At 45.0% G+C, this 72,089-nt stretch overlaps 2 protein-coding genes across 2 annotated transcripts; both read right to left on the bottom strand.

Moving 5' to 3' along the window:
* Positions 1-8,310: 8,310 nt before the first annotated feature.
* Positions 8,311-9,271, bottom strand: LOC123076158 (uncharacterized). The gene is made up of 2 exons (XM_044498549.1): positions 8,951-9,271; positions 8,311-8,556 (listed from the first exon to the last, which is right to left on the bottom strand). Exons 1-2 carry the CDS (start codon positions 9,269-9,271, stop codon positions 8,311-8,313), a joined length of 567 nt encoding a protein of 188 aa, XP_044354484.1.
* Positions 9,272-51,337: 42,066 nt separating this feature from the next.
* LOC123077465 (serine/threonine-protein kinase tricornered) lies at positions 51,338-60,571 on the bottom strand. Its single transcript, XM_044499739.1, has 13 exons — positions 60,144-60,571; positions 57,145-57,319; positions 56,776-56,859; positions 55,867-56,108; positions 55,535-55,778; positions 55,273-55,352; positions 55,107-55,191; positions 54,426-54,557; positions 54,216-54,329; positions 52,943-52,990; positions 52,373-52,454; positions 52,070-52,120; positions 51,338-51,985 (listed from the first exon to the last, which is right to left on the bottom strand). The coding sequence occupies exons 1-13, from the start codon at positions 60,335-60,337 to the stop codon at positions 51,897-51,899; spliced, it is 1,620 nt and encodes a 539-aa protein (XP_044355674.1). The 5' UTR covers positions 60,338-60,571; the 3' UTR covers positions 51,338-51,896.
* Between the last annotated feature and the right edge of the window lie 11,518 nt (positions 60,572-72,089).

Raw genomic sequence — 72,089 nt, 5'->3', positions numbered from 1 at the left:
TAGTTTGAAGAAAGACTTGGAAAAGTGTGATGTTGGACATAATTTTCACTCCAACAAGAAGAAGTCCAAGAACAAGAAGAAGGGACAAGGGAATTGCAAGAATTCGGCCAACATTACTTGCTTCAAATGCAAAAAGATTGGACATCATGTGAGATCTTGTCCATTGAAGAAAAGGGCTTATAATGAGAAACTACATGGGAAGCGGCCTCAAGCTCAATCTCAAGTTGAAGAACAACCACTATCCATGATGAAACATGTTATTGCTCCCCAAGTTGAGAAATTAAAGAAGAGAAAAGGGAGGAAATGTTGCTATGATTGTCGTCAAAAGGGACACATAGCTTCATCATGCCCCAATGGTAACATATCTAAGCCTCCTATAGTCAATAATCATTATTCACTAAGGAAGGATATTGTTGGCAATGTGTTTGCCAAATTTGTGGGTGCCCAAAGTGGTTTGAAAGTGGACAAGACCATTTGGGTTGCCAAGCCTATTGTTACTAACTTCTTAGGACCCAACTTGGTTGGGGACCATCAAGCTCAAACTTGATCAATAGGTGTGTGGAGGGCATTGGAGACTTGGCTACTTCATGAAGAAAAACTATTTTCACCATATGTTATGGTTAATGCCAAGTCAAGTGGATTATCATCATATCTATCAATCCAATGCTCCTCTTTGCGGTAACTTTTACTTGCATTGTTTACATTGAAAGTTACTAAGTCCCTTGCATGTTTAGGTTTTGTACCTAGCATGTGCTTGTATATGTTGTGCTTCCTAGTATGCTTGATTTGTGTTATCTAGCATGTGTAGGTCGTAATGCACTTCATATATTTGTGTGTGTGGTTTCGAGCCTTTATTGCTTCATTAGTTGAATCTTCTTTGTTTTTTTAGATATTAATGGATCACCACATTATGGGGGAGTGATATGCTTTGTACATATAACAATCCTTGTTAAAATGCAAACAATTATGGGATGCCACTTAGAATATATTTGAGATTATCTTATATCTTTGTGGCATGCAATGCCTTGTTTACATATGGCATTCTTGTGCGGTTTTGCCCATGATTATCTTCAAAATCATAGTAAGAAAATCCTTTGATTAAATCTATTCCAATTGTTGCTTTGCATGATGATCTATCTAATTGGGATGTTAATAATATACTATCCAAGCATTGTGTTTATTTCTAAACTCTCATGCTATGCTTGTGTTAGTATAGATGATCATGTACTTATTTGGTTTCTACACCGAATGATAACCCAAAATACCATGTTGTTCAAATTCATCTTATTGGTTTGTATCGAGTTATGGGAGTTTGCTATCTCATTGTTTATAGTGTTCTACATCTACTTGAGTGAGATATTCCTATGAGTATGTGTGCAATGCATATCTTATATTCTCATTGTTTTTTTCCTTGGTTCATATGTTGAACTTTGTGTGCTATCATATGTTGATTTGTCACTTTGTTTCATTTTGGACAACATGAATGTCTAGTGATGTTATTGGAAGTATTAACAGTTATGTGTTCATTTGTCCAACTTGTACTCCCTAGATTTTCGTAGGCTTGTGCATGCATAGTTACTATGTCTAAATTCGCATGCCTTGTTTGCTTTATTTGATCCCATATATATATGGTAAATCCATCAAATTCTTAATAGCTAAGATGTGCATGAAATTCAAATTCATATCGATATGCACATACTTAAGTGGTTTTACCCTATGTGTTGTAGTTATGCTAACTACTTCGGACCCAATAAGTTTGGGGACCATATTGTACTTAAAATATTTTAGGTACATTTGAGAAGCATTGAGTGCTTGGCTTATTCATGAAGGTGTTGGAACTATGAGGAAATTAGAGCCAAGCTTGGACATTTTATTGATCTACGACTTCATACCAATGCTATCTCGGTAACAAGTATTTACTTCATGCATATATATAGAAATGGGGTAAACCTTGTAGGTTGCATCATGGCATGAATTTCTTGACTCGTTCTTGTGATACTTGTTTCCTTTCTCAAAGCATCCCAACAATGGTCTCTTGTTGCTAGTTGTGATGTCTTTGATGGTTGTGTGTTTGGAGTTCATTAATATACAATAAGATAATATTAAGCCATGTGCTATGCTTTCAAGCAAAGATCTCATTGGTATATTTTATGACTCCCGTTTGGATATCTTATTCTTTCCTTTTATAACTATTTCATGTGTACATCCTTCTTTGTGGATATATATCACCATGATTGTCATCTACCTAGAATCTTATACACGTGAGAGAAGTTACCTCTCTAGTTGATATCCCTATTCTTTCATGCCCACTGTTTCATTCTCTTTTTATATCTTTGGTGGCTTCGTGGAAGCATTCGTTGTATGAGTGCATGTCTTACCTCTTTGCATCTTAGTGCACTCATGTTTGGTGAAGTTTGTTGTCCTCGTGCTTGTCTTGACAAGCCTATTATTTCCTATCTTCACCATGGGATGTCACAAGCTTTGATTTTTAATTTTCTATTAGTGAGCTTGTGTAGCCATTTGCTTGATGTGTGTGTGACCTGCTTAACTTCGTGTGTGTGGGAAGGACATGTCTGGCACCTTGTATCTCATTTACTCAAGACTATGTTGATGCTTAATTCTCATCCTTATATTAGTCTTCTCAAGTGCTTTGACGTGACTCACACACATCGTTTTGGTTGTGCCTATTATTAGGTTGCCTCATTTACATGTTGCTCAACCATATGTTTGTTGCAATTGCTAGGCTTCTTTTCCTATCTATGCTTGCTTGCAATTGTTTTGTGTTCCTATTGATTTTGGGGGAGTGATGATCCTATTTTGTGCACTTGTATCCAAATGATAATAAAATCTAAATAGTGCACAAATCATGGGGAGCTTCTCTATTTTCCTTAGAACACTCCTTTGCTCAAATCATAATATTCTTTTATCCTTCTGGCTCATCGGATCTTTTGATTACTTGTGTCACTTTGTGTTATGCAAATGAGATCAATTTGTGCAATGTGCTTTGTGCCATGTGCCTTGCTCTTATGCTAGGCTCAAAGTTGTATAATAGTGGATTCACCTGTGGATATCATGTTCTTATCAATTACAACCTTTTTTTGTGTATACGGGTTTGTTTGTGGATACATATCATGATCATTATTGGCCAGTTAGAAATTTTTATACATAAGAAATTCCATATCTTTCCTTGATATCATTTATTCCTTGCTGGCCACTTTGTGTGTTCCTTTTATTCGTATAGTGGCTTTAGTAAGAGGTTGTGTCATGAGTGCTTGTATGCATTGCATATATCCTTGCGCACTCATGTGTTTTGGATGTATTTTGGACCCATACTTGACATGATGATCACATTGGATATTCCTATTTTATATTGTCCAAAATATGTTCTTTGGATCTTTTTAATGTTTTCCTCCCATGTTTAATCTTATTTTCATATCATACTATCTTGTTGCATTCTAGATCCTAAATATGGGTTGAGCTCCTCAAAATTTTCATCATTGAATATGTCCATTTGATTTCACTCACATTTTCGTGATATGCACACATTAAGGAGGAACTAATACTATATTAGTCTTCTAGATTTGTTCATCCATTTTGGCATTTGTTGCCAATGGGGGAGAAGTTTAGAGGGTTAAAGATCAGTATTTTTGTAAGTGCTTGTTGTCACTCATGCTTATCTACCATGTTTATATATGGTTGATGCATGCATGAATATATAGAGAAAACTTCACCTAGTGTATTTCAACCAATATATGCAAGGAAATTCAAAGTTCATTCACACATGTATATATTGTGGGGGAGCTTGCTCTATATATTGTGGTTCCACTAACATCAAATACTTGTGTAGTGTTTCAATGTTACTACACTGAGTGTCATAAACTCAAGTATCTTTGTGACACTTGATGCTATCAATACTATCCCAAGTATACAATTTATCCTTGGGAAAATTGCATACTTGTGTTAAAATACATTATATAAACCCTCTTGTTGAGATTGTCATCAATTACCAAAATGGGGGAGATTGAAAGTACATGTAGTCCCCATGTGTGGTTTTGGTAATTAATGACAATCCTAATGGACTAATGTTTGCATTGAGTTATACATTTGAAGGGAAGTTCCATTTCAATACATGAAGAATATTGGATGAACTGAAGGATGTTTATTCCATGGTGATGCAAGAAGGAGATAGAATGGATTCAAAATGAATGCCATATACATATTGTTGTGCATGCACCAAGGTTGAGCTCGGTGATTGATCAAATAGGATCAAGATGAATTCCATGTGATGAACAAGATGTGATCTATATGGAGTTCATTAAGGATCTCAGACATTATCATGCTCAGGCTTATGGGTTGAACCATGATGATCAAGATCTTGAGAGAATGATTAAAGAGAAGAATTCTACATATGCTTGAAGATAGGATCATTATGAGCTCATATGTTGAGTCATGGATTAGTATGTCTTGAAGCAAGTAATTAAGGTGAAGAATTCATTGTGCCTCTCAAGATACTATGTTGGAGCATGAGAACGAGCAAATGATGTCCAATATGAAATTCAAGGAGAAACTTGATATGGTCATAGTGAATTAAGATATTGGTTATTATGTCTTGAAGAAATTAAGCATAGTGAAGATATCAATAGGGCCTTCAAGACATCAATAGTAATCATGGAGCAAAGATAAATGTTGACCAAGATGAAGACCAAAGATTGACCTCTAAGATGGTCAACACACAAGCGCATATCATGTGCCACATGAGATCTTGTGGTATGGTAAGAATTTATCAATTGTGCTTTGTGTATTAACCCATACTATGTGTTTTCTACGTTATGTGGGTTAGGTAATTCTCATGAGCTTGGTGCTCATCAAAGGATGTCATCAAGTAATTAATGATGATGTACAAGTGAAGATGAATGCAAAGCAAAGCTTCCCACATTGTGTATGGGGGAACTACTTGAAGACTTCTCCAATGTCTTGCCTTCAACTTGAGCCATGAAGAAACATCAATATAAAGCTCAAGTGAAAGGCTCTAGTCAAAGGTATTAGTTCCTTTGGCTTTAGGTGTGAGGATCGATGACCATCGAAAAGGATATATGCTCAAGAATGAGTTTCCGGAAGCTATCTAGTATAGTTCTTTTATGAATCTTGAGTTATAGGGATCCCGCACTATTAAGAGGGGATAAAAGGGGTTAGTGATGGATTTGCTCAAGTCAACATCATATATTTCTATTCTTCTCACATCATATTCCAACATAGGCATATTTCACTCCTATCCAATGCAAATACAAAATGCCTACACATCTACCAAAGAAAATCTATAGCCAACTAGGTTCCCCAAAGTATATGATCTTACCTTTCCATACTTTGCATCCTCCATTTTGGTTTATCTTGGTTGGTTCTCTATGTGAGGACCTAGAGCTTTTCCATAGCTTCAAAATGAGCCCAAGATCATCAAAATCGGAGTCCGGATGTGAAAGTTATGCATGTTTTACTTTTGGGGCGGCTGCAGTTTTTGTGTTGGCCGGATGTCCGGGCTTTTCCTCGCATGTCCGGCCACTGCTATCCAGAGGGAGTTTGTTTTGCATGGAATCGCCGGATGTCCGGCCCCTGGCCCGGATGTCCGGCCGTAGATGTCTAGAAACCTTACCGAAATGTTGTTTGTGTACGCCGGATGTCCGGCACTTGGCCGGATGTCCGGGGCCCCAAGTTTGGCCAGATGTCCGAGCTTCGGCCAGATGTCCGGGCCCTGTAACCTGTTTTTCTGTGTACGTGTGTGCACACTTCACAGCGTCCGGATGTCCGGCCCCGGGCCCGGATGTCCGGCCTGGCACAGCCACTTACACTCCAACGGCCATATTTGCACTACCACTATATATAGCCTTCTTCCACCCCGGGAGAAGGTTGAGCAACACATTCATATGAACCCTAGAACACAAAAAGGCTCCCTCTCACTTCTCCTACACCAAATCTTAGATCCCAGAGAGATTCGTGAGAGTTCTTGAGAGATTTTCCAATGAAGTGATAGATCCACTCGCTCTCCCTCTTGTGACCAAAGGAATTCGTGATTTGAGCAAGTCTTGAGCATTTCCCCCTTGATCTTGTTACTCTTGGAGGTTGGAGACTCCTAGGCGGTAGGAGTGCTCCGGTGAGGAATCAACTTGTGATTTGCCCCCGGAAAGTTTGTGAAGGTTTGGAGGCCGCCTCAAGGTCTACCACTAGTGGTTGAGAAACGCCTTCATGGTGTTGTCTCAAAGGGAGAATAGGGTGAGCCTTCGTGGCGTTGGTGTGCCTTCGTGGCAACATCCACCTCTCTAACGGTGACTAGCTTCCCTCCAAGGAAGTGAACACCGGGATATATCCTCGTCTCCATGTCTTCGGTTATCTCTAACCCTAGCCACTACTTGTGGTTTACTTTGGTCTCTTGACCTTGCATTCACTATATATTGTTGTCCTCATTATATTATGTTGGCTATTTCCTTGAAGAGATTATTTAGGCCTACACTTTATATCCCGCAATTCATACTTGCTACTATTGATATATCTTGTGTTTAGTGTGAATTGCTAACTTGTGTCATACACTTACATATCTTGTGATATTGCTCAAGTAAGTTTGTGTAACTTACTTGTGCTTGTTAGTATCCTTGTTGTGCTCACCTCATTCACATTAAGTTGTTGGTGCACTTAGTTGAGCCTAGTATATTTAGGATTTGTGCTTGAAAAGTATCCGTTTAGTTAATTTCCGCATTAGGATATAGCCAAATCCATAGAAGTTTTTAAAACGCCTATTCACCCCCCCCCCCTCTAGGCGACATCGTGGTTCTTTCACTCGGGACTCTTCTGGCCCAACTCTTTTGCTTCGGGGGCTTCTTCTGGTCCATAAAAAATAATCGTAAATTTTCAAGTCAATTGGACTCCGTTTGGTATTCTTTTTCTGCGAAACTCAAAAACAAGGAAAAAAACATAAACTGGCACTGGCTCTAGGTTAATAGGTTAGTCCAAAAAATCATATAAAATAGCATATAAATGCATATAAAACATCCAAGATGGATAATATAATAGCATGAAACAATAAAAAATTATAGATATGTTGGAGACGTATCAATGGCCTTGGACGAGGAGAATAGGGAAGAACCCGACAAGTAAGGAGTAATAACTCATACGTCTGTCCCTCGCGCACTTGAGGCCTAACGATAAAACTTTAGTTCGGAAACGTAATTTTGATATCAAATATGGCTTCTATACACAATGTGTATGAGATTGTATAATACCAATGGTGATACAAGATACATGTACTCCATGTAAATAACTATTAAAAATATAGTGTTGTGTTGTGAGGGGACGTTGCCAGAGCCCCAAACCCCAACGTAAAGAGGGGAAGTACCACCATAATCCTAACTTAACTAATCGTTCATGGTCCAAGTTAGGTATCCGTCGACAACGACATTTTTATTTTATTATTATTGATTTTATATTAAGAAAAAATATTTTCAAAATGTACCTATGTATGTACATTCATTGAGCCTTTATTTGAGGCGGGCTTGAGGACATCGCACTTCTTGCCACGACCCGGGGCCGACCGTGGCGCTCAAGTTAGGCCGTGAGGGAACGGGGCGTGGAGGTAATGAGTTAGGAGCGATGAACATGTGTGCCTTTTAATAATATGGATATGTGAGATTTGGGGGAGTTGATTTACTTTTCCTAGTTTAGAATTAGCAAGTTATAAGATTGCTTCCTGGTAACCCACAAGTATAGGAGATCTATTTAGCCTCTTTGATAAGTAGGAGTGTCGAACCCAACAAGGAGCGGAAGAAATTGGTTTGTGAAAGTAGCAAAAGATCATTGTAACACTAGTGTAGAAAAGCCTAGCTATGGTGTGCAAAAGACAACCTTGCTGACATGGAAGGTCGACGCCACCAATATGACGCCATTGTTAAGAAATAGTGGTGGCATTGGAGGCTACATCAGTAGTATCCCATGTGGTGCTAGCGTGCCACGTTTGCAACTCCACCACTATATTCACTCACCTAGCGGCGCACAATGTAATTTGCACGCCATGAACGTTTCGTGCAGCAAAAAAATATTCGACACCATGTAACATTTAGCATTTCACATTAAAATTAAGCACACATATAACATTACATAGTAGAACAGTACCAGATAATAGAACATTACGAGTTAATAATTAAGTGGTAATCTCACGAACAGTACGACATCGTAGTAGGTAGCTAGATCTCACGAACACTAGTAGGTGGCGCTAATACATAAGCAGTTCATTTAGCACCTACAACCCCGCCACACACATAGCTAGTTCTAAATGAGATCGATGACGATTATCATCGTTAAGTCATGGTGGCGGGTGTTCCTGATGGTGACTAAGATGACCTGTCCAACCTGGAGTTTCCCAGCAAGGAAGTTGTTCCACCCCGTGGCACTGAAGACAGTGCGACTGTCCGTGTCCACTGCGTGAGCACAGTTGGTGATGGAGCCCCTTGCGGTAAGGCGTAGTCCAGCAATGCCTACTTCGTTTGGCTTGATGCCACAACTCTCACTTAGCCTCTTTGGTAATTTATGAAAAGAACATTACTAAGCATATCACGTTACTAAGCATATCAGTGATATCACATTACTACACTGAATATATCATCAAATTATACACTAAGCATATCACCACATTACTACACAAAGCATATCACATTACTACACAAGCATATCATCAAATTCTACACTAAGCATATCACATTACTAACAAGCATATCATCAAATTCCACACAACATATCACATTACTACACACTAAGCATATCACATTACTACACACTAAGCATATCATCACAACATTACTACACTAAGCATGACACATTAGTACACACTAATCATATCATCAAATTCTACACTAAGCATATCACAACATTACTAATTAAGCATATCAAATTTCTACACTAAGTAACATACCATGACATGTCGGTTAACATTTGTCCCTGTCAGGCGGGTCACGAATGGCATCCCGACGTAGTCATCACGTGGAGGAAGTATGTACCAGAGGTTGCCTGAGTCGTCCTCGCTCAGCCTGATTCGTTGGGCATAGAGGGCTTCATCAAGTGGGTCCTCATCATCTTCATCCTCCGAGTTGATGTAGATAACAACTAGCCTTGGAGTTTCTCTTCTGAAAGAGAAGCTGATCAGTACACCCTCAGTGAGATGCACGTGGGCGATGAAACGATTCCATTCATCTCCTCCAAACCGGGATATCTTTCGTCCCTTGTGAACCTCCATAGTGTAGGCCCCCCCAAGGAGTGTCGAAGATCACAGTGTCTTCGGTAATGAGCTCATTGAACTCCAATCTCACATTGTAAGGGACGATCTGTGTAAGAAAAACAAAAAAACAAACACATTGCATTACTGGAAATAGCAAGAAAAACAAAAGAACTAACTGTTAGAAGGTTCATTAATGCGTTACCGCTGTAGGAACAAAGCACGACTGGAAGTAGATGCCAAACAGGGTGCCACTTGCAAGGTAGGTTGTGCACCTTGACTTGCACATTGGACATGGTGGCGTCTGTGCCATTCTACAAAAAATATAGTTAATTGAAACTAAGTATATAATCACTTTGTACACTAGTAAATTAAGTCCTACTAGACATAATTGGAGTTCATTTTACACAAAACATATTGAAAACTAAGTATATAATTCTACACTAGTAATTTATAGGAGTTCATTTTATTTATTCCTAATAATCTAGAAACTTAAAATATTTCTAATCAAAATGCATTATAAATATCGGATTCTACACAATAGCAATCGGATTATCAGTAAAATTTATACACAAAGCAATCCACGCAACTAGATTTGGATTCTACATGACACAAAGCAATCCATAATATACACTAAAATTTCTACACAAATTAAAGCAATCCCCTAAATCAACTACATGAATCCCAATGGATCCTGTGGATGTGTCCACGGACGGAGGACGTGGGAGTGGAGAGGAAGGAGATGTGATGGGAGGAGGAGTGGATCGAACCTTGGTGCCGGCCGGTGAGGGGCGGCGACAGCTTTGGTCAAGGGGGAGAAGTGTATACGGCCGGGGTGGGTGTGAAATGAGTGGGCGGTGACTTAGGTCTTTTACTAAGTTGACTCAGGTCGACTATTGCTGGCGTCGGACTAAAGGGCAACGCCATAGCTAATGGCAACCCAAATAAAAAAAGACTAAGATTACTAAAAGACTTAACAAAATAAAAGACTCAAAATTAGAACTGGTGGTAAAGAAATAAAATTCCTAAAATGGTAAAAACTATAAAAATAATGATGACAAAAATATAATATAAAATACTCATTATTTTGTGACTAGTATAATCATTAAATACTTAAAACAATTGATCAAATGGAAAAATTGTTTCTGGCGGGCATAGAAAACAAATGCCAACACTAACAAATTAACTATGGCGTGCGTAGATAACCAACGCCACCAGTATATTCCAAACGATGAGTACATACGGGCCAACTGATTTGTGGCGTGTCTAGAAAAAACAACACCAACACTAAGCATATAAAGCTGACGTGCTAATTTGGCCGACGCCAGCACTATTTGAAAAAAATAGTGCCGGCGTTGATGGAAAATGGCGCGTCACCAACGAAAGTTGTGTCTAGTCGTTTTTCCACTAGTGTAAATACTGGAAGAGTGTTTGATGGATTGTTTGAAAGCAACAATAATTGCAAGAAAGTAAATAGTAATAAAGGTGCAACAAGTGGCTCAGTGATTAATTATGCTAAGGATAAGCCGATTATATTACTTATATGGAGCAAGAAAATCTCAAGGATACACTTCATGTAGTAACTTTTATCAATATTCATTGGGTTATCATTCATTGCTTTGATAGTTTGTTGTGCGATGAAACCTATGATAAGGTGTTGTTCTTACTTTTTTAGGGTAGGTGTTGTTCTTACTTGAACAAACAACTCACTTATGATCATACCTCTATGCAAGAATCCACAAATGCAAGAGAATAATTAAGTTAACAATTTAACCATATCAATAAATTCTAGGGTTTCATAACCCCTCATATAGCAGGTCATAAACTTAGGGTACGTTAATATCTGCCACTTCGTCCATCAAACCATAAACAAATTAATCACACAATGCTCTTCTCTAGGCCCTTATAGGTGTAGTGGTGTGTAGTCAACATTCACACGACACCACTAGAGAATAACACCACGACACAATATCAAAACATCATACTAGATTCAACTTCAAAAGATTGCTAGCAACAACATTTATCCCATGTCCTCAAGATCTTAACGAAATACTCACAACACATCATATGGATCATGACTAGTGAAGATGAATATATGAATAACAATCTGAACATATAAATCTTCCACACAAAAATTGAAGCATCAATTACAAGTAGCAATCAACACTAGAACTACTCTTAGCAAAGGATCTGGGAAGAAAGTTCATAGAACAAATAGATGGGATGACAATGTTGATGAAGATGATGATCCAGATTGTTGGTGATGACGATGGCTTTGAATTCCCTCTCTGGGAGGTACGAATACTCGGCAAAATCAACTTGCCGAAGGGCAAAAGTCCGTCTCGCAGATGGCGCCGAAAAAAATCCCAAAAATTATACATAGACTTTTCAGGTCAAATAAGATTTTATAGACAAAGAGCGTCGATATGCAGTGGCCAAGGGCTCCATCCGACCTCCTCGCAAGGCCTATGGGGGGCTGATGTCTACTACACAACCTTCTTCTTGTAGACGTTGTTGGGCCTTCAAGTGCAGAGGTTTGTAGGACAGTAGCAAATTTCCCTCAAGTGGATGACCTAAGGTTTATCAATCCGTGGGAGGCGTAGGATGAAGATGGTCTCTCTCAAACAACCCTGCAACCAAATAACAAAGAGTCTCTTGTGTCCCCAACACACCCAATACAATGGTAAATTGTATAGGTGCACTAGTCCGGCGAAGAGATGGTGATACAAGTGCAATATGGATGGTAGATATAGGTTTTTGTAATCTGAAAATATAAAAACAGCAAGGTAGCAAGCGATAAAAGTGAGCGTAAACGGTATTGCAATGCTAGGAAACAAGGCCTAGGGTTCATACTTTCACTAGTGCAAGTTCTCTCAACAATAATAACATAATTGGATCATATAACTATCCCTCAACATGCAACAAAGAGTCACTCCAAAGTCACTAATAGCGGAGAACAAACGAAAAGATTATGGTAGGGTACGAAACCACCTCAAAGTTATTCTTTCCAATCAATCCGTTGGGCTATCCCTATAAGTGTCACAAACAGCCCTAGAGTACGTACTAGAATAACACCTTAAGACACAAATAAACCAAAACTCTAATGTCACCAAGATACTCCAATGTCACCTCAAGTATCCGTGGGTATGATTATACGATATGCATCACACAATCTCAGATTCATCTATTCAACCAACACATAGAACCTCAAAGAGTGCCCCAAAGTTTCTACCGGAGAATCAACACGAAAACGTGTGCCAACCCCTATGCATAGGTTCATGGGCGGAACCCGCAAGTTGATCACCAAAACATACATCAAGTGGATCACGTGATATCCCATTGTCACCACAGATACGCACGGCAAGACATACATCAAGTGTTCTCAAATCATTAAAGACTCAATCCGATAAGATAACTTCAAAGGGAAAACTCAATCCATTACAAGAGAGTAGAGGGGGAGAAGAAACATAAGATCCAACTATAATAGCAAAGCTCGCGATACATCAAGATCGTGCCAAATCAAGAACACGAGAGAGAGAGATCAAACACATAGCTACTGGTACATACCCTCAGCCCCGAGGGTGAACTACTCCCTCCTCGTCATGGAGAGCGCCGGGATGATGAACATGGCCACCGGTGAGGGTTCCCCCCTCCGGCAGGGTGCCGGAACAGGGTCCCGATTGGTTTTTAGTGGCTACATAGGCTTGCGGCGGCGGAACTCCCGATCTATTCTGTTCCCCGAAGTTTTTAGGGTATATGGGTATATATAGGAGGAAGAAGTACGTCAGGGGAGCCACGAGGGGCCCATGAGGGTGGAGGGCGCGCCCAGGGGGGTGGGCGCGCCCCCCTGCCTCGTGCCTCCCTCGTTGCTTTCCTAACGTGCACTCCAAGTCTCCCGGGTTGCTTTCCTTCCAAAAATAACTTCTCCAGAAGGTTTCATTCCGTTTCGACTCCGTTTGATATTCCTTTTCTTCGAAACACTGAAACAAGGGAAAAAACAGAAACTGGCACTGGGCTCTGGGTCAATAAGTTAGTCCCAAAAATAATATAAAAGTGCATAGAAAAGCCCATAAAACATCCAAGATGGATAATATAATAGCATGAATACTTCATAAATTATAGATACGTTGGAGACGTATCAGGGGCATGTGGCCTTGCCGCATGGTGGGCCCCCTTTGGCCTATCTTCTGGCCTCCAACTTCTTTCATTTGGGTAATAATCAGTAAAATTTCCAGGTCCTTCGAAGCTCCAGGATTTTTTTATTCTATCCTTTGTTTTGCCACTATTTTCTAGGTGTCTGGGATTTTCCAGATAATTTCCCTTTTCGTGTGTTACATGCAATTTGAAGGGGGGAGGCATTAGAATTGAGCAATAATGTGCAAAATATCATTAATAAAGAGTAAAGAATGGTGCATTTACGCTTTAGTCCATCTACACCCATTTGATTGCCAGCAATCCTTTTAACAAAATGTTATGTGCGTGCAGAGAAAGAAATATGAAAGCATAATCAAGATTATTAAACCCATTAAGATGCGCTAGAATGGTGGCCAACCGGCTAAGCCAGGTGGCGCATGCTGGTTGATCACGGTGAGAAAGTTTTTTTAGAGTTTTTTTAAATGGTAGGGAGACTTTTTTTCCAGAGAAGTTTTTCTAAGCTTTTTCTTTTTTCTTTTAAGATGGTTGTGATGTCCACGTGATGCGAGATTCTTTTTTATGATTTTGACATGATGGTGAGGTGCGCATAGCTTCCTCTCAAGCGGCCTGCAATGACGGGCCCCAACCACTAGTAGAACTATCAAAGGTCTACCCGTGGGAGGCATGTCGAGGAAATCAAGGCGGTATGTGAGAAAAAATCATCGAAATTGAAGGGTAAGACAAACTCGCTGCCACTACATCTCGACGCCTTCTCCACCGCCAAGAGCATCGGCAAAAGTCCGCTACCCATCTCTGGGAACTTGATCACGAGATAGGTCAACACACTTCATAGTTTTGCGAGACAAGAGGAAATCAAAGAAGCACGATTAGTACACGAGTTTGGATCATTCGATGGAGAGAAGAGGAAAGTGCCCGACAGGCAAGTAAAGGATGATTGGCTCATATAGATCACCCTTTTTCTTTGCTTTGGGGCTCGAGCGGGAGTGTTCGGTGGTTAACCTAACGAACGAATGGTCGTTACATGTCTACTCATTTTAACGGTACTTAAAAGACATTTATATACAAATCATTTGAAAAAGAAGTCACGGGCATGTTAGGGTTCACATGTGCGTGTACTACTCCAAGAAACAACCCTTATTCAACTTCTGGTGGTAATAATGTAATATACATAGGGTGGTGTAAACATATACGACATGCTAGTACGCATTACCAATACACATGGCTATCTACCGTCTAGTGCCTTATTATAGAGTGTGACGTTGGTCCATCGTGACTCCATGCAGCTGGACCGGTCGTGGTGCTGCATGTAGACCCCGAACTTGAAGTAGTATGACTCGCTAGGGGTCACTCTGGTGCTGAACTTGTGCTCGCCGTCGACATACACAGCCACCGTGGACGCGCCAACATCGTGCATCACGTTGAGGCGGAACCACCGGTCGTAGATGTCAGACTCGACGGCCGCCCCGCTATAGAACCGCAGGACGCCGTCATAGACATGCACATCAACACCGTCGAGTGCGCGGCGCCCTCCTCGTTGTGGATCTGTATCACCGACACGCCGGAGGTCCCCGACGGCACGTAGCCATAGCCCTCGAACTGCCAAACGCCCGACGAGTAGTCGTGGCCCTGCTGGAAGAAGATAGCTCATACTATAGGTGACGCCATGGCCGATTTGGAACGCAGGAATTTCAACAATGCGCTATGTACTTACCCGGAGCCTAACTTCGGAGCGTGGGTTGGTGTGTGTGGCAGTGTTGAAGGGCTTGTCGTTTCGGTGCACCCAGAACGTCCGCACACCGTTGCGGTACTGGAACCGCTGGCTCTCCGGCCCGTTGTACGGGCTCTGCACCTGGAAATCGCCGTCCGCGAGATGCACCTTCTGGAACCCGGCGGTGGGGTTGCCGCTGCCGGCGGCGGCAGTGAACGTGCCGCCCATGGCCACGAGAAGCAGTAGGAGATGAAGCCATGGACTACTTGTGAGAGAAGCCATTTTGCAACCTGTGAGTGAGGATGTGTACGTACGTAGCAGGTGTCCACAATCAGTTGTTAACTGATCTCTAGCTAGCTAGTAGTAAGCTGCCTTGGTGCAGATCGATGTGGGAGAAGATTCATCTTAAATAGCAATCGGCCGGTTTGAGGCGTGTGGACGCATCACGGAAGAAGCTCGCGTTCACTTTGTCTGACGTGCATTGTGGTGCACGGTATAGGCGGCCCAAGCACGTACTCCCTTCGTCCGGAATTACTTGTCACAAAAATGAATGTATTTACAACTAAAATACATCTAGATACATTCATTTCTTAGATGAGTAATTCTGAACGGAGGGAGTACGTGTTAACAGCACTCTTCTCACAGAGATCTATTCCTCATCAATTAGAACTACAAGCCATGGATTCACCAAGGTCTAGCCATTACAGAGGAGAGGAACACGAGAGGGAGGAGATACAGAAGCAGAGGTGGCCGAAGCCGTCCAGTTCCTAGCCAAGTTGTTCGTAACTCTATCCCTTGTATTTGTAGTTGCCGTGTTGCCTGGCTACCGAGCAGCCCAAGCCCAGTAGTTATGGCCCATTGTCGATCCCATGCGAGAGCAGGGGAAGTCGCTAACATTCCCCCCTCCTTAATTTTCGGCTTGACCTCAAGCCGACGCCATGTTGAACCACCAGGATCCCATGGCACTTGAATTTTGCTGGTGGTAATGGGCTCGTCGTGGTAGCCGTAGTCGATGACGGGATGCACTTGAATGAGGACGATGTAGTAGTTGTGGCCGTCGGGGTCTTGGCCAAGGTAGCAGACGCAATAGAAGGTTGGAGCTTCAACCTTCATCCCTGCTGTAGCTTTAGCTTGTGCGAAGGACCTCAGTGTTTCTACAGGAATTAGGTATCTTGTCAATAGTAGAGTGCTCCAGAACCATTGGCCAGGAAATCTTTCATAGGAACACTCTTCCCTGATGAGCCTTTTGCCGTTAGGATACTGTATTCTTAGGCAACTGAACTCGTCCATGTGAAGATAGACTAGCACTCTGCAATGACAGCTCCCCCTGTTGTAGCTACCATTATTCCATGGAGCAAAGAATTCTTCCCCAAGAACAGGCACATAAGAGGAGATCCTAGCAACATGTCGATTGGCTGATGCCAGAGCCCATGGTCTGGTTGGAAGCAGGATATGTTGTGCTACGACATCGCCTGGATCCCATGGAAAATACAACTCAGGGTATGTTGCGGCAAGAATTTGTTGCTTGGACTGTTTGATGATATCCATGTACTTCAAGTTAAGTGACCGTGCAATCTCCCATTGGACATACTCCAGACCACATTGCATAACATGCCCAGTTTTCATTATCATCTGGTCCATACAGAGCATGGCACTTGTCTGTCCCTCTTCAAATACCGGTGGAAAGGCCACTACCATTACCAAGCTTGTGGTTGAGAGGTTCAGAGTAGCACACCTCCTGAACTGGAAACTTGTTCGTTGGAAACATGGGCGGTGTTGAAAGGAAATTTCCAAACAGAAGGAATATGCGCTAAGCTGCACGCCCTCTGTTTCCCTTGGCTGGAATACAATCTGGTAGCCCATAAATCAAGAGCAGGAACCTGCCTCCCAATCATACCAATCAGCTGCATATATTCCTGATATAGCCCCATTCCAGGCCTCTCAAAGTATGCAAGCCTCATCGCAGGAACAACTCGTGAAAAAACTACAACACGAAAGCTATAGCAACAAGTCCCTTCACATGGTTCGGGTTGAAATTGGGGACGGCAAGGACTGATTATTATGCATTCACCGCCGCTTGCATCGCTTCCTAGAGTGATCCCCATGCTTTTATCCAACAAACACGCACTATAGATGTGGCAGCCCAACAGAGCTTCAAACGAACATTCATCTCCAAATAGCAAAAACTCCATGGAAAAGGACCAAGCAGGTGCCCACTGGAAATCCTCAAGAATGACTCTTCCAATGGAATATTCAGTTCTGTGCTGGTTCTGAAAAACATTTGTAACTGAATCTGACTGGCCAGAATAGTGTAACTGGTGGCCATAGAAAAATGTCGTCCAACAAGGCCTTGGCTTCTTCCTATGTAATGCTGCAATTATATCTCTAGTTGACATATCAATCTTCAAACTTCCAATGGACCTCTCCTGATGCACAAGGATGCACTGAACGATAGTAGTACCATGAGCAATAAGGAGCACCACTGATGTATCATGTTCTAGTAAACTGCATCTGTTCTTATGCTCGTACACTTGCAAAGTCAGTGCCCACACTACTGCAAAAGAATTTGTACCCTCCCAATAGAATTGTCGAGATATGCCAATTGATTTCTTCAGCAGAGAAATTCTGAGTGGTACACAAATAATACCTTGAGGTGGCAGCCATGAAAGCTTGAGTGCTTCCAAACTTACTTCCGCAATCAATTGCCAATATGGTCTCTCTATTATTATTCCCTTGCTCTGAATCTCACAGCACAAATTCCCAATCACAGTAGGTGCATCTCGCTTCGCTAGTAATAAATCAAGAGTGCTTGCACTAAGAAATTGTGTGGCAAAACAAAAAAGATCTGATCACTTGAATACAGTTGGATTCAGCCGTGCTGTTTGAACTCCAGGAACACTATAAATCACAGTGAGAGGTGCACTCCCTGTAGGTTCCACTGTTTCCAAGTCTTGCAATTCCCCTGATAACTGCATAACATACAGTGTACCTTGCACGTTGAACATTCTACAAGTTGTGCTCCTCGCTGGAGTCCACGGTGTGTGCAGTGAATCCACACCAATTAGCTTGTGCTCGGTGATTGATTTAGTTGGGCGAAGGGCTGCAGTTTTGACCTGGTTGGTAGTTCCAGGGAACTCACAACTGTTGATGACATGAAGCACACAGGGCATGTTGGCATCTTGTACTGAATGTTCATATTCCTTGGAGCGCTCCTGCTGTTCATGCATGACCACGGGGTCGTCATTTAGACCTTCTGTCGAACACTTGGGCGGCGTTCTGATAAGCTCGAGGACATCTGATGGTTCAAGGTCAAGGCAGCAAAGCTCAGGAACGACATCGCCGGTGACCTTGGACGAAGCTGACATTGTGGCTGGAGCTGTCGCTGACACCGACATGGTGACGGTGCGGCTTGCGCATTGCGTCGAACACGTGGTGTGCACCACGGCGGAGCAGCCACTGGTTGTAGGGAGCGCGAGCGAGTTCATCGCTGAACAGGCGCCCGAGATGTCCAGTGCGGAGGTCAGAGTTAAGGTCGCGGCCGTGGGCTCGAGGTCGGTGCAGCCACACTCGGTGACGACACCGACGATGACCTCGGACAAATTTGATGCTGCGGTGGGAGAGGCGAGGTCGTCCGCCACTGGAGCAGTTGGGGTCGATGTGGTCGTCGACTCAAGGTCGAGGTACTCGTGGTGCCCCGCCCGCGCAGACTGTAGCGCCGCGGCAACGGCAGCCGACACCTCCGATGCTACCGCCGCCGACACCTCGGAAGCCACCTGCGCCGCGATGGCTGCAATACGGATGCCAAACTCGGCGCGACGCCGCGCCTGCTTGTCTTGGTCCATCCACTCGGCGAGGCGTCGCTGCTGCGGGTCCTCCACCGACGTGAACACTCGATCAGGGCGGCCAGCCCAAGCTGATCCCCGTGACATGGCTGGAGATCGATTACGGTGGGGAAATTTTGTGTGTATCTCCTCCCTCTCGTGTTCCTCTCCTCTGTAATGGCTAGACCTTGGTGAATCCATGGCTTGTAGTTCTAATTGATGAGGAATAGATCTCTGTGAGAAGAGTGCTGTTAACAGTACGTACATACGTAGTTGCACAGCGGTGCGATTGGATATGCATGCAATCGTTTTGCTCTGCGCGTGCTCACTTGGACCTGTGGTTTCATATTCGAGAACAAGTCTGGAAGAGGGCACCCTGCTTGAAACGTCACGAACAGGGTTCATGCCCGATAGACAGCGTACGTCGCTGTACGCCATGTTGGGACATTCTTGGGTCGTACTGGTTTCTATGAGGTCCGAGTCGACGGATCTGGAATTTTCGGAGTCTGGTCCACCTTCCGTCATGTCGGAGATCGTCGGAGAGAAGTTTGTAGACGTAGCGACGCAGACTGGAGTGAAGTAAAGTGGTTAGGTTTTGTCAAGATCAATAGAGACACATATTTGTGGGGTCAGTGTGAGCCAGCATGGACCAAATTTGACGTAATAGACGCATCCAAGCGTCATCATATCCACCTCACATATGGGATGGATACGTGGGGTACGGGACAACCTGGACGTATTGGTCGGTTTAAGACGCAAATATTATGTGTCACTCTTTGAGGGGTACGACGCTGATCGGCCCGGCCCACCGAGTGGAAGCATTCCCAGCGGTTTTGGGAAGCTTCCGGATGTTTCTTTTCTTCTCTATGTTTTTTGTTTTTTTCCTTTTTTTATTTTTTCCCTTCTTATTTTATTAAATTCATGACTATTTTTTACTGGTTTTTTGTTTCCTTTTCAGTGTTTCATCCTTTTGGTTTTTCGCTTCTCAGTATTTAAATTTCATAAATTTTGAAATGTTCACATTTTTTAAGATTTATTTGTGTTTTTATCAAAACATGTTTGGAATTTATTTATTTTTCACAATTTCAAGAAATATTCACAAATTTCAAAAAAGGCTTAACATTTTTAAAACAAAAATTGTGATGTCGAAAATCGCTTGTGATTTTCACAAAATGTTCACCGTATATGAAAAGAAGTGTAACTGAAAATTGTTCGTCGTATATTAGAAAATAATTCAGTGTATACAGTTAGAATATCCATCGTATATTAAAAAAATAGTATGTATTTTGTAATAAAATCACTGTATATTTAAAAATGTTCATTATATATATAAAATGTTCATCACATATTAAATAATTATTCAGTATGTTCTTTGTAAAATTGCTCACCGTATTTGAAAATTTATTCAATTATCCAAAAAAAATTGAATTTGCGTGGTTTCTTGAATTCAAATTATTTGTTTAGGATTCCAAAAAAAATTCTAGTTTTCCAGATTTGGTCGTATTTTTCAAAAAATGTTTGAGGAATTTCATGTAATTTTCACATTTCCAAACATATTCAGGTTTTTTCTAGAATTTTCTCGTTTTCAGAAATGATCAGAATTCGAATTTGCGGCCATTAAGAAAACATAATTTTGAGACTAAAGAAAGAAGAACACACACGCTAGCTGGCGCTCACTCACTGGTGCCACAACGCTTGTTAGCAGATGCTTGCTCCCTCAGATGGGCCAGGCCTGTTTATGGTGGCGCGCAAGCGACGCGTGTGCTACCGCTCGCTAAAGGCGATGCATAGCAACGCCCGGTTTAAGGTGTCTGGTTGGGTGACAAAAAAAAAGGGACTATGATCAGGGAGGCTGCCCGAACATTTGAGAATGATATGAGAGCTTAGTCCCAAACACCTCAGGCAGCGAACCAGTCACATACAAATGGGCCAATGTGCGCCTCCCAAAGCCTCAATGCACCCCGAGCATGCATTTCCTAGGTGCTTAGAAGTAGACCGAAACACCTCAGGCAGTGAACCCGCCACAAAGAAATGAGGCACCACGAGCGTGCATTTCCTAGAAGCTTAGAAAACTTTTTTCGCGAGTACGCAAAGCTTGTGTATCTTTCATTGATAGAAGAAATTAGAATGGGTACAAAGTTGGGTACAACACATGACACAAAGGCAAGAAGATGCGAACATGGTGCACGAAGCAGAGGAACAAGGGATGCTCGGCTCGGAACAGAGGATACACACAGCTAAACCTACCAAGACACAATAAGAGAGGTAGACCGAACAAGCAATGGATTCAACATCGCAAAGTTACCACTGGGGACACCGCAAGCAAAAAAGATAGCGCCTTCATGAAAAAGAACGATGCCGAGATGCCGTCGTCATCCGATCCAGAGAACCGAACCTAGGGTTTTCCCTGAGCTCGAAGAGGGGCACATATGGAGGCCATGGCAGCACCTTCAATAAGGAAAAACGACACCCGTGAGTGACGCCGCTACCAGCACCGACTAGCCGAGCAAGGATTTCTCCTTGTCCTGAGTCTAAGCAATCTCATAGCCACCGAATATGGACTCTATGATGAGGAAGTCACCGCCAGTCGAAACTGCCACGTCAAGGAGAGGGTTGGTAGGGCTGCACCTGCCGTCAGAGGATGGTAGTGAGCGCCAGCGGACACACAAGTATTGGATCTGGCTCAAGGCGAGGCGTGGAGGTATACGGCGTTGGGACGCGAGGAGGCAGAGAGAAACCTGCACAAGGTAATCATTGGCAACCGGCGACGCCGGCAAGCACGAAACGGAGGAACGCAGATCCATGCTGCTGGGGCCGTAGCCGACAGGACACCGACGGGAAGAGTAAGCTAGAGGAGAACGCAGCTACTTGGTCGTGGGGGCCGGAGCTGCGCCGGTAGAGGCGCCGCAAGCCACGAACACCAGAGAACACAGGCCCGAGGCCATCGGGGCCGGAACAGCGCCAGCAAACCACTGCAGGGTGCCACTCGCCCACCATGCCGCCAGGCCGTAGCTTAGAAAACTTAGGAGATACATTGAGCCTCTATCTGGGAATAGGATGGTCTCCTTCCTATACGTATCAGCGTATGGCCCTCACCAGGAGTGCAGACGTATTGCTTCATGGAGCTTGGTGTTTAAAACAATAACAAAAAGCATATTTATTTAATTTTCGAAAAAATTCTTGTGAAAACTAATATTTGTGCAGTACGGTCTGTGAAATTTTGTTTGAAAATATTGTGATTTGTAGGCTACACGGATAAAAGTCAGCCCAACAGCTTTTTTGGCCCATTTGAATAGATATGTCTTTTTTGTATGCCACATGTGAAAAGTATTACTTCCTCTCTAACTTAATAAATGTCAAGTTACAGAGGTTGCATAAATTTTTATAAATACATAGTACACATGTGTATGTGTATTCACAATTTTCTTTTTAATATCAAAGGGTAAGACGAACTCGCTGCCGCCACATCCCCGCACCTTCTCCTTCGCGAAGAGCATCGGCAGAAGTCGCTACCCATCTCTGGGAACTTGATCACGTGATAGGTCAATACACTATAGTTTTGCGAGACAAGAGGCAAGCAAAGAAGCATGATTAGTACGCGAGTTTCGATTATTGGATGGAGAGAAGAGGAAACTGCCCGGCAAGTAAAGGACGAATGACTCATATGTATTGCCCTTTTTCTTTGCTTTGGGGCTCGAGCGGGAGTGTTCGATGGTTTACCCTAACGGACAAATGATCATTACATTGTCTACTCCTTTTAACGGTATTTAAAATTCATCATACTAATCACTACATAAATATGTATATTTATAAAATAATTCTAAGAAAGAAGTCACGGGCACGTTAGGGGTCACATGTGCATGTACTACTCCAAGCAACAACCTTTATTCAACTTCTGGCGGTAATAATGTAGTAATATACATAGGGTGGTTTAACATATACGACATGCTAGTACGCATTACCAGGACACATGGCTATCTACCGTCTAGTGCTTAGTATAGAGCGTGACGTTGGTCCATCGTGACTCCATGCAGCTGGATTGGTCGTGGTGCTGCATGTAGACCCCGAACTTGAAATAATAGGACTCGCTGGGGGTCACGCTGGTGCTGAACTTGTGCTCGCCGTCGACATACACGGCCACCGTGGATGCGCCGACGTCGTGCATTACATTGAGGCGGAACCACCGGTCGTAGATGTCGGGCTCGACGGCCGCCCCACTATAGAACCGCAGGACGCCGTCATAGACGTGCAACATCAACACCGTCGAATGCGCGGCGCCCTCCTCGTTGTGGATCTGCATCACCGACACGCCGGAGGTCCCCGACGGCACGTAGCCATAGCCCTCGAACTGCCACACCCCCGACGAGTAGTCGTGGCCCTGGAAGAAGATAGCTCATATAGGTGACGCCATGGCCGGTTTGGAACACAGGAATTTCAACAATTTGCTGCTCTGTGCTGTACTTACCCGGAGCCTGACTTCGGAGCGCGGATTGGTGTGTGTGGCGGTGTTGAAGGGCTTGTCGTTTCGGTGCACCCAGAACGTCCGCACGCCGTCGCGGTACTGGAACCGCTGGCTCTCCGGCACGTTGTACGGGCTCTGCACCTGGAAATCGCCGTCGGCGAGATGCACCTTCTGGAACCCGGCGGTGGGGTTCCCGCTGCCACCGGCGGCCGTGAACGTGCCGCCCATGGCCATGAGGAGCAGTAGGAGATGAAGCCATGGACTACTCGTGAGAGAAGCCATTTTGCAACCTGTGAGCGAGGATGTGTACCTACGTAGCTGGTGTCCTCAATCAGCTGTTAACTGATCTCCAGCTAGCTAGTACTAGTAGTAAGCTGCCTTGGTGCAGACCGATGTGGCGATGTGGGAGAAGATCGGGCTTAAATAGCCATCGGCCAGTTTGAGGCGTGCGGATGCATCACGGGAGAAGCTCGCGTTCACTTTGTCTGACGTGCAGTGCGATGCACGGTATAGACGGCCCAAGCACGTACGTACGCAGTTGCACAGCGGTGCGATTGGATATGCATGCAATCGTTTTCCTCTGCGCGTGCTCACTTGGACTTGTGGCTTCATATTCAGAGAACAAGCCTGGAAAGCGGGGCCAAACACCCTGCTTGAAACGTCACAAACACCCTGCGTACGTCGCTGCACGCCGTCCTGGACATTCTTGCGTCGTAGTTCTATATGCATTGTGAATACGAAGGTTTATGTCCCGTACGTCAACGTATAGGCCCCCTCGCCAGTACAAAACTACAAATATGAGTTTTGGTTTTGCCGTTTCTTTTTTGCACCAGGCGCTGTACGGAAAACGATACTAGCTGTTCATGGATCTGGGAAAACCGAGGGAGAACACTGGGAGGAAGAAGGTGCAATCAGATTTGAATAAACTAGGTGAGAAAATCACACCTTCTATCTTTTTTGAGCGACCGGCAGGAGCACTGCCTTTTCACTAAGAAGGGGGGAATATTTAGAGGTTGGCATGTTTTAGGAGGGGACATGCCGGTAACCCCAAGATCTCATGTATATCCCAGGTAAAGCCGCATGCTAACTACTCATGAATTGGGATCACTCGTGGCCTGAAGGCCAACTCCTGCTGCCAAATCTCCTCGAAGGCAAGATGGGCCACCTCAATGTATGGCAGTCTCGTGCCTTCAAGGATGCATTTGTTCCTCTCCTTTCAGGCATTCCACATTATACAAATAAGGATGCCACTGCGTCGCCTTCTGATAGTGTTGTCGTTGTCCTTTAGGCCTTCGTGCCACCAGACGTCAATTGAGGGGGTGGCGGCCGTCAAAGCGAAAGCCGACGACACGCCTGCCCAGGACAACACCAGGCCACGCATGGCGGAAGTGAACAGACAACCCTCATAGAGATGGTGAACGGTCACAAGGGCACTTAGACAAAGCTGGCAGACCGGGTCGTGCAGCCAGCCACACGTGGCCAACCGATCAACCGTGAGGATCCTGTTATGGAGGACGAGCTAAGAGAATAGCTTACACATTGGCTTTGCGTGTGCCTTTCAGATTTTGTCGCTCAAGTACCTCAGATAGAGCCCAAGAATTGAGTCCGATAAGCCGCGGACCGAGTACTCACAGCTGGGGTGCCAGTTCCCCAAGATGGAGTCCTGATTGTGCGGGTCCAGGGTGATGGAGGTTCGGTGGAGGCCAGGCCAATGAATTCCAATAGCCGGTCCAGCCTATTCATCTTAGCCGCCGCATGAATCCAGATATTGTTCCGAAGCTTGTCGTGCACCGATCTATTCTTTCAAGGAGAGATGGCAAAAAGACTAGGGTACTACAAAAGCCATAGTGCCCTTTTACCAAACCAGTTGTCGTGCCAGAAGGAGGCCTTGTGCTCGTCTCCAATGGTGATGGTCGCGGAGACCCTGAAGAGGGCCAGTCAGAAGCATCGCAGGGGAGCGGAGATCGGGCCCATGGTAGCTTCGAGTCGTTCCATTTTAGCCAGAGCTATCGCAGTCTGAGCGCCCTCCCGAAGAGATCCAGGTCCGTTATACCTAGCACCCCAAGCACCTTGGGGTGGCAAACCATCTTCCAGTTAACCACTGAATGACTAGTACTAGCAGTGTCACTACCATCACCAGACCAGATGAAACTATCTGTGATCTTCTCTTGCTTATCACTGGCCCACTTTGGTAGTGGGATTCCCGTCATATGAAATGTGGCGGTAGAGGTGAGAGAGGACTTGGCAAGAGCCACTCTACCCACTCTGGCGATATTCTTGCCTTTCCATCTGGGTGGTCTGCCATGAACCTTGTCGACCAGCGGCTGTAGGTAAACCTTACATTCTTGATGAAAGTGAAGGGGAAGGCCCATATATTTTACTGGGAATGATGCAATTTTGGCCGGGAACACCGGGGGTAGGTTTTGCAGGTCAAAGTCCTCACAACGAATTGGGAAGATCTCAGTCTTAATGATGTTAGTGATCAATCCCAAAGCGTTGCCAAAACAATCGAGGATGAAATTGATTGTGATGAGCTCGTCCTTGTCGGGGTTGGCAAAGATGCCAGCATCGTCAGCTATAGTGAAATTCGACAGCGCGCCACTCTTGCACGAACCATCAAGAGTACGCCCGAGTCGGCCGCCACTCAGATCATGTGGTGAAGGAGTCGATGGCCATGATGAATAACATAGGCAAAAGTGGATCCCCTTGCCGAAGGCCTCGCCTGTGAGCAAAGGAAGGTCCAGGGAAACCGTTGAGGAGGACACACGATGTTGAGGAGCTGAGCGACATGCAAGTCCAGTCGCGCCAGTGTTGACCGAAGCCCAAATGGTCCAGAGCCTCGAGGAGAAAGGCCCAGTTCACAGAGTGGAAGGCCTTGGATATGTACAACTTGAGGAACAGGCTCGGGGTCTTGGATTGGTGAGATCTTTGACAATGTTCCTTTTTCCATTTTTAACCTCCAATGGGGCAGTGCTACTCCCGTAGGAGTTGTTGGGTTTTGCCCTAAAAAGGAAGGGTGTTGTCGTGGAATTGTCACGGCAGATGTCCTAGCAGAAGGACTTAGTCGTGGAGCCATCGCAACTTGGTTAGCTTAAAGGGGTTAAACGGGACAAAGGACACAAGGAGTTTATACCGGTTCAGCCCTTTGCGGTAAAGGTAAAGGCCTAATCCAGTTTGAGGTGGCATTGCTTATGTTTCGATTACCAGGGAGCGAATACGCTTGACCTAGCTTTCGATCTCTTGTTTCTTGTCCTAAACCGCCGCCGAGTCGTCCCCTTATATACATAGGTTGACGTCCGGCGGCTCACGGGGTCCCGGCCGGCTTATACACAACGTATCCAGCTCGGTGACTAACTACGCATGCCTTACAACACAAGTCATACATATATGGCGGTTCACCTCTGTGGGCCTCAAGACGCCTTTGGGTCTTGGGCCTTCAGCAAGCCTGCTTCGCGAACCGCCATCTTCAACATCCTCATGGGCCTTGTCATCACGAGCCGCCAGTGACATGACCTGACCCCTCCTGGGCGGGTCATACCAAATAGTTATATCCCCAACATTAGGCCCCAGGTTGATGTGAACTTGTTCATATCAATCTTCAAACTTTTAGAAAAATTCTTCTTCATCTGTTCTTGCGGGATCTTGTAACCCGCCATGACGTCATCCCCTAGGATTGTGGTAACCCGCCGTGACGTCACATGTCATTAATATTACACAAGGCCCAAATCTTAATATATCTTCTCTTTTAATGAACCTTCGAAAATCGAGGCGTCTGCGCCGCCACATATCCATTTTTTAGCCCCCTCGATTCCCGCGCATGCCACTTATCTTTCCAGCCTTATAAATAGGGCCAGGGGTCCCTTTTCATTTCCCCCCTTGCCTCCTCATCTCTGTCTTCTACCTTGCGTCGCCTCAGCGCCCGAGCTTCGCCGCCGCCGTCGACCTTTGCCCTCGCCTCGTCAACGGCCGTTGTATCAACCTGAATTGACCAGAGTTCGTCCGCGCACCTCCGCTGTTCAACAGCTCTGGTAAGTTCTCCTCCTTCCTTTTCCCCTAGATCCCATTAGGGTTTCCATGAGTTCGTCGGAGTTCATCTTCGTCCTTCGTTGTAGCTTGTGCTTTTTTTATTCAAACTTGGTACCCCTACTGCGCGGTGGTAGTCGTCGCACTCCTTTTTGCTATTAGAGCATCTCCTTTTGTATAAGAAATCCGATCTGGACACATGAACTGCTCAAGTACTGCAATTTAGGTCTAGATATTTTCCATTATCTGAAGTGCCGTAGATCCAAAATCATAACATCAATCTGTGAAACCTGTTTTTCCAACACTTAGAAATTTTTCCTTTCTCAGATCTGTACTTCAATAATTGTATGGGCGGCTTAACTCAGAAATAGTAACCCGCCAGGTACCATTAGTCCCCTCTTAAGCCGCCGATAGCTCATCTTTATAACTTCAATCCCAATCTCCGGTTTAACACCTATGCATGCTTCATTATTGTTTGCCTTTTAAACCATCAGCCGGCTTAACCATATAATCTTGAACCGGCATAATCTTTGTTTCAGATCATCGAAAAAATGGCTAAGACATACACTGCTTGCAACTGGGTCCAATCCCAGGTTACTGAAGAAGATCTGAACAATTTCATTGCCACTGGCGCCCTAGCCAAGAAAGAGGACATCGACTGGAGGGCCCCTAGTGAAGAAAATCCTCCTAAACCCAAGGATGGGGAAGTGATTGTTTTCGTTGACCACCTGAGTCGGGGATTCAGCCCACCCGGCTCAAAGTTTTTCCGTGATGTGCTTCATTTTTTCCAACTTCACCCTCAAGATATTGGACCCAACTCCGTGTCCAACATTTGCAATTTCCAAGTATTCTGTGAAGCTTATCTTCAAGAAGAGCCCACAGTTGATTTATTCAGAGAATTCTACTATTTAAACCGTCAGAGAGAGTTCATTGACGGGCCCAACACCGAACTCGGTGGGGTTTCAATTCAAAAGAGGAAAGAAGTCAGCTTTCCCCATGCTAAGCCGCCGAGTCATCCCAAAGACTGGAACCAAACTTGGTTTTATTGTCAAGACACATCCCCAGCCGGCGAGAATCCTCTGCCGGGTTACCGCGATCACCGACTTAGCAGCACACATCCACTCCCCTCACGGATCGGTGCGAAGGAACGGGCCAAATATGCGCCATCATTTTCAAAGCTTAGAGCCTTTATGGCCAACGGCTTAACCGGCGTCGACTTTGTTCGGTGCTGGGTGTCCTGGAGTATCTTGCCATTAAGCCGTCGCCCCGGCTTAATGTGAGAATATACTAGCGATGTAAAAGATCCCCAGCGCCACTGTGACATTCAACTGTCTGATGCAGAAATTACTGAAGCCACCAAGAAATTGCTGAACGAACCTTTAAAGGAATGCAGTAAAACATGACTTAGTCCTTTCAGCACCTTCAACAAGCCGCCAGCCGTAAGTGTTGCACACCTTCCGCTCAATCAATATTTTCAATAATTATGCCCACTTATGATCTTTTTGACCTTAACAGGATGATTCTCCATTTTGGGAGAAGAAACTGCAAGATAAACCAGCTAAATCGGCTCATACCAAAACCAAGGCCACCAAGAAGCTTGCCAAGAAGAAGATCACCGAGTCCGCCGGGTTAAACATTGATGATGACGATGATGATAATGAGTCAGAGGTAGAGCTTGACTCCCTTGGCTCCTTTTTTTATACATCTCATTAACAATGATTGTTATCAGGACGACGCAGAGGCCAGCCGTGCAGATGATGCAGAGGTAATTATTCTTTCCTCCGGCTCAGAACCTCTGCCAACACAGAAAACCCGACAAGCAAGCCGGAAAGTAAGCTTTTCTCACCCTCTAGCTCACTTGGATCCCAACTTTCTTTTGAAAAAACAGCAACACGAAGCTCGCCGAACCACCCGGCATAGTGGTGGTGTAATCACTTCTTTCGGCTTACCGAACACGCCGGTTCGCAAACGCTGCCCAGAGGTCTTTCATATTTCTGATATACTTTATCCCAAGGCGGGTCATTTCCGTCAACCTCTTAACTCGTCTGATTCAAACTATCAGGGGACTTCTCATTCCTCCTCTGGCGAGTCAACGGGAACTCAAATCCCGACTTTCAAGATTGTACCTGGGTAAGGGTATATTTAATCATTCACACCTTATGCCTGACCATTATACTGACCTCTTTACACTTCTTACTTTCAGGGGCCAGACCAAACCTAGCAAAAAGGCAAAGCTGAATAAGCCGGTCGACAATTCCAATCCGTCTGAGCCGGAGAAACAACAACCAGAGTCTTCTCATCCAATTGCGGAAGCCACCATTGATGACCCACCACCAGAAGACCATGAAGCCTCCATAGATCATATGGATGTTGTACCGGTGATTTCTAAGCCGCCAAGCCCGATTAAGCCTGCTGAGGAGAAGACTGATGATGTTGTCATTACTACGTTTGGATTCACAGCCCCGGGTCAGCCTACTGTCTTATCTAAGCATAGCGCCAAGGAAGAAATTCCTGCTGAAGATAAAGGCAAGTGGAAGGTAGACTTGGAGAGCTATTCCCAGTTCAATGCCCAAGACATCCACTCTGGCTATTTGAACCGTTTATACACCAGCCGTGATTTTGAAGCCGGCTTAGTAAACCTGATGAAGGAGCGCTATAAGGTAAATGCTGCAACTCCTTTTTATATGAATATACTTCCCTTAGCCGCCAAGTTTATTGGACATGATAGAATAGAATGTGTTGTAAACTTCAATAGTTGCATATATCAAATCCAGTAGCCCCCAAGGGCCGGTTTATGCTTTTAATATGAACCAGGACTTATAATACCAGCACTTCAACTTTGCATGTGTAGCCTCCGAGGGCCGGCTTAATAAGTATGTTAAGCCGGGACTTTAACTAGCAAGAATCAATATTGCATCTGTAGCCCCCAAGGGCCGGCTTAATCAGTCATGAATAAACCGGGACTAAGCATCCTGCCAAAAACCAATATTCCAGCTTGTAGGCTTTTTAAACCAGATCATTTCATTTGTCCGGGTCGGCAGAGAAGTCTGGCTTAACAAAGAGCAATATGCATTAGCCCCCAAGTGCCAAGTATAATACTTGTATTGTGCTTGGGACTTCACAAATCATTATGATCATAACGCCTTTCATGTTTGCGTATATCACAGGCTGAACTGGCTGAAAAGGATGCACGGCTAAATGATCTGAAGGCCAACGTGAAAACTCAGCAAGCCGAGACATCCAAGGCCAAAACAGAATTAAAAACTGCTTTGGAGAATATTGAACAGCTGAAGCACAATTTCAATGTTGAAAAAGATGGCTGGAAAACTGAAAAGGCGGCTCTACTGAAGAGAGCAGATGATGCTGAAGCGGCACTTAAGCCGGTGACTGAAGAGTTATCTAGCTTAAAGCAACAGATTAATATCATGTCGTCAGCCATCTTTCGTAAGTAGAAAAAATATGTCTCCCTTGTACCTCAAGAATCACATTGTGAACATCTGCCGGCTTACTCATAATTTTACTGATATAGGTTCGCGAAGCGCGAAGTTGGACTCAGACATGCGCGTCTGGCTTAAGGCTGTCTACACTCTTGTAGAACAGTTATACACTGGTGCCCAATGAACCATTGCTGCTACGCTGCACAAGAAATCTCCTTCAACACTTATCAAAGATACACTGAAGCAGTTATCCGTGCTGCCCAAAAGAATTGATGACTTAAAACGGGGAGCTGCCAGAGCCGGCGCCTTGACTGCCTTAAGCCGGGCAAAGGCATGGCAAGCCGATCTTGACCCGGAGGATTTGGCCAACGGCTGCCCCAGTGTCAAAGAAGACGGGTCTGCCTTCAGTGCTGATGATTTTGCAGAAATAGCAAGAGCCATGCATCCCTTAGCAAGCAAGCTGGCTAACGAAACCAGTCTATCCACATACCACGCGGCTTATGACGCTGAAAACAAGAGAGTGAGTGCACCAGTTAACGAGCCAAAAGATCTCATCCCATCGATTCGTAAGCACACCTTCGCTCCTGACATTGATCCATCCAATCTTATTGATGATGAAGCTGTGTTTAGAGCGTTGACCGGTATCAACTGGGCTATGCCTGACTTCCAGCTGATGGATAAGCAAGGAGCTGAAGATGAAGAAGAGGTGCAGGGAGATCTGGAGGCTTCAACCCGCCAACAGTCATAAGCCGGTTTATTAAGAAGAATACTTTGATGTGTTGACAGCTCCGAAACACTTATTCTCATTGGGCCATCAGATGCCTTGTAATAGGCTAGTTAAACTCTTGATCTTCCATGCCATCGTGCATGTTTTGCTTTGCATGACACTGCTGCTTTACCAATTGAAGTTTGGCCACTTATGCTCATGATTTCATCAACTCTATATGCTAGATTTAGTATTTTACCTGCACACAAAACGGATCACAAGCACCCTGGCGGTTTACCCTAGGGCGGGTCACAATACCCTATATAAAAAACCACTGGTGACTAAGACAGTCCATAACCAGGGCCGGCTTAACAAAACCTTATATAGTCATAAAAAATAAACATCATACCTGTGACGTTTACACAGATCGCCGGCTTAAGACGCCAGTTAGTGCGACAAACCAAAGCCAGAGCACAACGCCCTGTTTAATTGACATATACCGCCGGCTTAGAACGCCGCATGCAGCAAGGGGTAATATCCCAAAACTTAGAGCACAGCGCTTCCAAGTATACAAGATCATCATACACTGGCGACTTATAGTCCAAACCCAGGCTGGGTTAACAAACTCCGGATAGATTCATATATGAACCATAAGGCATCATAGCCTTCATCGGTTTTCATCCATGTATCAAAATATCATAAAAGATGAATCTCAAAAATATTTAAACCAAATAGAAATCAAAAGACAAAAACAAGGCTTTCACAGGCTGCCAAACCTTCAAACCAAGTGCTTTCAAAGGGCCGCACAGCCGCTGAGTTAAACCTTCATGCAACCTTATAAGCCGGGCCTCACATGACCAATCGTCATTTTAACTTTGACAAGTTCAGTGTCTGTATAAGATTGACTGTCAAAAGTACGACGAGTCATTCCAGTCAATCCGGGCGGAGTGGCAGACTTAAAAAGGCAGGATAACCCAGGTTTTTAGGTGAATACACCTGGATTCCAAGCCTGGCTTCCAAGCCGATTACAAGGGTCATAAAAACTCTTGTCCGTTGAACAAAGAGCCCCGAAGTAATATTTCTTTCCAGGCGTATAAGACGGATTAATAGGGTAATCATAGCTATGCTCAATGAGCAGGAAGCCCCCAAGTATTTTGTAATCATGGCGTACAAGCCGGATCAAAGGGTAGTCATAGTTATGCTCGATGAGCAGGAAGCCACCAAGTGACCATATGAAATGACAATAAAGACTCATTATTCTCAAAATGAAACGACAGAGGCCCTGGATTATCAGGGGTGCCGGCTTTATTATATTCATCATAATATATACATTGTCAAAATATGTACATCACAAGAGCCGAAGGCTCAAGTATAGTAAGGCCGAAGATGAGCAATATTCCACAGCCGGCGGGTCTCCTCCTCCGACGTGCGTGAGTCCTTGTGGTCTCGAACATCGATAAGGTAGTATGACCCATTGTTCAGATTTTTGCTGACCACAAAAGGCCCTTCCCAAGGTGGGGATAGTTTGTGCATATCAGTCTGATCCTGGATAAGCCGGAGCACCAAATCACCTTCTTGAAAAGTTCTGGTTTTAACCCGGCGGCTGTGATAACGGCGCAGGTCTTGCTGGTAAATCGCCGAACGAGCCGCTGCAAGGTCACGCTCCTCATCCAATAGGTCAAGTGCATCCTGACGTGCTTTTTCATTATCAGCTTCAACATAAGCCGCCACCCAGGGCGAGTCATGACGGATGTCACTAGGGAGAACCGCCTCTGCTCCGTAAACCATGAAGAAAGGTGTGTAACTCGTAGATCTGTTGGGGTAGTATTTGTTGGGGAACGTAGCAGAAATTCAAAATTTTCTACGCATCACCAAGATCAATCTATGGAGTCATCTAGCAACGAGAGAGAGGAGTGCATCTACATACCCTTGTAGATCGCGAGCGGAAGCGTTCAAGAGAACGGGGTTGATGGAGTCGTACTCGTCGTGATCCAAATCACCGATGATCCTAGCGCCGAACGGACGGCACCTCCGCGTTCAACACACGTACGGAGCAGCGACGTCTCCTCCTTCTTGATCCAGCAAGGGGGGAGGAGAGGTTGATGGAGATCCAGCAGCACGACGGCGTGGTGGTGGAAGTAGCGGGATCCCGGCAGGGCTTCGCCAAGCGCAAGCGGGGAGGAGGAGGTGTCACGGGAGGGAGAGGGAGGCGCCAGGGCTTAGATTGTTGCTGCCCTCCCTTCCCCCACTATATATAGGGCCAAGGGAGGGGGGCGCAGCCTTGCCCCTTCCTCCAAGGAAGGGTGCGGCCAGGGAGGAGTCCTCCCCCCCCCCAAGGCACCTCGGAGGTGCCTTCCCCCTTTAGGACTCTCCGTTTATCTTATCTCTTGGCGCATGGGCCTCTTGGGGCTGGTTCCCTTGGCCCATATAGGCCAAGGCGCACCCCCTACAGCCCATGTGGCCCCCCGGGGCTGGTGGACCCCCTTGGTGGACCCCCGGACCCCTTTCGGCACTCCCGGTACAATACCGATAAAGTGCGAAACCTTTCCGGCGACCAAAATAAGACTTCCCATATATAAATCTTTACCTCCGGACCATTCCGGAACTCCTCGTCACGTCCGGGATCTCATCCGGGACTCCGAACAACTTTCGGGTTACCGCATACTAATATCTCTACAACCCTAGCGTCACCGAACCTTAAGTGTGTAGACCCTACGGGTTCGGGAGACACGCAGACATGACCGAGACGACTCTCCGGTCAATAACCAACAGCGGGATCTGGATACCCATGTTGGATCCCACATGCTCCTCGATGATCTCATCGGATGAACCACGATATCGAGGATTCAATCAATCCCGTATACAATTCCCTTTGTCTATCGGTACGTTACTTGCCCGAGATTCGATCGTCGGTATCCCGATACCTTGTTCAATCTCGTTACCGGCAAGTCTCTTTACTCGTTCCGTAACACATCATCCCGTGATCAACTCCTTGGTCACATTGTGCACATTATGATGATGTCCTACCGAGTGGGCCCAGAGATACCTCTCCGTTTACACGGAGTGACAAATCCCAGTCTCGATTCATGCCAACCCAGCAGACACTTTCGGAGATACCTGTAGTGCACCTTTATAGTCACCCAGTTACGTTGTGACGTTTGGTACACCCAAAGCATTCCTACTGTATCCGGGAGTTGCACAATCTCATGGTCTAAGGAAATGATACTTGACATTAGAAAAGCTCTGAGCAAACGAACTACACGATCTTGTGCTAGGCTTAGGATTGGGTCTTGTCCATCACATCATTCTCCTAATGATGTGATCCCGTTATCAATGACATCCAATGTCCATGGTCAGGAAACGGTAACCATCTATTGATCAACGAGCTAGTCAACTAGAGGCTTACTAGGGACATGGTGTTGTCTATGTATCCACACATGTATCTGAGTTTCCTATCAATACAATTCTAGCATGGATAATAAACGATTATCATGAACAAGGAAATATAATAATAACCTATTTATTATTGCCTCTAGGGCATATTTCCAACAGTCTCCCACTTGCACTAGAGTCAATAATCTAGTTCACATCACCATGTGATTAACACTGACAGGTCACATCACCATGTGACCAACACCCAAGAGTTTACTAGAGTCAACAATCTAGTTCACATCACTATGTGATTAACACTCAATGAGTTCTGGTTTGATCATGTTATGCTTGTGAGAGAGGTTATTAGTCAACGGGTCTGAACCTTTCAGATCCGTGTGCTTTACGAATATCTATGTCATCTTGTGGATGCTACCACGCGCTATTTGGAGCCATTTCAAATAATTGCTCTACTATACGAATCCGGTTTACTACTCAGAGTCATCCGGATTAGTGTCAAGGTTCGCATCGACGCAACCCTTTACGACGAACTCCCTTTCACCTCCATAATCGAGAAAATTCCTTAGTCCACTAAATACCAAGGATAAGTTCGACCGCTGTCATGTGATCCATTCCCGGATCACTATTGTACCCCTTGACCAACTCATGGCAAGGCACACTTCATGTGCGGTACACAGCATAGCATACTGTAGAGCCTACGTCTAAAGCATAGGGGACGACCTTCGTCCTTTCTCTTTCTTCTGCTGTGGTCAGGTCTTGAGTCTTACTCAATACTCACACCTTGTAACACAGCCAAGAACTCCTTCTTTGCTGATCTATTTTGAACTCTTTCAAAATCATGTCAAGGTGTGCGTTCTTTGAAAGTATCATCGGGCGTCTTGATCTATCTCTATAGATCTTGATGCCCAATATGTAAGCAGCTTTTATCCAGGTCTTCCTTTGAAAAACTCCTTTCAAACAACCCTTTATGCTTTCTAGAAATTCTACATCATTTCGGATCCACAATATGTCATTCACATGTAGCGCTCCCACTCACTTTATTGTAAATACAAGTTTCCAACAAACTTTGTATAAACCCAAAAACTTTGATCACTCCATCAAAGCGTATATTCTGACTCCGAGATGCTTGCTCTAATCCATGGAAGGATCGCTGGAGCTAGCATACCTTTTAGCATCCTTAGGATCGACAAAAACCTTTCTGATTGTATTACATACAACCTTTCCTTACGAAAACTGGTAAGGAAACTTGTTTTGACATCCATCTGCCAGATTTCATAAATGCAGCTAATGCTAACGTGATTCCGACGGACTTAAGCATCGCTACGGATGAGAAAATCTCATCGTAGTCAACTCCTTGAACTTGTGAAAATACTCTTTTCCACAAGTCGAGCTTCATAGACGGTAACATTACCGTCCATATCCGTCTTCTTCTTAAAGATCCATTTATCTCGGATTTCATGGCTTCTAACCATTTGTCGGAATATGGGCCCACCATCGCTTCTCCATAGCTCATAGGTTCATCGTTGTCCAACAACATGACTTCCAAGACAGGATCACGTACTACTCTGAAGTATTACGCATCCTCGTCGTCCTACGAGGTTTGGTAGTGACTTGATCCGAAGTTTCATGATCACTATCATAAGCTTTCACTTCAATTGGTGTAGGTGCCACAGGAACAACTTCTTGTGCCCTGCTACACACTAGTTGAAGTGACGGTTCAATAACCTTATCAAGTCTCCACCATCCTCCCACTCAATTCTTTCGAGAGAAACTTTTCCTCGAGAAAGGACCCGTTTCTAGAGGCAATTACTTTTGCTTCCAGATCTGAAATAGGAGGTATGCCCAACTGTTTTGGGTATTCTATGAAGATGCATTTATCCGCTTTGGGTTCGAGCTTATCAGCCTGAAACTTTTTCACATAAGCATCGTAGCCCCAAACTTTTAAGAAACGACAACTTAGGTTTCTCTAAACGGTGTCGTCTCAACAGAATTGCGTGGTGCCCCTTTTAAAGTGAATGTGGTTGTCTCTAATGCCTAACCCATAAACGATAGTGGTAATTCGATAAGAAACATCATGGTATGCACCATATCCAATAGGGTGCAGTTATGATGTTCGGACACATCATCACACTATGGTGTTCCAGGCGGTATTAGTTGTGAAACACTTTCCACAATGTCTTAATTGTGTGCCAAACTCGTAACTCAGATACTCATCTCTATGATCATATCACAGACATTTTATCCTCTTGTCACGACGATCTTCAACTTCACTCTGAAATTACTTGAACCTTTCAATAATTCAGACTTGTGTTTCATCAAGTAAATACACTCAGCATCTACTCAAATCATCTGTGAAGTAAGAACATAACGATATCCACTGCATGCCTCAGCACTCATTGGACTGCACACATCAAAATGTATTACTTCCAATAAGTTGCTCTCTTGTTCCATCTTACTGAAAACGAGGACTTTCAGTCATCTTGCCCATGTGGTATGATTTGCATGTCTCAAGTGATTCAAAATCAAGTGAGTCCAAACGATCCATCTGCATGGAGTTTCTTCATGCACATATACCAATAGACATGGTTCGCATGTCTCAATCCTTTCAAAAACGACTGAGTCCAAAGATCCATCTACATGAAGCTTCTTCATGCGTTTTATCCCAATATGACTCAAATAGCAGTGCCACAAGTATGTGGTACTATCATTACTTCTGGCATGAACATGTGTATCACTACGATCGAGATTCAATAAACCATTTATTTTAGGTGCAAGACCATTGAAGGTATTATTCAAATAAACAGAGTAACCATTATTCTCCTTAAATGAATAACCGTATTGCGATAAACATAATCCAATCATGCTCAACGCAAACACCAAATCTCGATGGTAGAGGGAGCATGCGATGCTTGATCACATCAACCATGGAAACACTTCCAACACATATCGTCATCTCACCTTTAGCTAGTCTCCGTTTATTCCGCAGCTTTTATTTCGAGTTACTAACACTTTAGCAACCGAACCGGTATCTAATACCCTGGTGCTGCTAGGAGTACTAGTAAAGTACACATTCATATAATGTATATCCAATATACTTATGTCGACCTTGCCTGCCTTCTCATCTACCAAGTATCTAGGGTAGTTCCGCTTCAGTGACCGTTCCCCTCATTACAGAAGCACTTAGTCTCGGGTTTGGGTTCAACCTTGGGTTTCTTCACTAGAGCAGCAACTGATTTGCCGTTTCATGAAGTATCCCTTCTTGCCCTTGCCCTTTTAGAAACTAGTGGTTTTTACTAACCATCAACAATTGATGCTCCTTCTTGATTTCTACTTTCGGGGTGTCAAACATCGCGAATAGCTCAAGGATCATCATAACTATCCCTGATATGTTATAGTTCATCATGAAGCTCTACTAGCTTGGTGGCAGTGACTATGGAGAACCATCACTATCTCATCTGGGAGATTAACTCCCACTCGATTCAAGCGATTGTGGTACTCAGACAATCTGAGCACATGCTCAACGATTGAGCTTTTCTCCCTTAGTTTGCAGGCTTAAGAAACTTGTCAGAGGTCTCATACCTCTTGATGTGGGCACTAGTCTGAAATCCCAATTTCAGTCTTCGGAACATCTCATATGTTCTGCGACGTTTCAAAACCGTCTTTGGTGCCACAATTCTAAACCGTTAGCATTACGCACGGAACTATCACGTAGTCATCAAAACGTGTATGTCAGATGTTTCGCAACATCTACAAACGACGCTGAGGTTCAGCACACCGAGCGGTGCATTAAGGACATAAGCCTTCTGTGCAGCAATGAGGAAAATCCTCAGTTCACGGACCCAGTCCGCATAATTGCTACTTTCAACTTTCAACTAAATTTTCTCTAGGAACATATCTTTAACCAGTAGAACTAAAGCGCAAGCTATGACATAATTTGCAAAGACCTTTTTGACTATGTTCATGATAATGAAGTTCATCTGATTATGAACTCCCACTCAGATAGACATCCCTCTAGTCATCTAAGTGATACATGATCCGAGTCAAACTAGGCCGTGTCCGATCATCACGTGAGACGGACTAGTCATCATCGGTGAACATCTCCATGTTGATCGTATCTGCTATACGACTCATGTTCGACCTTTCGGTCTCTTGTGTTCCGAGGCCATGTCTGTACATGCTAGGCTCGTCAAGTCAACCTAAGTGTTTTGCATGTGTTCCGAGGCCATGTCTGTACATGCTAGGCTCGTCAACACCCGTTGTATTCGAACGTTAGAATCTATCACACCCGATCATCACGTGGTGCTTCGAAACAACGAACCTTCGCAACGGTGCACAGTTAGGGGAAACACGTCTCTTGAAATTTTAGTGAGGGATCATCTTACTTACTACCGTCATTCTAAGCAAATAAGATGCATAACATGATAAACATCACATGCAATCAAATAGTGACATGATATGGCCAATATCATTTTGCTCCTTTGATCTCCATCTTCGGGGCACCATGATCATCTTTGTCACCGGCATGACACCATGATCTCCATCATCATGATCTCCATCATTGTGTCTTCATGAAGTTGTCACGCCAACAATTACTTCTACTTCTATGGCTAACGCGCTTAGCAATAAAGTAAAGTAATTTACATGGCGTTATTCAATGACACGCAGGTCATACAAAAAAATAAAGACAACTCCTATGGCTCCTGCCGGTTGTCATACTCATCGACATGCAAGTCGTGATTCCTATTACAAGAACATGATCAATCTCATACATCACATATATCATTCATCACATCTTCTGGCCATATCACATCACATAGCACATGCTGCAAAAACAAGTTAGACGTCCTCTAATTGTTGTTGCAAGTTTTTTTTATGTGGCTTGTATAGGTTTCTAGCAAGAACGTTTCTTACCTACGTAAAACCACAACGTGATATGCCAATTTATATTTACCCTTCATAAGGACCCTTTTCATCGAATCCGTTCCGACTAAAGTGGGAGAGACAGACACCCGCTAGCCACCTTATGCAACTAGTGCATGTCAGTCGGTGGAACCTGTCTCACGTAAGTGTACGTGTAAGGTCGGTCCGGGCCGCTTCATCCCACAATGCCGCCGAAACAAGATAAGACTAGTAGCGGCAAGAAGAATTGACAACATCGACGCCCACAACTACTTTGTGTTCTACTCGTGCATAGAAACTACGCATAAACCTAGCTCATGATGCCACTGTTGGGGAACGTAGCAGAAATTCAAAATTTTCTACGCATCACCAAGATCAATCTATGGAGTCATCTAGCAACGAGAGAGAGGAGTGCATCTACATACCCTTGTAGATCGCGAGCGGAAGCGTTCAAGAGAACGGGGTTGATGGAGTCGTACTCGTCGTGATCCAAATCACCGATGATCCTAGCGCCGAACGGACGGCACCTCCGCGTTCAACATACGTACGGAGCAGCGATGTCTCCTCCTTATTGATCCAGCAAGGGGGGAGGAGAGGTTGATGGAGATCCAGCAGCACGACGGCGTGGTGGTGGAAGTAGCGGGATCCCGGCAGGGCTTCGCCAAGCGCAAGCGGGGAGGAGGAGGTGTCACGGGAGGGAGAGGGAGGCGCCAGGGCTTAGATTGTTGCTGCCCTCCCTTCCCCCACTATATATAGGGCCAAGGGAGAGGGGGGCGCAGCCTTGCCCCTTCCTCCAAGGAAGGGTGCGGCCAGGGAGGAGTCCTCCCCCCCCCCAAGGCACCTCGGAGGTGCCTTCCCCCTTTAGGACTCTCCGTTTATCTTATCTCTTGGCGCATGGGCCTCTTGGGGCTGGTTCCCTTGGCCCATATAGGCCAAGGCGCACCCCCTACAGCCCATGTGGCCCCCCGGGGCTGGTGGACCCCCTTAGTGGACCCCCGGACCCCTTTCGGCACTCCCGGTACAATACCGATAAAGTGTGAAACCTTTCCGGCGACCAAAATAAGACTTCCCATATATAAATCTTTACCTCCGGACCATTCCGGAACTCCTCGTCACGTCCGGGATCTCATCCGGGACTCCGAAAAACTTTCGGGTTACCGCATACTAATATCTCTACAACCCTAGCGTCACCGAACCTTAAGTGTGTAGACCCTACGGGTTCGGGAGACACGCAGACATGACCGAGACGACTCTCCGGTCAATAACCAACAGCGGGATCTGGATACCCATGTTGGATCCCACATGCTCCTCGATGATCTCATCGGATGAACCACGATATCGAGGATTCAATCAATCCCGTATACAATTCCCTTTGTCTATCGGTACGTTACTTGCCCGAGATTCGATCGTCGGTATCCCGATACCTTGTTCAATCTCGTTACCGGCAAGTCTCTTTACTCGTTCCGTAACACATCATCCCGTGATCAACTCCTTGGTCACATTGTGCACATTATGATGATGTCCTACCGAGTGGGCCCAGAGATACCTCTCCGTTTACACGGAGTGACAAATCCCAGTCTCGATTCGTGCCAACCCAGCAGACACTTTCAGAGATACCTGTAGTGCACCTTTATAGTCACCCAGTTACGTTGTGACGTTTGGTACACCCAAAGCATTCCTACTGTATCCGGGAGTTGCACAATCTCATGGTCTAAGGAAATGATACTTGACATTAGAAAAGCTCTGAGCAAACGAACTACACGATCTTGTGCTAGGCTTAGGATTGGGTCTTGTCCATCACATCATTCTCCTAATGATGTGATCCCGTTATCAATGACATCCAATGTCCATGGTCAGGAAACGGTAACCATCTATTGATCAACGAGCTAGTCAACTAGAGGCTTACTAGGGACATGGTGTTGTCTATGTATCCACACATGTATCTGAGTTTCCTATCAATACAATTCTAGCATGGATAATAAACGATTATCATGAACAAGGAAATATAATAATAACCTATTTATTATTGCCTCTAGGGCATATTTCCAACAGTATTGATACTCCATAACACAGAGGGCAACTCTTCCACCCAACAACCCGGCGTCCTCTGTAAAGGAACCATAAGCCGGGGTTTGATGCCTCTCAAAATCTCTTGATAGGCTCTCTCAGCTTGACCATTGGACTGGGGGTGAGCTACTGATGATACATCAAGTCGAATATGCTCTCGTTGACAAAACTCTTTCATAGCACCCTTGGACAGATTAGTGCCATTATCAGTTATAATGCTATGGGGAAAGCCAAAACGGAAAATCACCTTTTTGATGAATTGCACCGCTGTCGCCGCGTCACACTTACTAACCGGCTCTGCTTCAACCCACTTTGTAAACTTGTCAAACGCCACCAACAGGTGGGTCTTTTTATCTTTGGACCTTTTGAAAGGCCCAACCATATCAAGCCCCCAGACTGCAAACGGTCAAGCAATTGGAATCATCCTCAATTCTTGAGCCGGCACATGAGCTCGTCGTGAAAATTTCTGACAACCATCACATTTACTGACCAAATCTTCTGCATCAGCATGAGCCATCAGCCAATAAAACCCATGACGGAAAGCCTTGGCTACAAGAGACTTAGAGCCGACATGATGACCACAATCTCCTTCATGGATCTCTCATAGAATCTCACAGCCTTCCTTGAGAGAAATGCAACGTTGAAACGCCCCTGTAACACTGCGATGATGCAACTCTCCATTGACAATAGTCATTGACTTAGACCGCCGGGTTATCTGCCTGGCCAAAGTTTCATCTTCAGGTAACTCACCCTGGGTCATATAAGCCAAATATGGAACTGCCAATCAGGAACGGCATGAAGAGCCGCCATCAGTTGTGCTTCTGGGTCAAGAATAGCAAGATCTTCCTCGGTAGGCAATTTGACTGAAGGGTTATGCAGAATATCCACGAAAGTGTTAGGTGGTACCGGCTTACGCTGGGACCCTAACCGGATCAAAGAATCAGCCGCCTCATTTTTCCTGTGATCAACATGTTCAACCTGATAACCTTTGAAATGACCTGCGATAGCATCAACCTCTCGACGGTAAGCCGCCATGAGTGGATCCTTGGAATCCCAAGTGCCAGAAACTTGCTGAGCTACCATATCTGAGTTGCCAAAACACCTCACCCGACTTAAGTTCATCTCCTTAGCCATCCGAAGACCATGGAGCAAGGCTTCATACTCAGCTGCATTGTTAGTACAAGGGAACATCAATCGAAGAACATAGGAAAATTTATCACCTCGTGGGGAAGTTAAGACAACTCCAGCCCCTGAGCCCTCCAACTGCCTGGATCCATCAAAGTGAATAGTCCAATATGTGCTATCCGGCTTCTCCTCAGGCATCTGCAACTCTGTCCAATCATTGATAAAATCCACAAGTGCTTGAGACTTGATGGCTGTGCGAGGCACATACTTCAGACCATGGGGTCCAAGCTCAGTGGCCCACTTGACTACCCAACATGTGGCCTCTCTATTCTGAATAATATCCCCTAAGGGAGCAGAACTAACCACAGTGATGGGATGACCCAGAAAATACTGTTTGAGCTTTCGGCTAGCCATGAACACCCCATATACAAGCTTCTACCAATGTGGATACCTCTGCTTGGACTCAATAAGCACTTCACTGATGTAGTAAACCGGCCGCTGAACTGGATGCTCCTTGCCTGATTCCTTTCTTTCCACCACAATGGCTACACTGACAGCCCAGCTATTGGCAGCCACATATAACAGCAAAGGCTCTTTATCGATGGGAGCAGCCAGAACCGGCGGCTCAGCCAACTGTTTCTTCAAAGCCTCAAACGCATGTTCAACAACATCACTCCAGACGAAGTGATCTGTCTTCTTCATCATCTGGTAAAGGGGAATAGCTTTCTCACCCAACCGACTTATGAACCGGCTTAATGCCGCAATACGACCCGCCAAACGCTGAACATCATTGATACACGCCGGTTTAGCCATAGAGGTGATAGCCTTTATTTTCTCCGGGTTAGCTTCAATACCCCGTTCTGACACTAGAAAACCCAAAAGCTTGCCTGCTGGTACGCCAAACACACACTTGGTCGGGTTAAGCATCATCTTTCAGACCCGGAGATTATCAAAGGTCTCTTTCAAATCATCTATCAAGGTTTCCTTCTTCCTGGACTTCACCACAATATCCTCTACGTAGGCATGAACATTGCACCCAATCTGATTATGAAGACAATTCTACACACACCGCTGGTTAGTCGCCTGGGCACTCTTGAGCCCAAAAGGCATAGATACGTAACAGAAGGCTCCAAAAGTTGTGATGAAGGCTGTCTTCTCATGGTCCTTAACTGCCATCTTGATCTGATGATAACTGGAATAAGCATCCAAAAAACTCAAACGTTCACAACCCGCTGTAGCATCAATAATTTGATCAATACAGGGGAGAGCAAAGGGATCAGTCGGACATGCCTTGTTTAAGTCCGTATAATCCACACACATGCGCCAGGTACCATTTTTCTTAAGCACCAGCACCGGGTTAGCCAACCACTCAGGATGAAAAACTTCAACAATGAACCCAACCGCCAAGAGCCGGGCTACCTCCTCACCAATAGCCTTACGCCTCTCTTCATTGAAACGGCGAAGGAATTTTGACCGGTTTAAACTTTGGATCAATATTGAGAGTGTGCTCAGCGAGTTCCCTCGGTACACCTGGCATGCCTGAAGGCTTCCATGCAAAGATGTCCTGGTTCTCACGGATGAACTCGATGAGCGCGCTTTCCTATTTCGGATCCAGATTTGCACTGATGCTGAACTACTTGGATGAATCACCAGGAACGAAGTCAACTAGCTTAGTGTCATCTGCCGAGTTAAACTTCAACAAGGGGTCGTGCTCTCTGGTTGGCTTCTTCAAAGACGTCATATCCGCTGGGTCAACATTATCCTTGTAAAATTTCAATTCCTCTGTTGCACAAACAGACTCAGCATAAGCAGCATCGCCCTCTTCACACTCCAAGGCTATCTTGCGACTTCCATGTACTGTGATAGTGCCCTTGTGACCCGGCATCTTAAGCTGCAAATAAACATAACAAGGCCTCGCCATGAATTTAGCGTAAGCCGGTCGCCCAAACAGGGCATGATAAGGGCTCTTGATTTTAACCACTTCGAAACTCAACGTCTCAGATCTCGAATCATACTCATCTCCAAAGGCAACCTCCAAAGATATTTTGTCCACCGGATATGCCGACTTACCAGGCACCACACCGTGAAAAACAGTGTTCGACGGCTTAAGATTTTTATCGGTCAATCCCATGCGACGGAAAGTATCATAGTAAAGGATATTGATGGTGTTGCCTCCATCCATGAGTACCTTAGTGAACTTGTACCCCCCAACCTGAGGCGCCACCACCAGCGCCAGGTGACCCGGGTTATCAACTCGGGGCGGGTGATCTTCACGGCTCCAGAGAATGGGGTGCTCAGAACATCGCAAGTAACGGGGAATTGCCGGCTCAACCGCGTTTACTGCCCTTTTATGGAGCTTTTGATCCCGCTTGCACAGACTCGTGGTGAAAACGTGGTACTGCCCACTATTCAACTGCTTCAGGTTACTTTGATAACCAGACTGCTGCCGCTGTTGATTCCCCTGACCAGACGATTGATTATAACCACCCTGATAGCCTTGGCCTTGAAACCGGAATTTGAACCGCCACCACCATAACCCGGACCATAAGTGCCGGAACCTGACCCGCCGTCTGGCCCATGATTGTTCTAGAAAAAATTTGACTTTCTGTACTCCTTCATAATGAAGCAATCCTTCCAGAGGTGAGCGGTCGGCTTCTCCCGTGTACCATGCTTCAGGCAGGGCTGATTCATCAGTTCCTCAAGATTGAAATTTGGCCCTCCAAACCGAGGAGGTGGCTTTCCCTTGCGACGCTGACCATTATTCTGCGTATTGGTGTTAGCCACAAAATCTAAATTACTACCAGCTTTGCGCTTACCATTGCCCCCCTGACTTGCTGGGTTATGTTGCTGCCCCTTGGTGTTGTTGCTCTTCTTTCCCTTTTCCAGCTTTTCATCATCAGACTCGGGGTCCTTGGTACTATCAGAGTCAGCATACTTGACCAGAGCCGCCATTAGCTCCCCCATGTCACTGCAGTGGCGTTTGAGCCGCCCTAATTTCTGCTTAAGGGGCATGAAACGACAATTCTTCTCTAACATCAGAACTGTGGAACCGGCATTGATACGATCCGATGAGTGCAGGATAGTTGAGACCCGGCGCACCCAATGGGTTGTTGACTCACCCTCTTCTTGGACACGGGAGTCCAAATCCACAATTGACATAGGCTGCTTGCATGTGTCTTTAAAATTCTGGATAAACCGGGCTTTTAACTCGGCCCATGACCCGATGGAGTTGGCACGCAACCCTTGCAACCAAGTACGAGCCGTCCCATCCAACATCATAGTGAAATACTTGGCACACGCAGCATCGCCATCCAACAGCTCCATTGCCATCTCATTGTTGGGTAACGTAGCAATAATTCAAAATTTTCCTACGTGTCACCAAGATCAATCTAGGAGATGCTAGCAACGAGAGAGAGGGAGTGCATCTTCATACCCTTGAAGATCGCTAAGCGGAAGCGTTACAAGAACACAGTTGATGGAGTCGTACTCGCGGCGATTCAAATCGCGGAAGATCCGATCTAGCGCCGAACGGACGGCGCCTCCGCGTTCAACACACGTACAGCCCGGGGACGTCTCCTCCTTATTGATCCGGCAAGGGGAGAGGAGAAGTTGAGGGAGAACTCTAGCAGCACGACGGCGTGGTGGCAATGGAGCTCGTGGTTCTCCGGCAGAGCTTCGCTAAGCACTACAGATGAGGAGGAGGAGTTGGAGGAGGAGAGGGCTGCGCCAGGCAAGGGCTATGGATGCCCTCCCACCCCCTCACTATATATAAGGGGAAGGGGAGAGGGGGCCGGCCCCTCTAGATGGATCTAGAGGAGGAGGAGGCGGCCAGGGGAAACCCTAGATGGGTTTGGGCGCCCCCACCCCCTAGGAAACTTGCCCCCCAAGCCGGGAGGGGCGGCTGCCCTAGGGGTGGCGCCCCCCACCTCTCCTGATTACGTGAGAGGGGTTGGGAGGGGCGCACAGCCCCTTAGTGGGCTGGTTTGCCCCTTCCCCTTGGCCCATAAGGCCCCCCAACGCTTGTCGGGGCCTCCGAAACCTCTTTCGGACATGCTGGCCATAGTGTGGTACCCCCGGAACAATTCCGGACTCCAATACCCTTCATCCAATATACCGATCTTCACCTCCAGACCATTCCGGAGCTCCTCGTCATGTCCGAGATCTCATCCGGGACTCCGAACAACCTTCGGTAACCACATACTATTTCCCATAACAACTCTAGCGTCACCGAACCTTAAGTGTGTAGACCCTACGGGTTCGGGAACCATGCAGACATGACCGAGATGTTCTCCGGCCAATAACCAACAGCGGGATCTGGATACCCATGTTGGCTCCCACATGTTCCACGATGATCTCATCGGATGAACCACGATGTCGGGGATTCAATCAATCCCGTATACAATTCCCTTTGTCCATCGGTATGTTACTTGCCCGAGATTCGATCGTCGGTATCCCAATATCTCGTTCAATCTCATTACCGGCAAGTCTCTTTACTCGTTCCATAACGCATGATCCCGTGGCTAACTCATTAGTCACATTGAGCTCATTATGATGATGCATTACCGAGTGGGCCCAGAGATGCCTCTCCGTCATACGGAGTGACAAATCCCAGTCTCGATTCGTGCCAACCCAACAGACACTTTCAGAGATACCTGTAGTGCACCTTTATAGCCACCCAGTTACGTTGTGACGTTTGGTACACCCAAAGCATTCCTACGGTATCCGGGAGTTGCACAATCTCATGGTCTAAGGAAACGATACTTGACATTAGAAAAGCTCTAGCAAACGAACTACACGATCTTGTGCTATGCTTAGGATTGGGTCTTGTCCATCACATCATTCTCCTAATGATGTGATCCCGTTATCAATGACATCCAATGTCCATGGTAAGGAAACCATAACCATCTATTGATCAACGAGCTAGTCAACTAGAGGCTTACTAGGGACATGTTGCGGTCTATGTATTCACACATGTATTACGGTTTCCAGTTAATACAATTATAGCATGAACAATAGATAATTATCATGAACAAGGAAATACAATAATAACCAATTTATTATTGCCTCTAGGGCATATTTCCAACACTCATAACTTTCGACCCAAGCTTCAGGAGGTTGATCTGCGGTGTAGTTAGGCACCTTACGAGGAACCTTGAAATCCTTTGGCAAACGCTCGTTACGCAGAGCCGGCACTAAACACGGCACACCCAAGGTTCTAGAGGTCACGCCTGCTTCCACCGAAGTTGTCGGATAAGCCGGAGAATACTGATGAGCCGCTTGCTGAGCCGCCAGCTCGGCCTCCCGACGCGCTCTGCCCTGATCCACCAGAGTCTGAGCATTGGCACCACCGCGCGCCGGGTCATGTCCATGAGGCTGGTTACGACGTTGTTCACTGCTTGAAACCGCTGGTGAGTCAATGTGCCTGCTGTAACTCCGGCTTGGACGAGGGGTTGAGTGAATCCGCTCGCGACTATAAGAGTAAGCCGCTTGCTGCTTCAGTGTTGTCTGAAGAAGTTCTTTGGCCCTCCGCGTTTCAATCGCCATTGGAGACTCGCCTTCAACCGGTAGAGCCGCCAATCGCGTTGCCGCAACAATCATATTGTCCAAAGGGTTAGAATAATGACCCGGCGGCGTTAAAACATGTTGAGACAGGGTATTATTCACACGTGGAGAGCCCATTATGCGCGGCTGAACCGGCGCCCCAGCCCCAGGCGCTTCAACCGTCCGGTTTACCACCGGCGGGTCACCAGTCCCTGCTCCGGGCGTGTTGAAGAGGTTCCTTGGCTCATAAAACGGGGGTAGATGACTCCGGTGTCTCCTCCTCATGACCTCATTTGAAGCGTTCTGATCCAACGTGAGCCGGAAGGAGTCTGCTTGGATCCGTTGTGCCTGAGCATCCAAGGCAGCCCGTTTTGCAGCCACCCTAGCATTCTCAGCCGCCATCTCTTCCTTGGCTTGAGCTATCTCATCACGCAGCTTAGCCACATCCACCTTATGATGTTCCTGGTTATCCGGGGTTACCTCCACCCCCATCAGAGTCGCCAAAGCTTCCAACAATTCTGTGAGAACCTGAGCCGGCGGGCGCGCAGAGCCGCTAGCACCAGCCGTCGCCGCAGCCATTGAACCGGAGGTCATAGCCGCGGCGGTTGTTGAACCAAGCGCCGGCTGTGTGCCGGCCATGAAAATCGCAACCCTGTTCGGCGGCTCGTAGGGGTCCGGAATACTGTCACCATCGGAACAGCCCCTAAGCCGGCCGTCTTGTAGTTGATACAACGAATCAGTCTCGCCCATGGACGACTCACCATCAGAATAGATGACCGTCTCACCGCCAGACACAGACCCTTCAGATTTCGCCCCATGGATAAACCCAACAAAGGCGCGTTGCACGACGGGCTGAACTCGGGCGGGTCGTGCACGCTGAGCCGTCTCGATGATGTCGGTGCAGATGTCCAGCTCAGGGCCTGGTTCACCGGTCTTGCCGATGAAGACGTGGATTCCGCCGAAGGGGACCCGGTACCCGTACTCAATTGAGCCGGCCTCGGGGCCCCAGCCTGCATCGTCGATGTAGAGCTTGCCGCAACGACTCTTGGTCATCCGGCCCACAGCATATCCCTTGATCCCTTCGAAGCTGTCCTGCAAGAACTCGAAATCACCATGCGCTGGCCCCAAGGTGGGCACCAACTGTCGTGGAATTGTCACGGCAGATGTCCTAGCAGAAGGACTTAGTCGTGGAGCCATCGCAACTAGGTTAGCTTAAAGGGGTTAAACGGGACAAAGGACACAAGGAGTTTATACTGGTTCAGCCCTTTGCGGTAAAGGTAAAGGCCTAATCCAGTTTGAGGTGGTATTGCTTATGTTTCGATTACCAGGGAGCGAATACGCTTGACCTAGCTTTCGATCTCTTGTTTCTTGTCCTAAACCGCCGCCGAGTCGTCCCTTTATATACACAGGTTGACGCCCGGCGGCTCACGGAGTCCCGGCCGGCTTATACACAACGTATCCGGCTCGGTGACTAACTACGCATGCCTTACAACACAAGTCATACATATATGGCGGTTCACCTCTGTGGGCCTCAAGCCGCCTTTGGGTCTTGGGTCTTTAGCAAGCCTGCTTCGTGAACCGCCATCTTCAACATCCTCATGGGCCTTGTCATCACGAGCCGCCAGTGGCATGACCCGGCCCCTCCTGGGCGGGTCATACCCAATAGTTATATCCCCAACAGGTGATGTAGCACATAAGCAAAGTATTTCCCTCAGTTGAGAACTAAGATTTAATCAAACCAGTAGGAATCACCAAGCTAGCAAAGTAAACCGTTCCTGCACATGAACCCCCGTCCGCCTCCCTTCCTGCACGCCTCGCTCCGCTACGCGGCCCCTGTCTGACTCCCTCAGCCCCGCCTCGTAGTTCCCGCCATGGCCAAATACAAGCATTCGAGGTAGATTACGCATGGCGGTAGTTCGCCAAACCCTTAGTCTCCATGGGAGCGATGGGTCTGTGGGAATCCGTGTGCTGGTGTTGGGTCGTTTTGGGTTTGAGTTGTGGTTGCCCTGGTGACTTCGTGATTCGCCAAGTAGCGATGGTTGATGGATTGATTCTCAAGTTCGGTTTGGAAGAGGGAGGCGTGGTTTCTAGGGTTTTGATGGTTTTCTCATGCTAGATCAAGCAGTCGTGGCTCTGTTGATTGGGTTGACTGCTCAACTCAAAGTCATAATTGCTTGCCATTGCCCCCTTTGGCCTTGGGTAAGCAAAGGAATAGATCTCAACCATAGTCTGTGTGAGATGTGCTCTTCAAGTTTGGGGAAGGCTTCATGTATAGATTGTTCGAAAGTTGGTCACTGTTTGGTAGCAAATTACAGAAAACTGTCGGATCAAAACTGACAGTACATCGCTAATAGTGCTTGCCAAGTGTGTGCTGGTGTAAATGATTGTAATTCGGATCGAAACTGACAGTACATAGCTAATAGTGCTTGCCAAGTGTGTGCTGGTGTAAATGATTGTAATTCAGAACAAGACACCTGTGCATCCAGATGAATAAAATACAATGTTATAAGAAATGTTTAAAACACTTGAAAAATAATGTAATTCACACTTGAGAAGATACTGTACGTTTTCATCATTGATAAAAACGAGTTGTGCGGCCTATGTTAAAAACATAAATTTTGTGCTTCAACATTGCCCTTGAATACACCTTTTTCTTTTGCCCAACACATCACCTTCCTCGAGAACAAAGACAATTATAGAATAGTCTATGTGAAATAATCACCCTCACCGCATTCAGTTCTTGCATATGGATGTTGCGGAAAGAAAATAAGGGACACTTCCACCAAAAATGTTCAATGTTCAAATATAACTGGCGAACAATACAGTAAACAAAAATTTAGGCATTTCTGCAACGGGAGACCATTGGCCAAGGGCCATGTCTCTGAATGGAAATCTTCTGGTACATATGTATCAAACACCACCAACAACAATAGCTTAGCCTGCCTCAGTTACCACCTTATTTCGCTTCATGATCAAATGTTAGCGGACCAGGAACTGCCACAAGAGAAGGCAGCAATTTGCTCTGCCAACCTGGGCAGCCAGCCCTCCCAAACATGCCCATCTCCACTTGGTCGGAACACGCTACACCAAACACGACGAGCCCACCGGTGGATGGACCATTTGTCTAGTCCTTAGCATACTATTTTACAGCTAGAAGCTTTCTTGGATTTCTACAAACTGCTCGCCAACGATTTAATAGGGCAGAAACCTGGCTAAAAACAAGCAGGTTGTCCAGACGAAGCCACTTCATTCAGTCGTTTGCATGCTAATTTAGCTTAGAAAAATCTCAGCAACAAACAGAACCACGCCGGGTTATGGACTCATCGGATCCCCGGAAGAAAAGGTGTGCATGTGTGTGTCCTTTCCATTTGGTTCTCTCGATGACTCCATGCCATTTGATCCTGAGATGAGGAATTACGAATAAGATAAAGCAGAGAGAGGGCAGTTATCGCAATGCAATACACGACTTTGGCAGAATTTGTTACCGAATATAGCACCAATAGAGGGCCTTGTTAGCGATGAGCTCCTTTGCATATCTGCAAACATTTATAGATTTAGAAACAACAAAGGATTATAAACAGTATGTATGTCACTTAGATACTGGTCATTTTTCATGAAGTGATGAAGCTATCTAATAGCATGTTTATGCTATGAAAAACTGTCATTTATCAGTTTACAGAACATACTGATTATGCTATGAGAGAAATGCCAATAGCACTAGAAAAGAAATCCATACTTGCAATCCGACCATATTTCATAACATATAAAATTATGTCAAAGACACAAACCTGCATGTTTTAATCCTTTCACAGCATCAAAGTTTTTGTATGTATATCCCACAAAGCTGAGATCTTTTGAATTCAGCTTCGCCTGTACAATTGTACCAAAAAATACATAAGAACTCTGGGAGTTCAAACCGAAACATAGTTGTGCTTCCATAAGATACACAAAAAATTAACAATAAGGGCAGATAATTTGAACTTTGAACTACTACAACAAAGTTATAAATACCAGTAGGCAGTAGATATACGACTCATGAGAAACCGTGGGTCTACCACAGATATATGCATAGTGGAACGGCCTAATGGTTAAACAGGTCTTGAAACACATAAGTGACTTGTATTCGATACTCAAATGAAGTGTTTTGTACTTCTATTACACAGAAATAAAGAAAGATATGGCTAATCCTATCTCAAACATATCTTCCTCTATCAAACAGTGAGCCTGGCATAATTATAATTTGATGGAATGTAACTCAAGGAAACAATTCATCGCTGTGCATAGTAAATTAAGATGCAAAAGCCAATGCAAACATTACAAATGCTATTACGCTAGTTTATGAACCTCAATGTGCATACCTTTCTTGATGGCCCAGAACCTGTTCTTGCTGGAGGGCTATTATCCATCTGCAGCGCAGAAACAAGCATTAAGTTGTAGGGATGTAATTCACAGGGTGAAAACAAAACATGAAAATAAAATAAACAGCATTTCAATGCACAGAGAACATGAAATTCATCTGAACATTGCCAAAAAAACTTCAAACAACAGTTTAGTTGCTTGAATTTATGAAAAGCTTGCTTGGATTGAAAGTTGCTTAGATTTAGATAGGGGCTCCCGGTGAATGTAGCTCCCGCTTGCGCAGGGTCCGGGGAAGGGTCCAACCACTTTGGGTCTATTGTACGCAGCCTTTCCCTACATTTCTGTAAGAGGCTGTTTCCAGGACTTGAACCCGTGACCTCATGGTCACAAGGCAGCAGCTTTACCACTGCGCCAAGGCTCCCCTTCAATAAAATGTTTTAGATTTAAGAAAATGTTGTTTAGATGTATACATGATTTATCCCTTATTTAAAAATTAAATTTTGAAAATAATAATCACTTCTTTATTTTATTAATTACGATCCAGAAGTAGTAGTAATTGTGCATGTGCAACACACATCCAATTTGATAGTACTCCCTCTGTAAAGAAATATAAGAGCGTTTAGATCACTAAAGTAGTGATCTAAACACTCTTATATTTCTTTACAGAGGGAGTATCTTGAGAGGCAATCATGTAATCTTTCTACGACTATAATTTTACAATGAACAATATTCCTAAAATCAATTGCAATTAATGATTTTTCCAAGATTAATTGCAATTAATGCAACCAATGTTGTTTCCAAATTGTGGTGATGTGATGGATACATCATTGGAGCAGTGTGGGGCGTTCGATGTAGATGGTTGAATGGTCGGGATCGTTTGGATTCATCAAACTCGTGCTTGTATAAGTAGTAGTAGATCTTATTTCGTTCAAATTATAGTATATGAATACCCCTTCTACATCTGAAATAATATCTACCAGAGATCACCTGATATACACAAATGTAAGTGTTCCTAACAGATGCAAGTTGTAATACAAATAAAGAGCAATAATATAAAATCAAATAATGCTGGTGGATTATAAATAAATGTCATCAATCGCAGAATTCCAAAGGAAATACTTACTCAAATAAGTGTCTCAACCTTAGTACTAAAGTTGGTACAAAGTTGAGACACTTATTTTTGGACGGAGGGATATTCGATGGAGAATGGCAAAGTTTGAATTGCACAGGCAGGAGAGGAGAGGACTGTCAATAAATGGATTACACACTTACCTCATCAAACTTCATGAAATTCTGTGTATCCAATTCATCATTTACTTGAGGCTTAAATGCTGCTTCCATTTCATAAAGTTTATCCCATGCAACTCCACGGAACCAAGGATGGGCCTATGAAGAAGAAAATGATATGTTGAACACAGGTAGACTAACAAAACAAGAATTATATTTAACTAATTATTTCTTTTGTGTGCCAGTGGGCCCTACCTTTATTTGATCAGCCCCTGCACCACCAATCCTGTGGTCAACATCACATAATAACCGGCAGATTAGATCTCTTGCCTCAGGAGACAGCCTTGAATCATCTGGAAATTTCACATGGTTTCTCCAGTGCACAATCTAGAAAGAGGCAGAAATTTGGCAGAGTGAGGATAAAATGTCTTTGGGTGGTCGTATATGAAAAATGTTAACCACATTAATAGAACAAATGCAGGTCCAACTACACTTGGTTATGCTCATAGAAGGCAATCTAGAAATACACATCATCATAGCAGAAACATCATAAAGAAATAACTTCAAAATAATTATGTCTTCGTAAACTTACTGAAAGTAAAACATGATCAAGAAGTGGGTACTTTGTCACTACCAAATCAAAAAAATTAATATATAACAATACTGATATCATAAGCTTTGGTAGAGCAAGCTTATAAGCAATACAGCTGCAGCATACTTTCTTCAGGTTCTTGCAGCTTGAACTTTAAATTAAACTAAAAATAAATCAGTTGTTCAGTATTAGTGCAATCTAATTTCGATGATAAGCCTAAACTGAAGATAATTCATACAGAACATTCAATGAACTACTGATATGCTACAAATAAAAAAGTGAGCCCGACCAATGAGTGGTAATTTGAATTGGACACTAAGCTAAATGTGCTGAGTAAACCAAACCTTTCTGCATGTGGTTATTGGATCATCGGAATAAAATGGTGGATACCCAACAAGCATCTCATACATTATTGCACCCAAAGACCACCTATGGATCAAAACAAAATATAATGAGACATTTATTAAACTAAAGAGTAAATAGAACAAAAGGTGTCTGAACATGCTGTACCAATCACATTCCATTCCATATCCTTTCTTTAGCAGAACTTCTGGAGCAATATAGTCTGGGGTTCCAACAGTTGAGAATGCCTGAATATCAGTATACATTTGTAGTAAGAAAGGCTGCCACGGAAACATCGAGCATGCACACGCTTGTTTTTTTTCCAACAAGGGTGTAGAAGCGATACCATGAAAGCAAAAGAATTATACAGGACCAATGAGATGATCGATATGACAGATATCAAGATATGTTAACTATAAAGCAGACATACCAGTTTTCTTCTGTTCATCTGCCAGTGCTGAAGTTGTTCATGTTGACTTCTCCACCTTCTACCATTTGCAGTTTCAGAGAGTGAACTGTCGACATCCATTGACTCCTTCAGGTTGTCATCGCCCATGGGTTCATCTTCGCTCAAGGTTGAGAGCTTTGAACAATCAATTGGTTTGCACAGCCCAAAATCCGACAACTTCATGTGACCATTCTTGTCTAGAAGCAGATTATCAGGCTTGATATCTCTGCATATGATAGCAAACCAAATATATATATCAGAAAGATGGTAGAGTTAGACTAAATTAGATGCCTTTAAAATCAAATATTTGTAACCTGTGGATGTAGTTGTGCTTATGAATGGACTCAATAGCAAGGATGGTCTCGGCAATGTAGAATCGAGCCACGGGTTCAGTTAAGGTATCTTCCCTCATGAGAAGGGTCATGATATCACCGCCAGGGAGGTACTCCATAATAAGGTAAAGATACTCCGTATCTTGGAAAGAATAGTATAGCTTCACAGTGCAGTGACTAGCAACTTCAGCCATCAAGTTTCTTTCTGCTCTAACATGCTCCACCTAACAAACATGTTACAGAAATTGTAAATCCAACAAAGATAGTAATACAAATGTACACATATTTTGAAGATATCATCACATGCCCATGACAAATAAACTAGATAAGAGAAAAATGAGTGGAACATTTGTGGGCTTCACACAAACAAAGTCAGGGATAGAACAAAACAGGATTATCATATACACGAGCCTTTGGTTTCTAGCAAGTTTAAGTTTGAATTCCTCGGGGACTGAAAAAAAGGCTACCCATTTAGCTGCCCTTCTTTCAGAAACTCAAAAGAAGGCCAGCTAAATGGTAAACACACAAGCTCCTACGCATTAATACATACAAATATGTATTAGCACCATTGCAAATTCAATTTGTACTTCTGTTTTCTTTTCGAGATAAGAGTGACAAAAGCTGCAGTGAAAAGCAACTATATGATATGGAAAAGAAATCCTCACTGCACTGCATATTTTGAGAAAAAATAAAACAATCCTTGCAAAAGCGCCACATACACTCATAGACGCAACAAGAGTTTGTTGAAGAAAATTTTGACAGATAGCAAAGCACCATGGTAAACATTAATACTTACAACCATCTAAGCACATTCAACATAAAAATTGGTCAATAGAACGAGCAACTACAAAGCAGAAAACATGAAATATCCAGAAATAGGGGATATCTTACTTGACCCCTGATAACCATATCAGACTTCTTCAGTTTTTTCATTGCATATATGTTGCCAGAGGTCTTCTCCCGGCACAGTCGAACCTATTGTAATAATAAATTATAAACAGCAAGAAGAAGGTCAGTAAAGGATTTAAAGCACAAATAAGTTTATGCTCCAACAAACAGTTGTCACCTCCCCTAGTTTAAATCTTTTTGGACATACAGAACTACTTGAAGGTAAATACATCACCAACAACAACCAAACTTATAGTACCATGGTCTAGAGCCATGTCATGTTCTTTGGCAAAAACATATGTGTCATTTAACAGTGATGCCACAGATGGAGGTGTGTACAGAAAAACAGAAACTAAATGCACAAGAGCGAACCTCTCCAAAAGCGCCTCTCCCAATAATGGTGAGCAGCTCAAAGTCATCCACGCAGATTTTGTGCCTTTTAAGTCTCATGTACTCAGTTTCCTTTCTCTCCAGGTCTTTTATTAAATTGATTTGCTGCTCCCTGGGAACTTCAGAAGTAGCTAGCTGCCGCTCCAGTCTAAAACGCCTGCAATACATCGGATTTTGTTATGTGATGCTGGGAACCGACAAAAATCAAACAAAACTATCATCTGGGGAGGGGCAAATCTGCCTAAAATGGAATTGCAATGCCAAAAGATGAGCAAGGTGGATAGTCAATATGACGGAAGTCACACACCAGTACAAAGCTTTCACAGTTGAAACTTATGCAGGTAAACTTCAAATATTTAAAATTGATTGATGTCCCAAGTCTCAACAAATGCAATCCCCAGCTTGAGTTAATACAAGACCAAGCTGGTGATTACATAACCCCTGCGTGCTTTAATAAAAGATTTAACACATAACAGGACCATAAATGAAAAACAAATGCCCTGTTACATAGATGGACTGAACTTAATGTACTGCATTAAAGAAAGTATATGACATTAAGTCATCAACTACTTCCATCTAATGTTCTGCATTGTGCTTCATCGTGTTGTTTTACTGCCAACATATACGGAAACAAGGCTGTTTGACCTTTGTACAATAATGTATGCTAAAACAGAAAATCATGTTGTTGATTTCTCACCACCAGTTTTGTACAGTTATCCTGCAAGAAAATCTTTAAAACAGCAACTATAAATCCCGTAACCCAACTAAGCAGGGCAGTAGTCGGCACTATGAACTTAGCTCAACAGTTTCCAGCATGAAAATAAAACATAACTACGCCGTGTCAGCAATTTGACCAACAGCATGGTGCACCTTAGCAGAAACAAAGCATTCCAAACACCTAGCAGCATCAAATGGTGTCCACACCCAAAACATGTCTGACAAAAGGGAAACAGGGTTTTGATCCTAGGCTCCTAGCTCTAACAAATGCATACTAAACTGAAATGGTTATTATGTACATACCTGACTCCAAGTAAGCTAAATTAGTACTAGCATAATCAATACATCGCATGTATACACTACGTCATCGACTATGTGTCTACGTTGACAGTTCAAAACCATCATGTAATATACCCTAATTAAAGGCAGACATTTGTCGCCTTGTATACAATCTCTAAACATACACGATAGTATGCCATCAATGAATCATCATCGGAGAACCATCACAACAGTAACACTCCAAACCCACTATCCAACTAAGCAAGCCAGCAGCTAGTACGGTGAGCTCAGCTTAACGGCTTTTCATGCCAAAAATATAACAGTATAATAACTACTACATACCCCATGATTGGAACCATTCTTACTTGGCACATTAAGCAGAATCTGAGATTTCGAAGCACGTACAGAGTCAAGTGCTGCTCAGCCCAACTTATCCACTAGAGCTAAATCCGGCCACTGCAACCCCAAATTGTGTACCAAGCTTGACTAATTCCAGGATCTCATCGTCATACCACACTAGAATTCCTCAACACCATGGCTGGTGATTACATACCCACTGTGTGCCATTGCATTAAAAAAAGGTATAGGACATCAACTTCTTTCATCTAATGTTCTGCATTGTGTTTCATTACGTTGTTTTACTTCCAACATATAGAGAAACAAGACTGTTTGACGGTTTGACCTTTGTAAAACAACATGCTGACGCAGAGAAATCATGTTGTGTTCCCTCGCGTCAATTTTGTGCATTTATCCTGCAAGAAAATCTTTACAACAGCAAGACACTAAATTTTATAACCCAACTAAGCAGGGAGTAGTCAGTACTATGAACCTTTTTTTTGCGGCTGAGTCAGTACTATGAACTTAGCTCAACAGTTTGCAGCGGAAAAAACAGAACCTAACTACTCCGTGTCAGCAAATTGACCAACAGCATGGTGCACTGAGAAGAAACGAAGCATTCCAAACAACTAGCAGAATCAAATGTTGTCCACACATAAAACATGTCTGATGAAAGGGAAGCAGGGTTCTTTGATCCTAGCTCTAACAAACTCATACTAAACTGAAATGGTTATTATGTAGTACATATCTGGCTTCAAGTAAGCTAAATTAGTACTGGCAAAATCAATACATGACATGTATGCGCTACGTCATCGACCACGTGTCGACTACCCATTCATAAAAGGATAACATGAATCTGCAACAGTACATTGATGGTACAAAACCGTCACATAATAAAGGCAACCATTTGTTTGTTGGCTTGCAAACTAAAAACCGACATACTATACACCCTAATTATACACGCAAGAACAAAATATCACATACAACAAAATACCGGCGCAACCTCAAGACATACACGGTAGTAGCATCGATGCATCGTCATCATCCGAGATTGAGAACCATCACAACAGTAACATTCCAAACCCGCTATCCAGCTAAGCAAGGCAGTTGCTAGTATGATGAGCTCAGCTTAGCGGCTTTTCGCGCCAAAGGTGGAACAATACAATAACTGCTCCATACCCAGTGACTGGAACCATTTTTACTTGGTGCATTGAGCAGAATCTGAGGATTGGAAACACCTATAGAACCAAGGACTCTCCTCATCCCAATTTATCCATCAGAGCTAAATCAGGCCACTGCAGCCCCAAATTGCATAGCAAGCTCGACTAATTCGAGAATCTCATTGTCTAAAAATAACAATTCGAGGATCTAAAGCAACATTTGAGGTCATACCACGATAGAAACCCTCAAGACCATGGCTGGTACAGCTACCGCTGCGCTGCGCGCCCCGCTTCCTCGCAGGCGGCGCCCACCCCAAAATTCACCCCAAATCTAGCAGCTACAAACCCCTAGCACCAGAACCCCGAGCTCGAGCCGCTCCAACCGAGCTCAAACCCCCTCGATCGAGCTCGGGGGCGCGAGATCTACTCCGGGCGAACGCGGCAGCAGCAAGTAAAATTGGAGGCGGAGAGGCGGGATCGGATCGGTACCTCTCCTTGCGCTCCTGGATGTTCTTCATGTGGGAGCGGTAGTGGTTCTCGATGAACTTCTTGGCGGCGGCGACGCGCTCCATGGTGAGGGTGGACGCCTCCCCCTCCCCCTCGCCCTCCTCCGCCACGGCGGCGAGCGGCTCGGCGACGGCCACCGCAGCCGCCGGGACCGCGTCCGACATCTCGCTCTCCATCCCGCCCGCGACGACCAACCAGCCTCCCCGCTCGCTGGCTGCCGCTGCTGCCGCCTACACCTCTCGCTGTCCCCGGGGGGCCTTTTGCTGCGTCCCTTTGCTGCGCTGGGTCTCTCTCGGGTCGGCGGCCTCCGCCTGTCGCTGTGCGCGCCGGGTATATATACGGCCGTCGTCTGACCGCGCCGGCACGGGGTGGCTGATTGAGCAGCAGCGGGGGATTGACGGGGCGGGTTTGGTGTGGTGTGGTGGCGGGGGCTTTAACTCAACTCCGTCGCACGGACAGCTGCGCATGGGAACAGCTCGGATTTTTTTTCCCCTCTCTCTCTCTTTTCTTTTTGCCACTTTTGAATGGGTTTTGTCTCCGCTTGGTGTGATTAGCTCTACTCTGTCGTGCCGCATGCTGTACACAACTACTAGGAGTATATATCTCTGCGTACGTAGCTGTACACACGTTGGTACCACGTAGAAAAGGGAAGGGCTTGGCTGGCTCTTGTCTAGGTGCTTTCCCCTTGAGGCTTCAGATGGATGGATGGATGGATAAACGCCGCTGACCATCTTCCATTTCCAAGTTCTTTTTTTTTTCTCTCTGTCTTCGAGCTTCTCTTGTGTTTCAGCACACGGCGTGCTCGCTACCCAATAAGTAAAAAGTAAAAGTACTCTCCTCCATACATATTTATTGTCCCCGATTTAGTCTGATTTAGTATAGTATCACGTTTTATGTTTTGAAATTGAGGTAGTACTGGGGAGGTGTCCCATGGGTCGAATTACTGCGACCTTTGGCTGAGATGCTACCTGCTATGATGATGATCTTCTGATGGATGGATGAGTGCGTATACATGATGATGAAATCGTCGTTGGAGAAACTAAAAATACGTACTAAAATCAGGCCCGATATGCATACGGAGACATCCATCGGGGACTGACAAGAGTAGTAGAAGCTCCGTGCATGTCGCGGTCCTAGCCATGTCCGGCTGCCCAGTTGGGTAGGTCGATCCGCCGTATTAGGTCCACGCGAGAAGCCCCAGGCAGGCTAGCTGCAGGGTCCGGAGTCAGATCAGCCCGCGCCACGCGGCGTGTACTCACGGGCCAGGTGAGAAAGTGACGGCGAGTGGTACGTGGTCGCGTCGACCGGCCGGGGTCACTGTTGAATGAACGGAGGCGAGCAGCTTCTGGAATCTGGATCATCACGGCTTCACGCGCGCGTTTTGTACGTACCGTACGGTGCAGCAGTCCGGCCAAGTAACAGATCGAGTGTTGAATGCTGACCCAGCACGGTGAACTGGTCGTGGGTCGCGACGCGGTGCATGACATTTGCCACACAAATTTTAGTACTGCTAGTAATTTATTTATTTTTCTTCGATAAGATTAACACACATATGTCCACTTGGACAGATCCGACGTACCCCAATCGGCCAACGTCGTCTCCGTCCAGCTAGTCGCATCTGCAGCTGCAGCCACCAGGGTCTCCTCGTCAATCAACGGCGATGCCTAAGCTCGCACGCGATGACAGGACAGCAAGGCGTACTTGCGCCAGTGATCCGCTGGCCTAGTTGACGAAGAAAACTACGGCATCATTATTTACTTATAAATAAACATAAATAAATATCTCGATCGATCGATCGATGGATGGATGGATCTGCGGGTGATGCGTGGCAAGGTGGCATGTTGGGGCGCGGCGGCAAAATAATGGGGGCCTCCAGCCTGGGGCAGGCACAAATGCAAATGCATGCACATACGCACGCAGGGGGCGGATCGACATCTGACCGATCTGAATACACGCGGCCGCGCGCATGCCCAGCTCGGATGCCAGGCTAGGTCGCCACGCACACCCCATTTCTTTATCTATCTACATGCATCCCTCCCCGGCCGCCTGTGCCAGTGCTGCCAGATCTCGGCGTGCACCTGGCCTGGCCCTGGCCTCCTCTCCTCTCTTGGATTCCATTTCGACACATCCAACCCCCAACGTGCTTAAACTATGCACTTGTACTGCGCCTGTGTGGTATTCTTCCTTGTCTGTCTTGTCTGGACGTGGTGGTATATCATCACTGGCAACGTACCGCTGATGCTCGCTGGTTGGGATCGGAGGGGAGGAAGTTACGGTGTCGCGGTCGTCGCATTCGGCTTGCGTCGCTGGTTTTTTTTTTCCGACACCGGCGTGCGTGCGTGCGTCGCTGGTGTTTACTTACTGGTGAACCGTGACAGTAACGGATTAGCTATAGCTTAGCTTTTTTTCGATAACAGCTATAGCTTAGCTGTTTGCCACTCCCTTCGATCAGCAAGGTGCGTACGTTTCAGCCCATATAAATGGGACTAGAAGGTCACGTGCGCCTTGCCGCGCCGTCTTATTTACATCCGGTATTAAGATTAATGTTAGTTAAATGTTTATATTTGTATCCGCAGCTTGCAAACTCAGGCGCCGCCTCCCAAGAACCCTATCTTTCTGCCTCCCACCGGCGCCGGCGCCGGTCCGTCCCGTCTCCGGTGTGAAGAAAATATGCCCTAGAGGCAATAATAAAGTTATTATTTATTTCCTCATATCATGATAAATGTTTATTATTCATGCTAGAATTGTATTAACCGGAAACATAATACATGTGTGAATACATAGACAAACATAGTGTCACTAGTGTGCCTCTACTTGACTAGCTCGTTGATCAAAGATGGTTGAGTTTCCTAGCCATGGACATGAGTTGTCATTTGATTAACGGGGTCACATCGTTAGGAGAATGATGTGATTGACTTCACCCATTTCGTTAGCTTAGCGCTTGATTGTTTAGTTTACTGCTATTGCTTTCTCCATGACTTATACATGTTCCTATGACTATGAGATTATGCAACTCCCGAATACCAGAGGGACACTTTGTGTGCTACCAAACGTCACAACGTAACTGGGTGATTATAAAGGTGCTCTACAGGTGTCTCCGATGGCGTTCGTAGAGTTGGCATAGATCGAGATTAGGATTTGTCACTCCGATTGTCGGAGAGGTCTCTGGGCCCTCTCGGTAATGCACATCACTATAAGCCTTGCAAGCAATGTGACTAATGAGTTAGTTGCGGGATGATGCATTACGGAACGAGTAAAGAGACTTGCCGGTAACGAGGTTGAACTAGGTATTGAGATACCGACGATCGAATCTCGGGCAAGTAACATACCGATGACAAAGGGAACAACGTATGTTGTTATGCGGTTTGACCGATAAAGATCTTCGTAGAATATGTAGGAGCCAATATGAGCATCCAGGCTCCGCTATTGGTTATTGACCGGAGACGTGTCTCGGTCATGTCTACATAGTTCTCGAACCCGTAGGGTCCGCACGCTTAAAGTTCTGTGACGATCGGTATTATGAGTTTTTGTGTTTTGATGTACCGAAGGTAGTTCGGAGTCCCGGGTATGATCACAGATATGACGAGGAGTCTTGAAATGGTCAAGACGTAAAGATCGATATATTGGACGACTATGTTCGGACACCGGAAGTGTTTCGGGAGGTTTCGGACATATACCGGAGTACCGGGGGGTTACCGGAACCCCCCGGGGAGTGTAATGGGCCTATTGGGCCTTAGTGGAGAAGAAAAGGAGCGGCCAGGGCAGGCCGCGCGCCCCCTCCCCCTCTAGTCCGAATTGGACAAGGAGGGGGGGCGCCCCCCTTTCCTTCCTCCTCTCTCCTTCCCTTCCCCCTTCTCCTACTCCTAGTAGGAAAGAAGGAGTCCTACTCCCGGTGGGAGTAGGACTCCCCCCTTGGCGCGCCCTCCTCCTTGGCCGGCCGCCTCCCCCTAGCTCCTTTATATACGGGGGCAGGGGGCACCCCAAGACACAACAATTGATCACTGATCTCTTAGCCGTGTGCGGTGCCCCCCTCCACCATAATCCACCTCGGTCATATCGTAGCGGTGCTTAGGCGAAGCCCTGCATCGGTAACTTCATCAACACCGTCACCACGCTGTCGTGTTGATGAAGCTCTTCCCCGAAGCTCTACTGGATCGTGAGTTCGCGGGACGTCACCGAGTTGAACGTGTGCTGAACGCGGAGGTGCCGTACGTTCGGTACTGAGGATCGGTCGATCGTAAAGACGTACGACTACGTCAACCACGTTGTCATAACGCTTCCCCTTACGGTCTACGAGGGTACCTAGATGACACTCTCCCCTCTCGTTGCTATGCATCACCATGATCTTGCGTGTGTGTAGGAATTTTTTTGAAATTACTACGTTCCCCAACAGTGGCATCCGAGCCAGGTTTATGCGTAGATGTTATATGCACGAGTAGAACACAAGTGAGTTGTGGGCGATACAAGTCATACTGCTTACCAGCATGTCATACTTTGGTTCGGCAATATTGTTGGATGAAGCAGCCCGGACCGACATTATGCATACGCTTACGCGAGACTGGTTCTACCGACGTGCTTTGCACACAGGTGGCTGGTGGGTGTCAGTTTCTCCAACTTTAGTTGAACCGAGTGTGACTACGCCCGGTCCTTGAGAAGGTTAAAACAACACTAACTTGACGAAATATCGTTGTGGTTTTGATGCGTAGGTAAGAACGGTTCTTGCTCAGCCCGTAGCAGCCACGTAAAACTTGAAACAAGAAAGTAGAGGACGTCTAACTTGTTTTTGCAGGGCATGTTGTGATGTAATATGGTCAAGACATGATGCTATATTTTATTGTATGAGATGATCAAGTTTTGTAATAGAGTTATCGGCAACTGGCAGGAGCCATATGGTTGTCGCTTTATTGTATGAAATGCAATCGCCATGTAATTGCTTTACTTTATCACTAAGCGGTAGCGATAGTCGTAGAAGCAATAGTTGGCGAGACGACAATGATGCTACGATGGAGATCAAGGTGTCGCACCGGTGACGATGGTGATCATGACGGTGCTTTGGAGATGGAGATCAAAGGCACAAGATGATGATGGCCATATCATATCACTTATATTGATTGCATGTGATGTTTATCATTTATGCATCTTATTCTGCTTTGATTGACGGTAGCATTATAAGATGATCTCTCACTAAATTTCAAGGTACAAGTGTTCTCCCTGAGTATGCACCGTTGCCAAAGTTCGTCGTGCTGAGACACCACGTGATGATCGGGTGTGATAAGCCCTACGTTCACATACAACGGGTGCAAGCCAGTTTTGCACACGGAGAAATACTCGGGTTAAACTTGACGAGCCTAGCATATGCAGATATGGCCTCGGAACACTGAGACCGAAAGGTCGAACGTGAATCATATAGTAGATATGATCAACATAGTGATGTTCACCATTGAAAACTACTCCATTTCACGTGATGATCGGTTATGGTTTAGTTGATTTGGATCACGTGATCACTTAGATGATAAGAGAGATGTCTATCTAAGTGGGAGTTCTTAAGTAATATGATTAATTGAACTTAAATTTATCATGAACTTATTACCTGATAGTATTTTGTTTGTCTATGTTGTTGTAGATAGATGGCCCGTGCTGTTGTTCCGTTGAATTTTAATGCGTTCCTTGAGAAAGCAAAGTTGAAAGATGATGGTAGCAATTACACGTACTGGGTCCGTAACTTGAGGATTATCCTCATTGCTGCACAGAAGAATTATGTCTTGCAAGCACCGCTGGGTGCCAGGCCTGCTGCAGATGCAACTGACGACGTTAAGAACGTCTGGCAGAGCAAAGCTGATGACTACTCGATAGTTTAGTGTGCCATGCTTTACGGCTTAGAACCGGGACTTCAACGACGTTTTGAACTTCATGGAGCATATGAGATGTTCCAGGAGTTGAAGTTAATATTTCAAGCAAATGCCCGGATTGAGAGATATGAAGTCTTCAATAAGTTCTAAAGCTGCAAGATGGAGGAGAATAGTTCTGTCAGTGAACATATACTCAAAATGTCTGGGTATAATAACCACTTGATTCAACTGGGAGTTAATCTTCTGGATGATAGTGTCATTGATAGAATTCTTCAATCACTGCCACCAAGCTACTAGAGCTTCGTGATGAACTATAATATGCAAGGGATGGATAAGACAATTCCCGAGCTCTTCGCAATGCTAAAGGCTGCAGAGGTAGAAATCAAGAAGGAGCATCAAGTGTTGATGGTCAACAAGACCACCAGTTTCAAGAAAAAGGGTAAAGGGAAGAAGAAGGGAAACTTCAAGAAGAACAGCAAACAAGTTGCTGCTCAGGAGAAGGAACCTAAGTCTGGACCTAAGCCTGAGACTGAGTGCTTCTACTGCAAATAGACTGGTCACTAGAAGCGGAACTGCCCCAAGTATTTGGCGGATAAGAAGGATGGCAAGGTGAACAAAGGTATATGTGATATACATGTTATTGATGTGTACCTTACTAAAGCTCGTAGTAGCACCTGGGTATTTGATACTGGTTTTGTTGCTAATATTTGCAACTCGAAACAGGGACTACAGATTGAGCGAAGATTGGCTAAGGACGAGGTGACGATGCGCGTGGGAAATGGTTCCAAAGTCGATGTGATCACCGTCGGCACGCTACCTCTACATCTACCTTCAGGATTAGTTTTAGACCTGAATAATTGTTATTTGGTGCCAGCGTTGAGCATGAACATTATATATGGATCTTCTTTGATGCGAGACGGTTATTCATTTAAATCTGAGAATAATGGTTGTTCTATTTATATGAGTAATATCTTTTATGGTCATGCACCCTTGAAGAGTGGTCTATTCTTGTTGAATCTCGATAGTAGTGATACACATATTCATAATGTTGAAACCAAAAGATGCATAGTTGATAATGATAGTGCAACTTATTTGTGGCACTGCCGTTTGGGTCATATTGGTGTAAAGCGCATGAAGAAACTCCATTCTGATGGACTTTTGGAATCACTTGATTATGAATCACTTGGTACTTGCGAACCATGCCTCATGGGCAAGATAAATAAAATGCCGTTCTCTGGAACAATGGAGCGAGCAACAGATTTGTTGGAAATCATACATACTGATGTATGTGGTCCGATAAATATTGAGGCTCGCGGCGGGTATCGTTATTTTCTCACCTTCACAGATGATTTGAGCAGATATGGGTATATCTACTTAATGAAACATAAGTCTGAAACATTTGAAAAGTTCAAAGAATTTCAGAGTGAAGTGGAAATCATCGTAACAAGAAAATAAAGTTTCCACGATCTGATCGTGGAGGAGAATATTTGAGTTACGAGTTTGGTCTTCATTTGAAACAATGTGGAATAGTTTCACAACTCACGCCACCCGGAACACCACAGCGTAATGGTGTGTCCGAACGTCGTAATCGTACTTTACTAGATATGGTGCGATCTATGATGTCTCTTACTGATTTACCGCTATCTTTTTGGGGTTATGCTTTAGAGACGGCTGCATTCACGTTAAATAGGGCACCATCGAAATCCGTTGAGACGACGCCTTATGAACTGTGGTTTGGCAAGAAACCAAAGTTGTCGTTTCTTAAAGTTTGGGGCTGCGATGCTTATGTGAAAAAGCTTCAACCTGATAAGCTCGAACCCAAATCGGAGAAATGTGTCTTCATAGGATACCCAAAGGAAACTGTTGGGTACACCTTCTATCACAGATCCGAAGGCAAAACATTCGTTGCTAAGAATGGATCCTTTCTAGAGAAGGAGTTTCTCTCGAAAGAAGTGAGTGGGAGGAAAGTAGAACTTGATGAGGTAACTGTACCTGCTCCCTTATTGAAAAGTAGTTCATCACAGAAACCGGTTCCTGTGACACCTACACCAATTAGTGAGGAAGCTAATGATATGGATCATGAAACTTTAGATCAAGTTTCTACCGAACCTCGTAGGTCAAGCAGAGTAAGATCCGCACCAGAGTGGTACGGTAATCCTGTTCTGGAAGTCATGTTACTTGACCATGGCGAACCTACGAACTATGAAGAAGCGATGGTGAGCCCAGATTCCGCAAAATGGCTTGAGGCCATGAAATCTGAGATGGGATCCATGTATGAGAACAAAGTGTGGACTTTGGTTGACTTGCCCGATGATCGGCAAGCCATAGAGAATAAATGGATCTTCAAGAAGAAGACTGACGCTGACGGTAATATCACTGTCTACAAAGCTCGACTTGTTGCGAAAGGTTTTCGACAAGTTCAAGGGGTTGACTACGATGAGACTTTCTCACCCGTAGCGATGCTTAAGTCTATCCGAATCATGTTAGCAATTGCTGCATTTTATGATTATGAAATTTGGCAAATGGATGTCAAAACTGCATTCCTAAATGGATTTCTGGAAGAAGAGTTGTATATGATGCAACCAGAAGGTTTTATCGATCCAAAAGGTGCTAACAAAGTGTGCAAGCTCCAGCGATCCATTTATGGACTGGTGCAAGCCTCTCGGAGTTGGAATAAACGTTTTGATAGTGTGATCAAAGCATATGGTTTTATACAGACTTTTGGAGAAGCCTATATTTACAAGAAAGTGAGTGGGAGCTCTATAACGTTTCTAATAATATATGTGGATGACATATTGTTGATTGGAAATGATATAGAATTTCTGGATAGCATAAAAGGATACTTGAATAAGAGTTTTTCAATGAAAGACCTCGGTGAAGCTATTTATATATTAGGCATCAAGATCTATAGAGATAGATCAAGACGCTTAATTTGACTTTCACAAAGCACATACCTTGATAAAGTTTTGAAAAAGTTCAAAATGGATCAAGCAAAGAAAGGGTTCTTGCCTGTGTTACAAGGTGTGAAGTTGAGTCAGACTCAATGCCCGACCACTGCAGAAGATAGAGAGAAAATGAAAAGTGTTCCCTATGCTTCAGCCATAGGTTCTATCATGTATGCAATGTTGTGTACCAGACCTGATGTGTGCCTTGCTATTAGTTTAGCAGGGAGGTACCAAAGTAATCCAGGAGTGGATCACTGGACAGCGGTCAAGAACATCCTAAAATACCTGAAAAGGACTAAGGATATGTTTCTCGTTTATGGAGGTGACAAAGAGCTCGTCGTAAATGGTTATGTCGATGCAAGCTTTGACACTGATCCGGACGATTCTAAATCGCAAACCGGATACGTGTTTTTATTGAACGGTGGAGCTGTCAGTTGGTGTTGTTCTAAACAAAGCGTCGTGGCGGGATCTACGTGTGAAGCGGAGTACATAGCTGCTGCGGAAGCAGCAAATGAAGGAGTCTAGATGAAGGAATTCATATCCGATCTAGGTGTCATACCTAGTGCATCGGGTCCAATGAAAATCTTTTGTGACAATACTGGTGCAATTGCCTTGGCAAAGGAATCCAGATTTCACAAGAGGACCAAGCACATCAAGAGACGCTTCAACTCCATCCGGGATCAAGTCCAGGTGGGAGACATAGAGATTTGCAAGATACACACAGATCTGAATGTTGCAGACCCATTGACTAAGCCTCCTCCACGAGCAAAACATGATCAACACCAAGACTCCATGGGTGTTAGAATCATTACTGTGTAATCTAGATTATTGACTCTAGTGCAAGTGGGAGACTGAAGGAAATATGCCCTAGAGGCAATAATAAAGTTATTATTTATTTCCTCGTATCATGATAAATGTTTATTATTCATGCTAGAATTGTATTAACAGGAAACATAATACATGTGTGAATACATAGACAAACATAGTGTCACTAGTGTGCCTCTACTTGACTAGCTCGTTGATCAAAGATGGCTGAGTTTCCTAGCCATGGACATGAGTTGTCATTTGATTAACGGGGTCACATCATTAAGAGAATGATGTGATTGACTTGACCCATTTCGTTAGCTTAGCACTTGATCATTTAGTTTACCGCTATTGCTTTCTCCATGACTTATACATGTTCATATGACTATGAGATTATGCCACTCCCGAATACCAGAGGGACACTTTGTGTGCTACCAAACATCACAACGTAGCTGGGTGATTATAAAGGTGCTCTACAGGTGTCTCCGATGGTGTTCGTAGAGTTGGCATAGATCGAGATTAGGATTTGTCACTCCGATTGTCGGAGAGGTATCTCTGGGCCCTCTCGGTAATGCACATCACTATAAGCCTTGCAAGCAATGTGACTAATGAGTTAGTTCCGCGATGATGCATTACGGAACGAGTAAAGAGACTTGCCGGTAATGAGATTGAGCTAGGTATTAAGATACCGACGATCGAATCTCGGGCAAGTAACATACCGATGACAAAGGGAACACGTATGTTGTTATGCGGTTTGACCGATAAAGATCTTCGTAGAATATGTAGGAGCCAATATGAGCATCCAGGTTCCGCTATTGGTTATTGACCGGAGACATGTCTCGGTCATGTCTACATAGTTCTCGAACCCGTAGGGTCCGCACGCTTAAAGTTCTGTGACGATTGGTATTATGAGTTTTTGTGTTTTGATGTACCGAAGGTAGTTCGGAGTTCCAAATATGATCACGGACATGACGAGGAGTCTCGAAATGGTCAAGACATGAAGATCGATATATTGGATGACCATGTTTGGACATCGGAAGGGTTCCGAGTGAGTTTGGACATATACCGGAGTACCGGGGGGTTACCGGAACCCCCCGAGGAGTGTAATGGGCCTTATGGGCCTTAGTGGAGAGAGAGAGGGGCGGCCAGGGCAGGCCGCGCACCCCCTTCCCCTCTAGTCCGAATTGGACTAGGAAGGGGGGGGGGCGGCGCCCCCCTTTTTCCTTCTCCCTCTCTCCTCCTTCCTTCTCTCCTACTCCTACTACATGGAAGGGGGGCATCCTACTCCCGGTGGGAGTAGGACTCCCCATGGGGCGCGCCATAGGAGGGCCGGCCCTCCCCCTCCTCCACTCCTTATATGGGGGAGGGGGGCACCCCATAGACACACAAGTTGATCCTTGATCTCTTAGCCGTGTGCGGTGCCCCCCTCCACCATAATCCACCTCGGTCATATCGTCGTAGTGCTTAGGCGAAGCCCTGCGCCGGTAGCTTCATCATCACGGTCATCACGCCATCGTGCTGAAGAAGCTCTCCCTCGAAGCTCTACTAGATCATGAGTTCGTGGGACGTCACCGAGCTGAACGTGTGCTGATTGCGGAGGTGTCGTACGTTCGGTACTAGGATCAGTAGATCGTGAAGACGTACGACTACATCAACCGCGTTGTCATAATGCTTCCGCTTACGGCCTACGAGGGTACGTACTCTCCCCTCTCGTTGCTATGCATCACCAGATCTTGCGTGTGCGTAGGAATTTTTTTGAAATTACTACGTTCCCCAATAGTGGCATCCGAGCCAGGTTTATGCGTAGATGTTATATGCACGAGTAGAACACAAGTGAGTTGTGGGCGATACTTTTCATACTGCTTACCAGCATGTCATACTTTGATTTGGCGGTATTGTTGGATGAAGCGGCCCGGACCGACATTACACGTACGCTTACGCGAGACAGGTTCTACCGACGTGCTTCGCACAAAGGTGGCTGGCGGGTGTCAGTTTCTCCAACTTTAGTTGAATCGAGTGTGGCTACGCCCGGTCCTTGTTGAAGGTTAAAACAACACATACTTGACGAAAAATCCTTGTGGTTTTGATGCGTAGGTAAGAACGGTTCTTGCTCAGCCCGTAGCAGCCACGTAAAACTTGCAACAACAAAGTAGAGGACGTCTAACTTGTTTTTGCAGGGCATGTTGTGATGTGATATGGTCAAGACATGATGCTAAATTTTATTGTATGAGATGATCATGTTTTGTAACGGAGTTATCGGCAACTGGCAGGAGCCATATGGTTGTCGCTTTATTGTATGAAATGCAATCGCCATGTAATTGCTTTACTTT

The sequence above is a fragment of the Triticum aestivum genome, chromosome 3D, assembly GCF_018294505.1.
Source record: "Triticum aestivum cultivar Chinese Spring chromosome 3D, IWGSC CS RefSeq v2.1, whole genome shotgun sequence".
NCBI classification, from domain to species: domain Eukaryota; kingdom Viridiplantae; phylum Streptophyta; class Magnoliopsida; order Poales; family Poaceae; genus Triticum; species Triticum aestivum.
Note: the sequence above shows the minus strand (reverse complement) of the source record. Positions and strands in the feature narration are given on the sequence as shown.

Coding starts and splice junctions, on each gene's coding strand:
- LOC123076158 (XM_044498549.1), bottom strand. CDS start 9,271: ATGGAGGTTCACAAGGGACGAAAGATATCCCGGTTTGGAGGAGATGAA. Junction 8,557..8,950: donor ATGTTAACCGACATGTCATG/GTATGTTACTTA, acceptor AAATTACCAAAG/AGGCTAAGTGAGAGTTGTGG.
- LOC123077465 (XM_044499739.1), bottom strand. CDS start 60,337: ATGGAGAGCGAGATGTCGGACGCGGTCCCGGCGGCTGCGGTGGCCGTC. Junction 55,779..55,866: donor AAGCACAACTACATCCACAG/GTTACAAATATT, acceptor TATCATATGCAG/AGATATCAAGCCTGATAATC. Junction 52,991..54,215: donor ATTTCATGAAGTTTGATGAG/GTAAGTGTGTAA, acceptor TCTGCGCTGCAG/ATGGATAATAGCCCTCCAGC.